This window comes from Zingiber officinale, chromosome 6B, assembly GCF_018446385.1.
Source record: "Zingiber officinale cultivar Zhangliang chromosome 6B, Zo_v1.1, whole genome shotgun sequence".
Lineage (NCBI taxonomy): Eukaryota > Viridiplantae > Streptophyta > Magnoliopsida > Zingiberales > Zingiberaceae > Zingiber > Zingiber officinale.
This window is the reverse complement of record NC_055996.1, coordinates 58,857,808-58,929,896: the sequence shown is the minus strand read 5'-3', so window position 1 is coordinate 58,929,896 and position 72,089 is coordinate 58,857,808. Positions and strand designations below refer to the sequence as shown.

Below are 72,089 nucleotides of genomic sequence, written 5' to 3'. Positions count from 1 at the left end.
AGACCGTGTCATCCTCTAATCAATCTAAATCTTGAACTTCAAGTAGACACACTAAATCAAATGAGCTCAATATCCCATATTGACTCATTTGGGCATGGCCATGCACTTCGTGGTCTCACTCTATCAAGAATACCGATGTCGCTCCCGTCATATGGGAGGGATAGATCTCATCTACATTACTCACATCCCTCTACATAATTTGTTATATACCCAGTAATCGCCTTTATAGTCCACCCAGTTACGGGTGACGTTTGACGAAACTAAAATACATAACTCCTTATGTAGGGATCCATGGTGACTTCAGGTCAAAGGACTAATAGTCATACTAATAGCCACATGAGAAAGTATATGACACTCATATAACGATCCATGATACTTTCTCATGGCGGGTCATTTAGTATACATTCTCCAATGTATACTCATGTGTCAGCTTGATATCTCTATATCCATGACTTGTGAGATCAAGTCATCGAGCTGACCTACATGCTAGTCTTATTGCATTAACAATGTCCCTGAATGTTAATACTCGACTAGGAATGATTTAGAGTAGTGTTCCCTATATCATCTCACTATCGATTCAACTAATCGATTGATATAGGTATGAGCCTTCTACTCAAGGACGCTATTATACTTAGTCTATTTGGCACTACTACAAATAAGTATAATAACCAAATAAATGCCTTTATTTATATAAGAATATGATACAATGAGTCCATACAATCATCAAATGATTGGCTCTAGGGCTCTAACTAACAATCTCCCACTAGCACTAGTGCCAATCAGTATAGGCTCTAAGGCCTAATGACCTAGTGTGACCATCATGATTTCTCTATGCCAAAGCCTTGGTCAAGGGATCTGCGATGTTAGCCTCTGTAGGTGCTCTGCAAATCTTCACATCTCCTCTATCGATAATCTCTCGAATGAGATGGAAGCGCCGTAGTATATGCTTGGTCCGCTGGTGTGAGCGAGGCTGTGCTATAGCTCCATTGTTGTCACAATAGAGCTCAACTGGTCAGCGATGCTAGGAACCACCCAAGTTCAATGATGAACTTACGGATCCAAATCGCCTCCTTTGCCGCCTCCGATGCAGAATGTACTCGGCTTCATGTAGAATCAGCCATCAGATCCTCGCTTCAAACTCTTCCACCGGTGACAGACCACCATTAATGCAAAATACGAACCCCGACTGCGATCTATAGTCATCCTGGTCGGTCTGGAAGCTAGCATCACTGTAACCCTTTACAGCTAGCTCATCATTGCCTCCATATATCAAGAAATATTCTTTAGTCCTTCTTAAGTACTTAAGAATGTTCTTGACCGCTATCCAGTGACTTTCACCTGGATCTGACTGGTATCTGCTCGTCATGCTCAAAGCATACGAGATATCAGGTCGAGTACATATCATGGCGTACATGATCGATCCTATGGCTGAGGCATAAGGGATCTGATCCATGCGGTCTCTCTCCTCTCTAGAAGAGGGACCTTGAGTCTTCGAAAGACTCACGCCATGTGACATCGGCAGAAATCCCTTCTTGGAGTTCTGCATGGCAAACCGAAGGAGTACCTTGTCAATATATGTACTCTGACTTAGGCCAAGCAATCTCTTAGATCTATCTCTATAGATCTATATCCCTAGAATGCAGGATGCCTCACCTAAGTCCTTCATTGAGAAGCAACTCCCTAGCCAGGTCTTGACAGACTGAAGCATAGGGATGTCCTTCCCAATGAGTAGTATGTCATCCACATACAATATGAGGAAGACAACTATATCCCCTACAACCTTCTTGTAGACACAAGGCTCATCTTCGTTCTTGATGAAAGCAAACTGTTTGATTGCATCATCGAATTGAAGATTCCAGCTCCGAGAAGCTTGCTTTAGTCCATAAATGGACCTATGCAGCTTGCATACTCTGGATCTACAAAACCCTCGGGTTGTGTCATGTACACATCCTCGAGCAGGTTTCCATTGAAATACGGTTTGACATCCATCCGCCATATCTCATAGTCATGGTAGGTCGCAATAGCAAGCATGATCCGAATGGACTTAAACATCGCCATCGGAGAAAAGGTTTCATCATAGTCAATACCATGAATCTGCTTGAAACCTTTAGCTACCAAGCGACCCTTATAGATAAGTCCATCCATGTCAGTCTTTCTCTTAAAGACCCACTTACACCCTATGGGTTTTACCCCTTCAGGTGGATCAACCAAAGTCCATACTTGGTTGGTGTACATGGATTCCATCTCGGATCTCATGGCCTCTAGCCATTTCTCGGAATCTGGTCTCATCACAGCTTCCTGATAGGTGGTAGGCTTATCCTCTATGAGCATAACGTCATCATGGTCAGACAAGAGAAATGAGTATCTCTCAGGCTGACGACGTACCCTATCAGTCCTGCGAAGAGGTATGTCTACTTGAACTGGTTGTTGTTCCTCAACTCTTTGTGGAACAACATCATCCACAACACTTTGTGGTTCCAGTTCAATTTCTATCGAAGCATCAGTGTTATTGTTCGTATCTTGAACTTCTTCAAGATCGAACGCGCTCCCACTAGTCTTTCTAGAAACAAAGTCCCTTTCTAGAAAGACTCCAGTCTTTGCCACAACTACCTTGTGCTGACTGGGAATGTAGAAGTAATATCCCTTAGTTTCCTTGGGATATCCGATGAAATAGCACTTGTTAGATTTGGGTCCTAATTTGTCTGAGACTTGACATCGTACGTAAGCCTCACAACCCCAAATCCTCATGAAAGACACCTGGGCATCTCTCCCAGTCCATATCCTATATGGTGTCTTTATCACGGCCTTGGATGGAACTCGGTTGAGAATGAAAGCTATCGTGTCTAGAGCATAGCCCCAAAGGTATGTTGGAAGATCTGTGTGACTCATCATAGATCGTACCATATCTAAAAGGGTACGATTCCTCCTTTCGGATACACCATTCCACTGTGGTGTTCCAGGAGGAGTGAGTTGGGATAGAATCTCACACTTAGCTAAATAGTCACGAAACTCATGGCTTAAGTATTCACCACCTCGATCTGATCGAAGTATTTTAATACTCTTGCCAAGCTAGTTCTGTACTTCATTCTTGAATTCTTTGAACTTTTCAAAGGATTCGGACTTATGTGTCATCAAGTACACATAACCATATCTACTGAAGTCATCAGTAAACGTGATGAAGTACCTATAACCGCCTCTAGCAGCGACATTGAAAGGGCCACATACATCACTATGTATGAGTCCTAACAAATCAGTCGCTCTCTCGCTGTGCCCACTAAAGGGAGTCTTGGTCATCTTGCCTCGTAGGCATGACTCGCATATCTCATATGATTCAAAATCAAATGAGTCTAGCAAACCATCCTTATGGAGCTGAGATAAGCGCTTGTCATTTATATGACCTAAGCGACAGTGCCAGAGATAGGTGTGGTTCATATCGTTCGATTTGAACCTCTTGGTACTAATGTTATAGATAGAGCTCTCAAGGTCTAGAATATAGAGTCCATTCATCAGAGGTGCACTACAATAGAACATATCATTTAAATAGACAGAACAACATTTGTTCTTTATTATAAACGAGAATCCTTTCTTGTCCAAACAAGAAACTGATATAATGTTCTTAGTCAATGCAGGCACATAACAACAATCGTCTAACTCTAGTATAAGCCCAGAGGGCAGAGATAGAAAATAAGTCCCTACAACAACAGCAGCAACCCGTGCTCCATTGCCTACTTGTGGGTCTATCTCGCCCTTTGTCAATGCTCTGCTTTTTTGCTTGTACATTAGTACAAATGGGACATCCAGTATCTAATACCCACGACGAAGAAATAGAGAGGTTGACTTCATAACATTTATACCTGAAGTAAATCTTATTTCTCTTCTTGTTAAGATCTTCCGGTATCCCGTGAGAGTCTCTCTTGCCTCGCTTGTCCTTGATATAGTTGATGAAGATGTTCAACCATATCGAAGCACACATCAACTCATGTTGCGTCTGAAGCTCTGAGTTCATGGTTGCGAGCATTAGAGGACACATCTAATGCGTCATCTTGATGCTTCTTGTAAGCATCCCATCAACTCGCATGGCAGTGGTAGGAGGAGCCTCCGAATGGGCTGCTCCAACGTACAGTTTACGTTCCTGAGTGAAAACTATTCTCGTGTTCCTGTACTAGTCCGTGAAATTTGCTCGTTGAGCTTGTCCTTCTTAAGGACAGAACGCAGGGAGAAAGAGTTCGTATTCGACGTCATGGTTATCTACAACAGAAAATTTGCAGAAATAAATATCATATTCTTTTAAAATCATTTAATTAGGTCTTTAATTAAATGATGCTCCCACTGAATTCTATAATTCTTGTGGGACAAGATCCACATCATACTAACCCTTGAGTTAGCTTTGGCTAATACGCCCAAGGCTTAGTATGATCGGTAGGTAACGATTACCAATTACATCTCTATGCAACTCTTGTTTATAAAATCAATATCCTCATTTATATTAAAACTCGAGTTAGCTTTGGCTAATACGTCCGAGAGTTAATATAGATGTGATTTGACCTATCTTTTCCAACCGTTGGAAGAATGCCTATAGTTGACTCGATCCAACCGAGTAACTAGGAATACTCAATCTAATTGAGTTTGTATTCACCCATGCGTTGATAGGCGGGACCAAGATTGTCCCTCCGTACCCTACCAAGATAATATGTATTGCTCTGCTTTGGCAGATTCAAGAATACATGTGATCGAGGTAGTGATAGGTATCACGGCACGGTTAGGCATTTAGAGTTGGTTCGATCGAGATCTAATCTAATCGAAAAGGATGCATCTTGTGCACAACTTAGATCTAATCTAATCGCAAGGGTGCATCATGTGCACGACTTAGATCTAATCTAATCGTAAGGCACTAATTAATTAACTACTTATTAAATATGCATCACATACACAAGCAATTAATTAATCTATTTGTGATTTAGTCATGGCCCTACTATGATCTTCTCAAGCCAATGAGAAGATCGATTGGTCAACCTAGGGTCAACAACTTCTCCAAGCTCCTCCCTTTGACCACCTTGTATTGCTCATGCCCGCCTCGGACCTCCGTCTCGTGTGGACCCTCCACCGCTCCAATTTGTACATTACAATTTGAAACTCAAGTTACATTCGAGTCTAAATCTAATTTACAACAAGAATATAAGAGAAGGCACGACGCGCAGGTCGCGAATATAATACAACACTCGCAAACACATAACGGCACGTAGGCCGTATTATGAATTACAACACAATCCAATCACATTGGATTTTTAGGCCATGACTATCACAAAATTAATATATAATTCAAAATTATATATTTTCATAATTTTCTATAATTTTAAAATTAATTTTTTTTACAATTTTACGAGTAAAATTTCCCGGCGGACCCGTTTAGCGGTTTCAGGCGCAATCGCGGAACGGATCCCCTTGCGGGGCCAGGGGCAGCGCCCCTACCCGCGATCTAACCATCGCGAGGGTTCCTTTGCGATCCAACAGCGCCTAATCCCGCTGTCCCAAAACGATTTGGGCCGAGACATTGCCGTTTCGGAAAAATCTTCCCGGCGGGTTCGTTTTTAGCGATTTCGGGTGCAATCGCGGAGCAAATCCCCTTGCGGGGTTAGGGGCAGTACCCCTACCCGCGATCTAACCATCGCGAGTTGCTCCTAAGCGATCTAATGGCACCCAAGCCCGCTGTCCCAAAAAATTTTGGGGCGAAACGAAGCCATTTTAGAAAAATCTTTCCGATAGCCGAAGCCTACAAGCGACTAAACACTTGTGCTTCGATTACTCGAGAAAAATACTCATAAAAACCCAAAAATCATAATTTTATAGAAAATTACAGAAACTTTAGTTTTCATAAAACCAAAAAACAAACTCGTACTCACCTTGCACGTGACTCTGATACCACTGTTGGGTTTTTCGGGCCGCGAAAACCGCTTTTCGCGTCGCGGAAACCCCGAATCACCCAAAGCCGTAGATCCGTGCAAGGAAAACCGAATGAAATACAAATACGAGTTTCAAAATCTTTAGATCTACTCCTAGATCTATGTATTGAGAACTTTACCCTTGTTGCGTGCCCTTTTGCGTTCCCGCTCTTCCAAGGAGTTACCGGATCTCAAGACCGTCAAGCGTCGGTCCTTTAGAAGTATCCACACGGACACGTAGGTGGAGAAACCTCACACAAAAGGTGTGCTAGCACCTTGGTGAGATTCGGCCAAGCAAAGAGGAGAGGGAGAGGGAGAGCTTGAGGAAGAAGAAAGGAGTAAATGAGGAGTTGAATCAAAAATTCATTTTCTTCCCCTCACTAAAGTGGCCGGCCACATTTTGTTGTGTAACCCCCATTTCCACTTAATTACAATTAAGTGGAGGCCATTAAGAGGTGTCTCCATGAGGTGGCACACCATGAAGATGTGGACCATTACCATTGGTCCACCTCTTGCCACCTCACTAATGATGTGGCAAATGAGTAACCTACACTCATTTAATGTGGCCGGCCACATTAAATGCAATGGAGGCTTGTAACCTCCATGAGGTGGCAAATCATGATGAAGTGGAGCAACACCATTGGTCCACATCTCTCCACCTCACTCATGATGTGGTAAAGAGTCAAGTCAAACTTGATTCTACCTCTTCCTCTCTAGTCAAGTCAAACTTGACTCAATCTCTCTCATGGTTGATCTAATCTAACCATTTGATTCAAGCCAACTTAATATAATGAATCTAATTCATTAAATTAAATTGATCTAATGAGTCATAATCTAAATTAGACTCATTAAATACATGAATCTACTTGAGTCTAACTCAATTAGCCAAATTTGGATTACTCTTAATCCAATTTGATTCATCAAATGAATCTAATCCTCTTGGTTCATCATATGAACCAAATCTCCATCTAAATGTCCTAAGTGTGTGACCCTATAGGTTCTTGTAACGTTGGCAATGCCCTAAACCCATTTAGGAGCATAAGTAATGAGCGGTATCTAGCAACACATCATTACTACCCAAGTTACAAGAAATGTCGAGATCCAACATCACCTTGTGACTACTAATTGTGACTCCTCACAATATGTGACAATGTCCTTCTATCCTAGACATCTAGATTGATCAATATGAGGCATAGACCGTGTCATCCTCTAATCAATCTAAATCTTGAACTTCAAGTACACACACTAAATCAAATGAGCTCAATATCCCATATTGACTCATTTGGGCATGGCCATGCACTTCGTGGTCTCACTCTATCAAGAATACCGATGTCGCTCCCGTCATATGGGAGGGATAGATCCCATCTACATCACTCACATCCCTCTACATAATTTGTTATATACCCAGTAATCGCCTTTATAGTCCACCCAGTTACGGGTGACGTTTGACGAAACCAAAGTACATAACTCCTTATGTAGGGATCCATGGTGACTTCAGGTCAAATGACTAATAGTCATACTAATAGCCACATGAGAAAGTATATGACACTCATATAACGATCCATGATACTTTCTCATGGCGGGTCATTCAGTATACATTCTCCAATGTATACCCATGTGTCAGCTTGATATCTCTATATCCATGACTTGTGAGATCAAGTCATCGAGCTGACCTACATGCTAGTCTTATTGCATTAACAATGTCCCTGAATGTTAATACTCGACTAGGAATGATTTAGAGTAGTGTTCCCTATATCATCTCACTATCGATTCAACTAATCGATTGATATAGGTATGAACCTTCTACTCAAGGACGCTATTATACTTAGTCTATTTGACACTACTACAAATAAGTATAATAACCAAACAAATGCCTTTATTTATACAAGAATATGATACAATGAGTTCATACAATCATCAAATAATTGGCTCTAGGGCTCTAACTAACACTTGCAGCATGATATTCTTCCTCGGTTAACCATCTAGAAAGCGATGCACCCATTAACTTACCAGGAAACTTAAAAATAGAAAGCATCGATGGATCTATCGACTGACAAGCATCATCAGAATTTTTAGGACACTTGCGATGTCTTGTTTGGACACTATCAACAAAATAATAGGAGCAGAAAGAAGATGCTTCTTCAACTAGATAAGTATTGAATATTGACCCTTCAACTCTTGCTTTGTTATGAACATTATTTTTTAATTTTCTCAAAAACCGTTCAAATGGATACATCCATCTGTACTGCACAGAACCTATTATTTGTGCCTTGTATGGTAAATGTACTGGTAGATGTTCCATTGAATAAAAAAAACTTGGTGGAAATATGCGCTCCAGTTTACATAATATGAGAGGAATGTCTGTTTCTAGTCGAAGCATATCATCCATCGTAATACACTTTGCTATCAAATCTCTAAAAAATAGATTCAATTCAGTGAGTACTTGCCAAACATTTTGAGGAAGTAAGTCATGGAAAGCTACTGAAATAAGTCTTTGCATAAATACATGACAGTCATGACTTTCCATTCCAAACATCTTTAATCTATTCATATCCACGCATCGAGCCATATTTGAGGCATAACCATCTGGAAATTTGATTTCTTCAACCAATTACATAAAGCTTGCTTGTCATCTTTGTCCAATGTATAACAAGCCTTTGGAAATCTATTAGTTATTTCATCTTGATGCAACTCTGGTCTATTGACTAGTTCTTTTAATTCCTCGCGTGATTTTGCAGTGTCTTTAGTTCTTCCAGGCACATTCATCACAGTGTTAAAGATATTATCGAAGAAAGTTTTCTCAATATGGATAACATCTAAATTATGTCGAATAAGTAGATATTTCCAATACGGTAACTCCAAAAAAATGCTCCTTTTCTTCCAACCACACTTGCACATCCTAACAATATATTTATTTATCTCATCAGAACCAGATTGAGATACTGGTAGAAATACATAACTATCAATTTGCTCAATGATTTGTTCACCTGAAGCATGGAGTGGAGGGGGTTTTCTGACTACAACATTTTTTAGGAAATTTTTCTTATTTCGCCTAAGAGAGTGATCAAGTGGTAACAATTTACGGTGATTATTAAACCAAGACACTTTCCCACTGTAAGGTAATGAAAATGCATCAGAATCAGTCATGCAGTGTGGACATGCTAATTGACCAGCTGTGCTCTAACCCGACAACATTGAGTATGATGGAAAATCACTGATCGTCCATAATAATGCAGCATACAATCTAAAATTAGTTTTACTTGCAACATCATAAATCACCGACCCTACATTCCATAATTCATTTAACTCGGTAATCAGAGGTTGTAAGAAAACATCTATATTCTCTTTGGGATTGGTTGAACCAGGAATAAGTACTGTAAGGAACATAAATTCATCTTTCATACACATCTATGGCGGTAAATTGTACGGTGTCAATATAACCGGCCAAGATGAATATTGTTGCCCAGAATGTCCAAATAGCTGAAACTCATCTGTAGAAAGTCCCAATCTTACATTACGTAGTTCCATTACAAAAGTAGGAAATACAGCATCTAGATGTTTCCATGCAGGTGAATCAGAAGGATGACACATTATACCTCCATCGTGCTCATGCTCATGATGCCACATCATATGGCAAGCTGTAACAGCAGATGCATACAAACGTTGAAGTCTAGCAGTTAACGGAAAATAATACATCACTTTCCAAGTAATTTTTTTCTTCTTCTACCCTGGTATGCGAGTACCATGCTTATAACGAGGGTGTGTACAGATTTTGCATTCACGCAGATCATTGTCTTCATTCCAAAATATCATGCAGTTATTTATACAACAATCAATCTTCTCCACAGGCAAACCTAAGCCTCTGATCAATTTTTTTGTATTGTAAAATCTATCCGTCATTATGTTATCAGCAGGAAGCAATTCTGACATCAACTGACAAATGTCATCATAACATCTTTCTGAAAAATGATGTTCTGCTTTCATATTTAATAACCTTCCAATAGCCGATAATTGAGAATAACCAGAGGGAATGTCTTTCCACGCTTCTCTTTCACTAGCCTTTAACATTTCATATAGTTGCTGATATTCAAGTGTTGGTGTTTCATCTATATTGGAATAATCAACTGCAGCATTCATTGCATCATGAACCATTGATTGCATTGCAATATCAATATTAGTTGATGCTTCAGGAGCGGTAACAGTTGTCCTAGATGACGAACCACCAGAAGATTCAATTGGTTTATATAAATAAGGATCTCCGTGAGAATACCAATTGTAATAATTTGGCACAAAACCATTTCTACATATATGCATTTTCTAGTATCCTCATCATGGAAAACTCTATTTTGACATTTCTTATGATTGCATGGACACCGTAACTCAGCACCAATCATACATTCAGGGTGACTTTTAGCAAAGTTCACAAACTATTCAACTTCAGCAATAAAATCATCTCTGATAAATCTTTTTTCTAATCGATTGTACATCCAAGCTTTGTTCATAAATATTTTCACCTAAAACTAATATATTGAGAACTAAAAATTAATATACATTAACATACTAACACAAAACAAACAAACGGACTATATTATGTTATAAATTAACATACTAACATAACATATTTCTAAATTTAACCATGTTAAATGGCATACAGTATAATTTAGTAAATTTTACCTGAAGATGTGTAAATCAACCGAAGAATAGCAGCAAATACTACCTGTTCACAAAATAAAAATAATTTAGCTCAAAAATTATGACAAAAATAAATGACAAGTTGCTTGCGGCAACAAGCACAGCCTGCCAGCTAGCTGGCGGCTGACACAACAACCAGCAGCTAGCTGCCGGCCAACACAGCCGCAGCAGCCAGCTGCCAGCCAGCACAGACGCTAGCAGCTAGCTGGCGGCCGATGACGGCCCGAACAGCCGATGGCAGCCGCAGGCAGGCCCAGGCGGCCGCAGGCAGGCGCAAGCGACCGCTGGCAAGCGCAAGTGGCCACTGGCGGCTGCAAAGGTCGTAGGTGGCTGCCGCCGACCGCTAGCGGGTGCAGAAGGCCGTAGGTGGCTGCCACCGGCCGCTAGTGGCCGCAGAAGGCCGCAGGCGGCAGCCGCCGGCCGCTGGCGAGCGCAGAAGCCCGTTGGCGGTCGCAGGCGAACGCCGCCGTCCGCTGGCGGGCGCAACCAGACGCCGCCAGCCGCCACTTGTGGGGGTAGGCTGGCGGCAACTGCCGATCGCAGGAAAAGAAACAAAAAAATCCTAACCTGCGATCGGGATCGGGGAGAACGAAGGAGTCGACCGCGCGTATGAGGGAACGAGGGAGGGGTTAGGGTTTTTTTTTTAGGTAGCGTTACCGACGGAATTTTAATTCCGTCGATAACCTATAATTTTACCGACAAAATGAAATATTTCATCGGTAAAATCCTTGATTTTTAGACAGAATTTTTCCTTCTGTCGGTAACAATAGGGTTTACCGACGGAATGAATTATTCCATCGGAAACATTATAGGTTACCGATGGAATTAAAATTCCGTCGGTAACCCCGTTGGTAATCCTGCTTTCTTTTGTAGTGATAGTTAATTACTTAGGTTATTTTAATATCATATCAACAGAGAAAGATGGAAAGTAATATTCTATCATTCTTTTAATCAATAATTGATAATCTTTCATCATTCAAGAGGACTAAGACTAATACTGTAGGGCTGTAAATATGCTAGAGGAGGGAAGGAGGGAGAGGGGGGGGGGGGGAGTGAATAGCATTTTCTTGAAAATCGCAAGTTAAAAGGAGTTGCGCAGCTGAAAAGGGTAGAGATGAAAAGAAAATGCTAACACAAGTGGTTTTACTTAGTTCAATGTTTTTGACGACTCCTACTTCAAGACTCGCACTCGCTGAGTGATTTCAATAGGCAATCACTATAATTACGAAGCAATTATATAATTTAAATACAATTGTAGAAATTAAATTATACCAACATACGACCTTGAAAACTTGAGCGCAGGTTGTCGGTGTAGCTTTTAGGTATCCCAGAGACCTTTTCGGAGCAACGCATGAGTATAAAAGTTGTAGCAATTGTTGTTCTTAAGTTGCTGGTCGAAATGCACCTAGGCCCCTCCTAATCTGGTTTCACCATTGGGTCTTATGTTAATTGGACATTTAACAAATTTTCACCATGCCCAACCTGAAAGAACCAAGGAAAGAAGAACATCCACCAAATCAGCTCTCTACCCATTTGATCACAGCAATACAAATCTGATAAGTTAAACTAATAAGCTTTCCCTCAACATTATAAATCATGTATAAGCCGAAAGAATCATTGAAGGCAATAGTCTTAAATGACACAAGTCGCCCTCTACCAAATATGTCACAAAAATACCCAACTAACATGATTAAGTAAGCACAAGTTGAAATCACAGCAGGAACTCACTGAATAAAATCTGAAATACCAAGCTATAATGATTAAGCTAGCACACATTGAAATCATCAGTAAGAAATCACAGTATCAAATCCAAAATGCCAAGCAAACATGATTAAGCAAGCACGCATTGAAATCATCATAGGAATCATAAAAATCCTTCGGAAAACAAGGTATGACTTAAAAGATATTCTTCCTCCCCAAGTTTTTTCTCCTTCATTTAATCACGAGATCTTAGTCAAGCCATCAACTCAGCACCAAACCAAAATGAAGCATCCCAAATCCATCCGGACTCAACAGAGGATCACCCACTCCACTCAAAGGTACCTCCCCTCTTACCCCATGACTTTGTGCTTAACAAAAGAAATATGAATAATGCTTGCCTTTCCTTCCTGATGGAGGAGCAATTAGGCTTCGAAACGTGATCGAACCTTCCTTCCCACTAGCGAAGCACCTTTCTTGTCCCTGTTGGTACCGCCGTCGTGAACCCTAGGCTAAAGGAGATTGCACAGCTGTTGGGAGCTCTTGCTTAGGGAAAATTGCACAAGCGATGATGAAGAGAGGAGAAGATGAGTGTGGCGGCGACAACGGGGTCAAGAGGTGAGGAAATGAGAGGAAAAGAGAGAAATTAGGGTTTTTTTTTACAAGGTCCCTTAAATAAAATTTTAGCTTAATCAAATCAATCAACTCTTATCTTAATTGATATTCCAAATGGCTTTCTCAATGCTTAATAGGTTTATCCCTATAAACATTTCCTATGAGTTCGGTTTAAATCCTAAAAAAAATTTAAAAATTCCTAGAAATTTTTTTTATAAGTTAATTCCTTAATTAATGTCTATTATTTTATTTTAACATGGCTCGTGACACCTTACAACTCTCCTCCCCTTAAAAGAATTTCATCCTCAAAATTTGACTTACCAAATAGTTCGGGTAGCAGCTGTGCATGTCTAACTCAGTCTCCCAAGTACCTTCCTCCATAAGTTGATTTCTCCATAAGACCTTCACCATTTTGATCTCCCTATTACTTAACTTTCGGACTTGTCAATCAAGGATTTGATTCAGCATTTCCTCGTAAGACAAATTCAGCATCCACTGCACGAACTCGTGACAAATCACATGAGAAAGATAAGGAATATACTTCCTAATCATGGAAATGTGGAACATGTTATGAACTCCTGATAAGTTTGGTGGTAAAACAACTCGACATGCTCGAGTTCCAATATGGTCTAGAATCTCAAAAGGTCCAATATACCTTGGATTGAGTTTTCCATTTTTTTCTAAATCTCAGTACCCCCTTCATCGGTGACACCTTGAGGAAAACATGGTCTTCCACTTCAAACTCCAAACTTCTTCACCATTGATCAACATAACTCTTCTGACAACTTTGTCCTCACTGCATTCTTTCTTGAATCTTAGCCACTAAGCTCACCGTGTGAGTCACAATATCTGGACCCAAAATTGACATCTTGCCTACCTCATCCCATACAATGCTTCATACGAAGCCATACTTATAGTAGCTTGATAGCTGTTGTTGTAGGTAAACTCCACCAGGGGAAATATGGACTCCCAACTTCTCAAGAAATCGATCACACATGCATGGAGCATATCCTCAAGGATTTGATTGACTCATTCCAATTGACCATCCGTCTGGGGGTGGAATGCAATACTAAAGGCAAACTTCGTACCTAATCCACGGTGTAGGCTTTCCTAGAATCCAAAAGTAAATTTTGGATCTCTGTTTGACATGATCTGAGCTAGAATTCCATGTAGTCGGACAATCTCTCATATATATATTTTTGCATATTGTGTCATAGTGAAGGTGATCTTTATTGGTAGTGTAACGACCACCCTTCTTACTACTACTACACTCTAAGGATGACCGTTACAATTCTCCCTCCCTTATAAAAAGTTCATCCTCGAACTTAGAATAATTCTGGATATTTCTATCTCATACTATCCTCTCGCTCCTAAGTAACTTCCTCATGCTTCTAGTTCTAAATGACTTCCACTAATGACACTTCTTTGTTTCTTAGTCTCTTGTCTGCTCTGTCCACTATCTGTGTCTGCTCTTATAGCTAAGATCCTCTTGGATCTGCACTGTCTGAGGCTGAATCACTTGGCTAAGGTCGTGAATACACTTCTTTAGCATGGAGACATGAAACACATTGTGGATTGCTGACATATCTTGAGGTAAGTCTAGCTTGTAAGCTACCTTCCCAATTCTCTCTGTGATCGGGGTAGGGTCCTACGTATCGAGGACTTAACTTGCTCTTTTTCTCTTGGGTTCTCCGATGTACTCAAACTGTGCTTCTGCTTCAGGTTGGAATACGACTTTCTGTTTACGGCACTCTATGGAGGCACCGTATCTGATCAGGAAGTTCATTCCAAATATGACATCGTAGTCAGTCATGTCTAGCACTATCAGATCACAAAAGTGTTCTCTCTGCTATCATGACGCATCGCTCAACCGCGTGGATGCCATAACTTCTCCCGAAGGTAATGTTGTCGAACCGACCATCGAGTACCTCCGGGATATTGCTAACTTTTCGGCGAATACCTGCTATATAAGAATGGGTTGCCCCAGTATCGAATAAGACAGTTGTACTTTCTTTAAAATACTAATCTGAACTGTAACAACTGTCGAGGCATTCGCTACATCTTCTCTGGTCAGTGAGTAGATCCTCGCGTTGGTCGTAACTGAGGGGGCTTCTAGTCTGCCCTGGCTGATATGTGGACCATCTAAAGCTGCCTGCATCTGATGGAGCTGTGCTGGCTGACCTCCGTACTGAATCGGCTGTGGTGCAGGAAAATTGGTCTTGTTCGGGCATTGCTTGGTCATATGCCCTTCCTGTCCGCATTCAAAGCATCCTCGTGTACCCTTGCGACAAACTCCTGGATGGAATTTCCCACAAGTGGCACACTTGGGATAGCTGGGTTGTTTGCTAGCTGGCCCTTTTGGGTAACTCCCTGATTTGCGCTTGTTGCTGGAGTTCCCTTTCCCGTTAGAGCCATGTGAGCGGTGGCCCTGCTGTTTCTGGGCACCTGAGCCTCCTTGTCCCTTGGACTCTGAGAAGGCTTGCTTCTGTTGCTTGATGCTGTTCTGGTAGTGCTCGGTGATCAGAGCACTACTCACTAGTTCCTCCGTGGTTTGTGGCCTATGAATGCCACCAGCCACGTTCATAGCTATTTCCGGCCTCCGCATTTTGAGCATCAACCGGACTCGTTCTTTCTCTGTGCTGACTAGTTCTGGGCATAGACGAGCCAACCTGTTGAATTTCTTCACGGCTTCCCCAACTGATAGGTTGCCCTGACGAAATTCCGTGAACTCGTCGTAGTGGCGATTCGTGACTCGCATATGGAAGAACTCCTCGAAGAATTCTCCCTCGAAGTCTGCCCATGTCATCTAGCTCACTGGGCGCTTCGCTCTGATTCTCTCCCACCATATGCATGCGTCTCCTGTCAGACAGAAGGAGGCATACTTCATCTTTTCCTGTTCTGGCCAGTCTAGAAGCTCCATCGTCCTCTCCAGTGTTTTGAACCACGCCTGAGCATCCCATGGTTCACTGGTGCCTGGGAAGTTCTCGGGCTTGATTCTCTGCCACTGGATCAGATAGGCTTCTCTTCTGGTTTCTGCTGCTGGGGCTACTAGTACTACTGGTGCTGTAGGCTGGACTGGTGGAACCTCTATAACTACTGGGGTTGCTATGTTTGGTTCCGAGGTGACGGTGGGAGTATTCTGCTGATTAGCCTTTAAGGTGGCTACCTCATGTTCCTGTTCTACTAGTTGCTGCTATAACTGAGCCACTAATGCTGTAAGGTCTGGGGAGCTACCTGCCTCATGCTGGGGCTCAGTAGCTGGTGCCCTTCTAGCTGGGCGTCCTCATACCATTTTCTAAATGGGTAGAGAACATGCATAACTAATACTATCATGTTATAGGTAACTACTACTATCATGTCAAATGCTATCAAATATTAACATGTTTTAGTTATCTATAAACATGAAAGCAGAAAACATAGATAAGAGAAGAGGTATTCTTACTTGGAAGACGGCAAGACTGATGCTGATGTGTGTGATGCTGGAGAATGGGAACTGCTCTGATACCAACTGTAACGACCACCCTTCTTACTACTACTACACTCTAAGGATGACCGTTACAATTTCTCACTTGGTTACTAGGATTCATAAACTCTAGTACTTAAGCCTGGAGGTTTAGAGTTCGAATCCTGGGGGAGGCAAAAATCCACTGCCAGGGGTGGAAAGTCCTAGTGAGTAACGGCACGGCCAAAGGGTCGTCGGTCGACGACATGAGAGGTCGCCAAATGGGCCGACGACATAAGGGCCGACGGTCGACGACCCGAGGGTCGCCAAATGGGCCGCCAAATGGGCCAAGAGGGTCTGGTCGTTACAGGTAGAAAGTGTAAGTACCCCGTTGTGATTTTGGTGTGATCAACCAATTCAAATTAGGTCCTATATATGTTTGATATTTTGTGTCTAAGTGTGCAAGAACTTAGGAACACAGGAAGCCGAGCGAAAGACATGTTAGTGAGAAGGATGACATGGGAGAGAGTCAATGGGCTCAGTGTGTCTGATGAATGAGGTGATGCGGAAGAGTACGCTAGCAGACGAGAAGTGCTCAACATTTCTGAGAGATGAGAAGCTAGCGCAGATGCTTGCTTGAGGAGAATATTGAAAAATAGATTCGGGTGAGCCCTATTCCGGATGGCCGAAATCACCCAAGCGAACGGAGCCAAAACGGAGGAGAATTGGATAGACAACAAGGTGTTGACTATTCGGGCTCTTGGACCTAGTCCAAGCACCCGGGCGGTTCGGGTGCCTGGATTGGTCCAAGTGCTCATACTGGTTCAGGCGTCTTGACTCCCTAGGTGTCCCCCAGGTGTTCCCAACAACCAAACCAAAAAAATTATCCCCAGCCGAACCATTGTAATGTGGATAAAGTTTTATCCACTCCTAGGTGCTTGGAGCCCTTCTAGACGCCCAGAGATGTCACATCAATAAATAGTCAGATTCGACCAGCATTCTATAAATAGAGCTCTGGTCTCAATAGTTCAGTACAACACTTGAAAATGATTTTCTTTCTATTCTACTTTGTGATCTAGTGCTTAAACTGCTGTAAGAGGCTTCTTTGCTAGAAGGAGATCTGATTGTGATCTTTCAACGTCTTAAACTAGCAATCCTCTAATTGCAAACTAAGTAAAAGACCTGCCTCTTCTCTCTTTCTTGTCAATTAGTTTATTGTTAAATAAGTGTTTCTTAATTTAATTAGTTTGAAAAATCGAGAAAGGTTTCATTTTTATTGTCAGGTCAATTCACCCCCCTTAGCGGTGACGCTTTAGAAGGATTAACCATCGACCAAAGCAAAGAAATCAATTGGCTAAGCCAAGCCTTAACCCGCCAAAGTTCGAGGGAGAGTTGACACACTAGAAACACCGAATGGAGGTATTCCTAAAAATTGATTTTAAAATACTCTTAATAATCAAGTATGGTTTTGTAGTTTCTAAAGATCAACAAGGAGATGAGAAAGAAGATTACCTTTGAACGAAGAAGGAGCAAAGTGACTTTGTAGCCAACAGTAGAACGAAATATCACTTACTAAGTGTATTACCGCCTCAAGAAGTCAATTGCATTGAAAGTTACACCTCGGCCAAAGATCCCTGGGAGAAATTCCTAGATCTCCATGAAGACACATCCGAAGCGAATCTTGCACGACGGGACATTCTTCGAAACAAGTTAATGAACATCTATCTAAAAAAAGGTGAGAAGGTAGCCCAACTACACGCGAAGATAAAGGAGCTAATCATCGGACTGGTCAACCTTGATGAAATGGTAACCAACTGGGACTTGGTATGCTATGCACTCAACACATTTCCTAGAACTCCAGATTGGACTTCAATAATAGACTCTTATTACATCTCTAAGGACTTGGAGGTAAGTACCTTAGAAGAACTCTTCTCTACATTAGAGCTATTAAAACTAGATGTGTAGGTACAGCAAAAGAGTCAAGCCAGAACTTGACACTAAGAGCCACCAAGAAGGACAAACCCGAGTCAGACTTAGATTTGGAAGCAGACCAAGAAGCTTATATAGTAATAAAATTTAAAAAGTTTTTTAAATCTAAAAAATTTAAAGAAATATAGACCAAAAAAATCTAAGAAACAAGAGAAAGAACTGATACTACCATTGCTAAAAAGGAGGAAATATAAAGGAAGACTGACCAGATCTCAAGAAGGAGAAAGACAAAGGGCTACAGTGAAACAAACACAAAAATCTCAAGGCCATTTGGGATGACAGTTCATCATCCGAGTTAGAAATTAAAGCATATGCTGAACTAGCACTGATGGCGAGTCACAAAGAACAAAGCAACTCAGAAGCTAGCATCGATGAAGGAAGAGCGACATCAGATGAATGTAGTGATACAAGGGCAGAATCTAGCTTCAGATCCTACATGGCAAGTGAGGTATGTGTAAGACCCCATGGTAGTTTTGATGTGGTCAATCAAGTTAAGTTATGTTCTGTGTGTATTTAATCCTTACGTCTAAGTGTGCAGGAGCTTAGAAACACAAGAAGCCGAGCGGAAGACGCGGCTAGGAGAAAGATGGAACTGGAAAGGAGTCGACGGACTCGATGCATCTAAAGGATGAGATGCTACCGAAGAGTACACCAGTGGATGAAAAGGGCGTGTGTGGCATTCGAGGGATGAGAAGCCGGGGAGGAAGCCTTCTTGAGGAGAAGGTCAGAGTTGGGTTCGAGTGAGCTCAACTCTGGTTAGCCGGAGAATCACCCATGTGAATAGACCAGCTACTAAGGAGTTGATATTCCTTTTGGAAGACACCTTCTATGGCTTGGAAGGTGCCTTCAATGAACAGTGTGAAAGAGTCTTCCAATAGTCGCTAGCTACAAATACAATTTTATCCTCAATGGATAAAACTTATCAAATGGAAGGCACTTTAGACCATCTTGAAGGTGCCTTCAAGATACGAATATCTTCTAGGGGCTATAAAAAGACCCATGGAGCTAGAAAATATTCAACAACTCTTGTATTCATTTCTTAGCATTTTTCTGAGTGTTCAATGAGTGTAAGAGGCTTATTCGCATTCAAAGAAGGAACTTCTTTTGTACTTTCCTTTTGCCTTGGATTAACAACCATGTAGGTTGTAACTAAGTAACTTTTTAGCCTCTTTTATTTTTAGTTGTTCAATTGCTTTATTATAATCTGAGTTAAAAGATCAAGAAAGGTTTAGTTTTTATTTTACAGGCAATTCATCCCCTCTTGTCAGTCCCATTGCACCAACAATTAGTATCAGAGCCTAATCATTTCAGAAGAACTAACCGCTGATTAAAGTACAAAGAATATGGTCGGACCGAACATCTACCCGCTAAAGTTCGAAGGAGACTTCGTGCAATGAAAGCGCCGGATGGAGATATTTTTTAAAATAGATTTTGAGATTTTTTTAATTATAAAATATGATTTTGTAGCCCCCAAGGGCCAACAAGGAGCTAAAAAAGAATTGTATTCATGGACAAAGAAAGAGCAAGTGGACTTCGCGGTAAATGGATGAGCCGAATTCCATCTGCTGAGTGTGCTACCTCCGCATGAAGTCAGCAGAATTGGCGTCTATGAATCAGCAAAGAAGCTTTGGGAGAAGTTCTTGGAACTACACGAAGGTACGTCCTAAGCCAAGATCACAAAAAGGAATCTGCTCAGGAACCAACTAACCAACCTCCGGCTGAAAGAAGGAGAGTCAATAGCATAACTGCACGCCAAGTTGAAGGAGTTAATATCCAGACTTGAAAATCTTGGAGAATAGGTAACAAACCAATATTCCCTAAGGTATACTTTAAATGCTTTCCCTAGGACACAAGAATGAATGTCTATAGTAGACTCCTATTATATTTCAAAGGATCTAAAGGTAAGTTCTTTAGAGAGTTTATTTTCTACTTTAGAATTTCATGAATCTAGATGTACAGAAGTAAAGAAGCTAAGTCAAACAATTGCCCTAAAGGCAAGAACAGAATATCAAGACTACAAAGCATCCATTGATGAAGATTAAGTAGCATTATTGGTAAGAAAATTTAATAAATTTATTAAATCTAATAAATTTAAGTCGCAGATGAAAAAATACTTATGGAGCAAAAGGAAGATCTGATACTACAATTGCAACGAAGAAAGGTACATCAAGGATGATTGCCTTAAGCTGAGAACGAAGGAGAAGAAGAAAGAGCCAGCCAAATCAAGACACAGAAACTTAGAAGCAACATGGAATGAGTCATCATCAGAGTCAGAAATTAAAGAATAAGTTAGACTAGCCCTATTGGTGAACCACCAAGGAGAAGATGAATTTAGCTTTGTTACGCTCCGCAAGTGTACGGAAATGTCGCAAGTAATATAAAAGATTATCGTATCCACAGGGACTGGAATAAGCACTAGAAATGTCTCAATGCGAATTAGCTAAACAACTATCCAATTGTTTCAAATGCAAAGTGAAGGTAAACAAATCTAATATTAAAGATCAACAAACAAGAGTTTAGTGTTTTGGGTTATGATAAAGGGAGATTCTAGGAATTTCGGTTTCTTTGTAAGATTTCTTAAATGTAAATGGTTCACCAATTCTTATCCCTCAATTGCCAAACACTTGTAGAAAGTTGTCGGTTCTCTCTTGCAATAGATAACCGGCTAAGGACTGAGAAATGTATCTAAATATGATCAATTAGACGTGAACCTACGTTGTCCTTACACAGAAGCGCACCTATTACTATGCCTTCCTCGGATATCAACATAGAAGCCCACAACTTATTAATCTATCAAGATACAAGAAACTAATCACAAGATCCATCCTACTCTCTTAGATATTCCTATTTTCTCTCAAGCGTCCTTACACGGGCTTGCACCTGTCACGTGGATCCCTCGGATGATCGAGTGAGAGTTTATCTTTACAAAGTTCACAAGAAATCCAAACAATCAATCAAGAATGAGAATTAAGCACAAATCACCATTAATCATTCAAGATCTAATTGATACAAGCAAGACAATGTCATTGAAGCAAGAAATTGGCAAATCCATAAGAGATTACATTAATCCATCATAAAAATACTCCCTTAATCCTAGAATACAAGATCTACTCCATGAATCGAGGAAGAATACCCGAAGAAATAAAGATTACAAGCATTTCTTAAATCCCCAATCCAAGAAACCAAGAAAAGGGGGAAAGAGAAAACTTATCTACGAAGAAGCCTCGTCTTCGGATCCAATCCTCGCTCCGGAGTCGAAATCGTCAAGAACTCCCCTCGAATCGCCCAGAAATCCTCCCAAGAATGGGAGGAAACCAGCAAATCTTGCCTTCTCCCCAAGGGGGAGAGATCCCCTTTCAATTCATGAAGGAGGGTTTATATAGAGGAGGAAATCGGGCGCCACACGGCCCCATGACACGACCGTGTGAGATTCACACGGCCATGTCCAGTTCCTTCTCTGCCAAAGTTGCACGACCGTGTGACTCACACGTCCAGGACCCTTCTGTTCTCTGGAAATGCTACACGGCTGTGTGGTTGATGTGCGTAGATTATATACTCTTTTATGCATGTTTTTTACGCACATTTACATACTTTGAGCAAGCTTGATCTATGCATTTTTATACTTCCAGCTTTCCTTTTAGCATATTTACTCTTTTGGTTCGGAGATCTGCTTCTTGTGTATTTTCTGTACACAGGAGTCGATTTGGTGAAGAATCTACATCTTTGGGCATGCATTGGAGGAAACGAAGGGAGAAAGCATCGGGCCGTGTACCTCACACGGCCCTGCACTGGTATGGAGCTCGGGCCGTGTGGAGTTTGGCACCAACAGAAGAGGAAGATGACATGGCCGTGTGAACCTCGCACGGCCGTGTCAAGATTTGAAGCCAACCAGAGCAGAAGCCTTACATGGCCGTGTGGATCTACATGGCCGTGTGAGACTTCCAGAGACCAGCGGTGTGGCGTGTGCACCACACGCCGTAGCATTTCCAGAGAGAGGGTTCGTGGAGTCACACTGCAGTGTGCGTTGGGAGAGAGAATGGACATGGCTGTGAATCTCACACGGCCGTGTCACGGGCCGTGTGGCCCGATTCCTCCTCTATTTAAACCCTTCTTCATGAATTGAAAGGGGATCTCTCCCTTTGGGAGAAAGCAAGATTTGGTAGTTTCCTCCCATTCTTGGGAGGATTTCTGGATTCTAAGGAGATCTCGGCGATTTCGACTCGGGAGCGAGGATTGGATCCGAAGACAAGGCTTCTTGTGATAAGTTTTTCTTTCCCTCTTCTTGTTTTCTTGGATTGGGGATTCAAGGAATGCTTGTAATCTCTATTTCTTCGGATTTTCTTCCTCGATTCATGGAGTAGATCTTGTATTCTAGGATTAAGGGAGTATTTGTATGATGGATTGATGTAATCTCTTATGGATTTACCATTTTCTTGTTTCAATGACATTATCTTGCTTGTATCAATTAGATCTTGAATGATTGATGGTGATTTGTGCTTAATTCTCATTCTTGATTGATTGTTTGGATTTCTTATGGACTTTGTAAAGATAAACTCTCACTCGATCATCCGAGGGATCCACGTGACAGGTGCAAGCCCGTGTAAGGACGTTTGAGAGATAATCTTGAAGAGGAAATAGGGATATTCAAGAGAGTAGGATGGATTTTATGATTAGCTCCTTGTATCTTGATAGATTAATGAGTCGTGGGCTTCTACGTTGATATCCGAGGAAGGCATAGTAATAGGTGCACTTCTGTGTAAGGACAACATAGGTACATGTCTAATTAATCCTATTTAGATACATTTCTCAGTCCTTAGCCGGTTGTCTATTGCAAGAGGGAACCGACAACTTTCTACATATTTGGCAATTGAGGGATAAGAATTGGTGAACCATTTACATTCAAGAAATCTTACAAAGAAACCGAAACTCCTAGAATCTTCCTTTATCATAACCCAAAACACTAAACTCTTGTTTGTTGATCTTTAATATTAGAGTTGTTTACCTTTACTTTGCTTTTGAAACGATTGGATAGTTGTTTAGCTAATTCGCATTGAGACATTTCTAGTGCTTATTCCAGTCCCTGTGGATACGATAATCTTTTATATTACTTGCGACATTTCCGTAAACTTGGGCGCCGTTGCCGGGGACTGCGCTATAACATTAGGAATTATCAATTGAGTTAGACTAAACATAACATTTGTTTTCCTTTCATATTGCATAGTTGTAACTAATCATTAGATTTCTGTTTTTTTTTTTTTTACTTTCTTGTATAACTTTCACTTCTTGTTAATTCCTTTTGTACAAATTCAATTCTGCTTTTTTGATTCTTCTAATTTTCTTTTTGTGTCGAATTGCTATCTGCTATCTTGTTCTTGTGTATGCGAAGATCTAACTTTGCAGGGGAATTCTTTCCTTTTGACCCTGAGATTGATAGAACTTTCCATAAAAGAAGAATTCTGCAAAGGCAAATTGAAGAACAGGAACAATTGAATATGGCAAATAGACCACTTAAGGATTATGCAGCACCCTATGCGAGAGGTTTTCGATCTAGTATTTCAAGACCTTCAGTGGAAGCTAATAACTTTGAGATCAAACCCGCAATTATATCTATGGTGCAGCATAACCAATTTGGTGGAGGACCTCATGAGGACCCTAATCAACACTTAGAGGTCTTTTATGAAATATGTGGTACCATGAAAATGAATGGAGTTCCTTCAGAAGCAGTTAGATTATTATTATTTGGGTTTTCTTTAAGAGATAGGGCAAAGTAATGGCTGAATTCTTTGGCCCCTAACAGCATCACCACTTGGGAGCAGTGTGAGCAACAGTTTCTTGATAAGTTCTATCCACCAAGCAAAACAGCTCATATGAGGAATTTAATTGCAAGCTTCAAGCAAACTGACTCAGAATCTCTTTTTGAAGCATGGGATAGATATAATAGTATGCTCAGACAATGCCCACATCATGGGTTGGAAAGATGGTTAGTGTTGCACACTTTTTACAATGGTATCAATTATCATACCAAAGTGTCCCTTGATTCAGCTGCTGGAGGGGCACTTATGAACAAAAGCTTAGATGAAGCCGAAGAAATCATTGAAAGTGTAGCACAAAATCATCATCAATGGGCAAATGAAAGAAGTGGTGGCTATTCCTCTGTAAACCCAACAATTAAAGCATCAGGGAAGTTTGATGTAGATGCAGTCACTCTTTTGTCTGCAAAATTGGACGCTCTTAGAAAGAAATTTGAGAATATGGGGACTAGTGCTAATATGGTCAATGCTATTAGTACATCTTGTGAAGTATGTGGGAGTTCAGAGCATTCAAATGACTCATGTCCATTGGGAGCTATCACTGCACAAATCAATCAACTTGAACAATGTGATGCAATCATGAGTTACAATCAAAGGCAGAACAACCCATACTCAAATACTTATAACCCTGGATGGAAGAGTCATCCAAATTTTTCTTACAGAAATAATCAAGACCAAGGACCATCTATGGGGGCAAGACCAAATTTTCAAGCTGGGCAACAAAATTTTCAACATCTATCTTCTCAAGACTTACCAAAGTCAAATGTTGAAAAGATGCTTGAAGAAATTATCTCAACTCAGAATGAAATGAAGCAAGATATAGCAAAGCTCATTCAGAGAATGGATAATTCTGAAAAGCATCAAAAGATTCAGGATAGTCAAATTGCCCAACTAGCTGCCTCATCATCTAGAGCACCAGGACAACTTCCAGGAAAACCTGATGTGAATCCTATGGAGCATTGCAATAGGATTGAGCTTAGGAGCGGACGGACCTTGGGAGACTCCCAAGTGACTGCTTTAAAAGGGATACAAAAAGAAGAAGAGCTCCCTCCTCCTATACCGAATCAGATTCAAGCTAATGAGGAGAGTGCCATTGAGGTTGAAGAGACTCTTCCACTGAACCATCAGAGCAAAGTTGTCCCTTTTCCTCAGAGACTTACAATGCTCAAGAAGGATGAAGAATTTGGCAAGTTTCTAGAAAAGGTTAAGGAAATTTGTGTAGAGGTACCTCTTATTGATGCTATTCTACAAATGCCTAGATTTGCCAAATTTCTGAAGGATCTCATGTCAAATAAGAGAAGAAGAGGAGAGGTCGAGACCATTGCGCTTAGTGAGGAATGTAGTGCTATTTTTGAGAAGAACACTTCTCCAAAACTGAAGGACCCAGGGAGCTTTTATATTCCTTGCAACATAGGAAAAGAATTTTTTGAAAAAGCTTTTTGTGATTTGGGGGCGAGTGTTAGCCTCATTCCCTATTCAATTTGTAATAAATTAGGTCTCAAAAACATTAAACTTACTACTATGGCACTTCAACTTGCCGATCATTCCTGCAGGTACCCTTTGGGTATTATAGAGGATGTGCCGGTAGAGGTGGATGGGAACATTATTCCCACAGATTTTGTTGTGTTGGACATGGAAGAGGACACTAGGATTCCTATCATATTAGGAAGACCTTTCTTTGCTACAGCTGGAGCTATAATTGATGTCAAAAATCATAAGCTTTCTTTGGTAATTGGTAAGGAAAAGTTGGAATATGATTTATCAAATATCTCTAACCATGTCTCGTCTCTTTTAAATGCTTGTAGCAGGACAAGCATTTATAAACTTGAGGAATGGAATTTCCATCCTCATGGAAGGCCACCAAATGAAGGAGACAATGTGGTGGAAGATGTTGGGAGAAGATCTCCCAACAGAAACGAAAAGTATATCTGTCCTCCAAGGGCGAGGAAAAGGAGCGAATGATTAAGTTTGGTCGAGCTAAAGACCTTAAACAAGCGCTTCTTGGGAGGCAACCCAAGGGTTTTTTTTAGTTAGTTTTGATTTGTATTGTAATTTCTTTTAGTTTGATGCATTCTTTTGATTTTGTTTTCAGGTTAGGTGCAAAACAGAGTCAGGCCGTGTGCTATACACGGCCAGGCAAAGGTTGCAGAGAATGGAAGTGTTTGGGCCGTGTCATCCAGACACGGCCGTGTGGGATCTCCCGAGGAGAAAAAGGTATAGGCCGTGCCATAGACACGGCCGTGCAAAGAATCCCGAGAGGAAAGATGGAGAGGCCGTGTCCCAGACACGGCCGTGCGAGGAATCCAGAGAAGGAAGAGGGGGAGGCCGTGTGGATCTACACGGCCCGTGAAAAGAATCCCGAGAGGAAAGATGGGGAGGCCGTGTAGATCTACACGGCCCGTGTAGATCTACACGGCCCGTGTAGGAGAACTATTAAAGTCTACCTCCTACCTCACACAGCCAGATCTTGGCCGTGTTCCGCACACCCCCAACTCTCCAAAACATATCTTTCTCTCCCAATTTCTTAAAAACTACTCTCTAATCTCTCAAGATCTTTTAGATCCGATTCTCCTCCTCTCTAAGACTTGGACTTTTGTTCTCTTAACCTAAGATCTTTTGTTCTTTGAAGTTCCACAACTCTAAATAATTCTTCCCCTATCTAAACTCATCAAGATGTCCAATATTTTGAAGAGATTACGCAAAGGAGGTGGTGGATCTAGTGGAGACAAAGAGAAGGAGCCATCAAGAGACAAAGGAAAACAACCAGTGAAGGGCAAAGGCAAAAGGACTTCACGCAACGAAGGTAATGACAATGAATTCAATATTGTGTTCAGAAATGATGATCAAGTAACTAGATTTGCAATTCTTGTGAATAGAAAGATAGTGTGTACTAGATATATGGACCCAACTGTTCTTGATATGCTTGGAATTAGGGAAGATGTAGATTTGATGATTGGGTTTTTGGATTGGAGTGATATTATGTACACACATTTGCCTACATATCCTCGTCTTGTTTTGGAATTTTTAAGTTCATTGGATGTCCATTTTACTAATGAAGATGATTATTTTGGAAAAATCTCTTTTAGATTAATGAATCAAGAATTTCTATGGGCATTTAGTGACTTTAATTCTTGTTTTGGAATAACCACCGGTAGCCCTCGTAGGTTTGATCCAAGGTTTAATTGGAATCATTTTTGGAATGCAATAACTGGGTTAGATCAACCTTATGAGCCTTCAAGAGCTAAGGCCTCCCATATGCAAAACCCCATCTTTAGGTATCTACATAGAGTCATGAGTAAAACTATTTTTGGTAGGGGAGAGAGTGATGGGGTGGTTAAGAAGATAGAGCTTTATGCTTTATGGGCTATGCTTTATAAGGTTGAATTTGACTCTGGTTTTCATTTTGTTCAAACCTTATTGAGATCAGCTAGGGCATCATCGGGATCAATTATTTTTGGTGGTTTGATTACCCGAATAGCTTGTAATTTAAATCTTGATGTTGATGGGTTGGAAATAATTCATGGTAATGACATGATTGACATTGATACATGTCTTGCTATGAAAATGATCGTTCGGGATGAGAATGGTTTCGCGTTTCCTAGGAGGAGTGGTTCTCCTTTACCCCTTCCTTTTCCTGAACGAACTACTATTCGTAACCGGGCTAATTGGGTAATTTCTGAGTTAGATTTTGAGGATAACCCTTCTATACCTGGAGACACCGAGCCACATAATGAACCCTCATCATCTGGACATACGCAGCCTTCTAGTTTTATGGAGCCTGCTAGGCATTCTTTTGCATATGGCACGGGATCTTCTAGGTTTGATTTTTCAGATTTTCGTACGTCTCTAGAATCACTTCATGAGAAGCAAGATTCCCAACGAAAAATGTTGAAGGGGTGCTTCTCTTTATCTGATGATCAGTTTAGGGAGGTACAAAATCATTTTCAGTTTACGAGGAATTTTCAAGGTCAAGTGGCTGAGTTTGTGCAGGATTATGATACTGATCAGGCTAGGATGAGAGATTTTATGCAGAGTATGACGCTTACTAGCCAACAAGTTGATGCTTTATATGAGTATCATAGATCCTTGGGTGAGATTCCAGGTTTTCCTAGTTTTCCTATTGGCCAACCACGTCGTAGACCTCCTTTCCCTCGTCCACCTCCACCTCCTCCACCATATTGATTTCATCGGGACGATGAAAAGTTTAAGTCTGGGGGGGTGTCATGTATTGTTTAGTTTGGTTTTCAGTTTTTAGTTTTTGATTAGTTTTTCATGTTGGTTCTTATTTTCATTACTTGTTGCTTTATTTTGCTTGTTTTTGAAATAATCATGGCAAAAAAAAAAAATTTTGAGAACATCAAATCTTCACTTATATGCTTTCTTGGATTCAAGTGAAATGTTAGCACGATTATTGTCTCGATTCATGATGTTCGCATGATGCTACTAGAAAACTTTGTGTAGTTCTTTTTTCTATCTTGGGAAGCATTAATAAGCCAAGAATCTTATGGTGATGAGTTTTAGTTTTGGTTCAACCTTAAGGATTTTATCTTCACTACACTTGTGCTTGATGCTTGAATAGTTGATGTCATTGAAATAGTCATGATTCATCTTGTTTGCTTAGTACTTGGTTTCCATGGTGATCTCTCAACTTTCATTTTGGTTACTGGATGAGGCTCAAATCATTAAAGCTCATTTGGAAAAATCAAAATATCCCAACATGTGTGCTAAAAGTACATTTGTGAATAAGTTTTGCACAATGCAAACACTTATAAAAAAAAATGAACAATAAGGGATATAAAAAAACAGTTGTCATGAGTGGAATCTAGCAAGTCACCCCTTTGAGACCGAGTTAGGTTACTGGGGAAATGACTGTTTAGTTTCTCTTGAAATTGAGCACACCTTTGAGACCTTGGGTTAGTTGAGAAATATGAACCAAGTGAATGGTAAGTAAGTGCCTATCACTGGTTACTTGTCTTTCACTGGAAACATTAGGAATTTAAATTTGATGACGACTTGACTAGGACATGGATTGAAACTTGAAGGGTGTTGAGTTACTTTTACACTGCGCACAAGATTCTTATGCTTCAACCATACTTTACTTGTTTCCATGATCAAGCTTGTTAATGAAACTTTTTGATAGAGTTAGGAAAGTGCACTGGGTTTTATGAATGTGTTGTAGAACATATGAATTTAGACTGCAGCATTTTGCTTGAGGACAAGCAAAGGTTTAAGTCTGGGGGTGTGATGTGCGTAGATTATATACTCTTTTATGCATATTTTTACGCACATTTACATACTTTGAGCATGCTTGATCTATGCATTTTTATACTTCCAGCTTTCCTTTTAGCATATTTACTCTTTTGGTTCGGAGATCTGCTTTTTGTGCATTTTCTGTACACAGGAGTCGATTTGGTGAAGAATCTACATCTTTGGGCATGCATTGGAGGAAACGAAGGGAGAAAGCACCGGGCCGTGTACCTCACACGGCCCTGCACTGGTATGGAGCTCGGGCCGTGTGGAGTTTGGCACCAACAGAAGAGGAAGATGACATGGCCGTGTGAACCTCGCACGACCGTGTCAAGATTTGAAGCCAACCAGAGCAGAAGCCTTACATGGCCGTGTGGATCTACACGGCCGTGTGAGACTTCCAGAGACCAAGCAGGCTGTGGCCGTGTGCACCACACGGCCGTGTAGCATTTCTAGAGAGCAGAAGGGTTATGGCCGTGTGGAGTCACACGGCCGTGCAGCTTTGGCAGAGAGGGAACTGGACATGGCCGTGTCACGGGGCCGTGTGGCGCCCGATTCCCTCCTCTATTTAAACCCTTCTTCATGAATTGAAAGGGGATCTCTCCCCCTTTGGGAGAAAGCAAGATTTGGTGGTTTCCTCCCATTCTTGGGAGGATTTCTGGGCGATTCTAAGGGAGATCTCGACGATTTCGACTCCGGAGCGAGGATTGGATCCGAAGACAAGGCTTCTTCGTAGATAAGTTTTCTCTTTCCCCCTCTTCTTGTTTTCTTGGATTGGGGATTCAAGGAATGCTTGTAATCTCTATTTCTTCGGGTTTTCTTCCTCGATTCATGGAGTAGATCTTGTATTCTAGGATTAAGGGAGTATTTGTATGATGGATTGATGTAATCTCTTATGGATTTGCCATTTTCTTGTTTCAATGACATTATCTTGCTTGTATCAATTAGATCTTGAATGATTGATGGTGATTTGTGCTTAATTCTCATTCTTGATTGATTGTTTGGATTTCTTATGGACTTTGTAAAGATAAACTCTCACTCGATCATCCGAGGGATCCATGTGACAGGTGCAAGCCCGTGTAAGGACGTTTGAGAGATAATCTTGAAGAGGAAATAGGGATATTCAAGAGAGTAGGATGGATTTTATGATTAGCTCCTTGTATCTTGATAGATTAATGAGTCGTGGGCTTCTACGTTGATATCCGAGGAAGGCATAGTAATAGGTGCACTTCTGTGTAAGGACAACATAGGTACATGTCTAATTAATCCTATTTAGATACATTTCTCAGTCCTTAGCCGGTTGTCTATTGCAAGAGGGAACCGGCAACTTTCTACATGTTTGGCAATTGAGGGATAAGAATTGGTGAACCATTTACATTCAAGAAATCTTACAAAGAAACCGAAACTCCTAGAATCTCCCTTTATCATAACCCAAAACACTAAACTCTTGTTTGTTGATCTTTAATATTAGAGTTGTTTACCTTTACTTTGCTTTTGAAACGATTGGATAGTTGTTTAGCTAATTCGCATTGAGACATTTCTAGTGCTTATTCCAGTCCCTGTGGATACGATAATCTTTTATATTACTTGCGACATTTCCGTACACTTGCAGAGAGTAACAGTGGTGCACACGGCCATCACCTGCTTGGCCTCTAGAAACCTCACATGGCCGTGTAGATCTACACGGCCATGTAAGGCATCTGCTCTAATTTCTTCAAATCAAGACACGGTCGTGTGAGATTCACACGGCCATGTCCTCTTCCCTTCCTGTTAAAACTACACGGCCGTGTGTGGTACACGGCCTGATGCTCTCTCCCTTCAATTCCTTCCAAGCTTGCCCGAGGACGCATAATCTTCACCAATTTCGACTCCTGTGTACAGAAAATGCACAAAAAGCATATCTCCGAACCAAAAGAGTAAATATGCTAAAAGGAAAGCTGGAAGTATAAAAGTGCATAGATCAAGCATGCTCAAAATATGTAAATGTGCGTAAAAACATGCATAAAAGAGTATATAATCTACGCACATCACACCCCCAGACTTAAACCTTTGCTTGTCCTCAAGCAAAATGCTGCAGTCTAAATTCATATGTTCTACAACACATTCATAAAACCTAGTGCACTTTCCTAACTCTATCAAAAAGTTTCATTAACAAGCGTGATCATGGAAACAAGTAAAGTATGGTTCAAGCATAAGAATCTTGTGCACAGTATAAAAGTAACTCAACACCCTTCAAGTTTCAATCCATGTCCTAGTCAAGTCGTCATCAAATTTGAATTCCTAGTGTTTCCAGTGAAAGACAAGTAACCAGTGATAGGCACTTACTCACCATTCACTTGGTTCATATTTCTCAACTAACCCAAGGTCTCAAAGGTGTGCTCAATCTCAAGGGAAGCTAAGCAGTCATTTCCCCAGTAACCTAACTCGGTCTCAAAGGGGTGACTTGCTAGATTCCACTCATGACAACTGTTTTTTATATCCCTTATTATTTTTTTTATAAGTGTTTGCATTGTGCAAAACTTATTCACAAATGTACTTTTAGCACACATGTTGGGATATTTTGATTTTTCCAAATGAGCTTTAATGATTTGAGCCTCATCCAGTAACCAAAATGAAAGTTGAGAAATCACCATGGAAACCAAGTACTAAGCAAACAAGATGAATCATGACTATTTCAATGACATCAACTATTCAAGCATCAAGCACAAATGTAGTGAAGATAAAATCCTTAAGGTTGAACCAAAACTAAAACTCATCACCATAAGATTTTTAGCTTATTAATGCTTCCCAAGATAGAAAAAAGAACTATACAAAGTTTACTACTAGCATCATTCGAACATCATGAATCAAGACAATAATCGTGTTAACATTTCACTTGAATCCAAGAAAGCATATAAGTGAAGATTTGATGTTCTCAAAATTGTCATGATTATTTCAAAAACAAGCAAAATAAAGCAACAAGCAATGAAAATAAGAACCAACATGAAAAACTAACAAAAACTAAAAACTACATGACACCCCCCCAGACTTAAACTTTTCATCATCCCGATGAAATCAATATGGTGGAGGAGGTGGAGGTGGACGAGGGAAAGGAGGTCTACGACGTGGTTGGCCAATAGGAAAACTAGGAAAACCTGGAATCTCACCCAAGGATCTATGATACTCATATAAAGCATCTACTTGTTGTCTAGAAAGCATCATGCTCTGCATAAAATCTCTCATCCTAGCCTGATCAGTATCATAATCCTGCACAAACTCAGCCACTTGACCTTGAAAATTCCTCGTAAACTGAAAATGGTTTTGTACCTCCCTAAACTGATCATCAAATAAAGAGAAGCACCCCTCCAACATTTTTCGTTGGGCATCTTGCTTCTCATGAAGTGATTCTAGAGACGTACGAAAATCTGCAAAATCAAACCTAGAAGATCCCGTGCCATATGCAAAAGAATGCCTAGCAGGCTCCATAAAACTAGAAGGCTGCGGGTGTCCAGATGACGAGGGCTCATGATGTGGCTCAGTGTCTCCAGGTATAGAAGGGTTATCCTCAAAATCTAACTCAGAAATTACCCAATTAGCCGGGTTACGAATAGTAGTTCGTTCAGGAAAAGGAAGGGGTAAAGGAGAACCACTCCTCCTCGGAAACGCGAAACCATTCTCATCCCGAATGATTATTTTCATAGCAAGACATGCATCAATGTCAATCATGTCATTACCATGAAATATTTCCAACCCATCAACATCAAGATTTAAATTATAAGCTATTCAGGTAATCAAACCACCAAAAACAATTGATCCCGATGTGCCCTAGCAGATCTTAATAAGGTTTGAACAAAATGAAAACCAGAATCAAATTCAACCTTATAAAGCATAGCCCATAAAGCATAAAGCTCTATCTTCTTAACCACCCCATCACTCTCTCCCCTACCAAAAATAGTTTTACTCATGACTCTATGTAGATACCTAAAGATGGGGTTTTGCATATGGGAGGCCTTAGCTCTTGAAGGCTCATAAGGTTGATCTAACCCAGTTATTGCATTCCAAAAATGATTCCAATTAAACCTTGGATCAAACCTACGAGGGCTACCGGTGGTTATTCCAAAACAAGAATTAAAGTCACTAAATGCCCATAGAAATTCTTGATTCATTAATCTAAAAGAGATTTTTCCAAAATAATCATCTTCATTAGTAAAATGGACATCCAATGAACTTAAAAATTCCAAAACAAGACGAGGATATGTAGGCAAATGTGTGTACATAATATCACTCCAATCCAAAAACCCAATCATCAAATCTACATCTTCCCTAATTCCAAGCATATCAAGAACAGTTGGGTCCATATATCTAGTACACACTATCTTTCTATTGACAAGAATTGCAAATCTAGTTACTTGATCATCATTTCTAAACACAATATTGAATTCATTGTCATTACCTTCGTTGCGTGAAGTCCTTTTGCCTTTGCCCTTCACTGGTTGTTTTCCTTTGTCCCTTGATGGCTCCTTCTCTTTGTCTCCACTGGATCCACCACCTCCTTTGCGAAGTTTCTTCAAAATGTTGGACATCTTGATGAGTTTAGAAAGGGGAAGAATTATCTAGGGTTGGAAAAATGGAACTCAAAGAATAAAACTTCAAAGAGCAAAGATCTTAGGTTAGGAGAACAAAAAGTCCAAGTCTTAGAGAGGAGGAGAATCCGGATCTAAGAGATCTTGAGAGACTAGAGAGGAGTTTTTAAGAGATTGGGAGAGAAAGAGATGTTTTGGAGAGTTGGGGGTGTGCGGAACACGGCCAAGATCTGGCCGTGTAAGGTAGAAAGAAGACTTTAATAACTCTCCTACACGGGCCGTGTAGATCCACACGGCCTCCCCCACTTCCTTCTCTGGATTCTTCGCACGGCCGTGTCTGGAACACGGCCTCTCCATCTTTCTTCTCTGGATTCCAGACACGGGTCGTGTCTGGGACACGGCCTAAACCTCTTCTTACACGGGTTTCTTCGCACGGCCGTGTTTGGGACACGGCCTAGTCCTTTTTCTCCTCGGGAGATCCTACACGGCCGTGTCTGGATGACACGACCCAAGCACTTCCCTTCTCTGCAACCTTTGCCTGGCCGTGTATAGCACACGGCCGGGCTCTGTTTTGCACCTAACCTGAAAACAAAATCAAAAGAATGCATCAAACTAAAAGAAATTAAAACACAAATCAAAACTAACTAAAAGAACCCTTGGGTTGCCTCCCAATAAGCGCTTGTTTAAGGTCTTTAGCTCGACCAAACTTGATCATTCACTTCTTTTCCTCGCCCTTGGAGGACAAATATACTTTTCATTTTTGTTGGGAGATCTTCTCCCAACATCTTCCACCACATTGTCTCCTTCGTTTGGTGGCCTTCCATGAGGATGGAAATTCCATTCCTCAAGTTTATAAATGCTTGTCCTGCTACAAGCATTTAAAAGAGACGAGACATGGTTAGAGATATTAGATAAATCATATTCCAACCTTTCCTTACCAATTACCAAAGAAAGCTTATGATTTTTGACATCAATTATAGCTCCAGCTGTAGCAAGGAAAGGTCTTCCTAATATGATAGGAATCCTGGGATCCTCTTCCATGTCCAACACGACAAAATCTGTGGGAATAACATTCCCATCCACCTCTACTGGCACATCTTCTATAATACCCAAAGGGTACCTGCAGGAATGATCGGCAAGTTGAAGTGCCATAGTAGTAAGTTTAATGTTTTTGAGACCTAATTTATTACAAATTGAATAGGGAATGAGGCTAACACTTGCCCCCAAATCACAAAAAGCTTTTTCAAAAAATTCTTTTCCTATGTTGCAAGGAATATAAAAGCTCCCTGGGTCCTTTAGTTTTGGGGAAGTGTTCTTCTCCAAAATAGCACTACATTCCTCACTAAGCGCATTGGTCTCAACCTCTCCTCTTCTTCTCTTGTTTGACATGAGATCCTTCAGGAATTTGGCAAATCTAGGCATTTGAAGAATAGCATCAATAAGAGGTACCTCTACACAAATTTCCTTAACTTTTTCTAAAAACTTGCCAAATTCTTCATCTTTCTTGAGCATTGTAAGTCTCTGAGGAAAAGGGACAGCTTTACTCTGATGGTTCAGTGGAAGAGTCTCTTCAACCTCAATGGTACTCTCCTCATTAGCTTGAATCTGATTTGGTATAAGAGGAGAGAGCTCTTCTTCTTTTTGTATCCCTTTTGGAGCAGTCACTTGGGAGTCTCCCAAGGTCCGTCCGCTCCTAAGCTCAATTCTATTGCAATGCTCCATAGGATTCACATCAGGTTTTCCTAGAAGTTGTCCTGGTGCTCTGGATGATGAGGAAGCTAGTTGGTCAATTTGACTATCCTGGATCTTTTGATGCTTTTCAGAATTATCCATTCTCTGAATGAGCTTTGCTAAATCTTGCTTCATTTCATTCTGACTTGAGATAATTTCTTCAAGCATCTTTTCAATATTTGACTTTGGTAAGCCTTGAGAAGATAGATGTTGAAAATTTTGTTGCCCAGCTTGAAAATTTGGTCTTGCCCCCATAGATGGTCCTTGATCTTAATTATTTCTGTAAGAAAAATTGGGATGGCTCTTCCATCCAGGGTTATAAGTATTTGAGTATGGGTTGTTCTGCCTTTGATTGTAACTCATGATTGCATCACATTGTTCCAGTTGATTGATTTGTGCAGTGATAGCTCCCAATGGACATGAGTCATTTGAGTGCTCTGAACTCCCACATACTTCACAAGATGTACTAATAGCATTGATCATATTAGCACTAGTCCCCATATTCTCTAATTTCTTTGTAAGAGCGTCCAATTTTGCAGACAAAAGAGTGACTGCATCTACATCAAACTTCCCTGATGCTTTAATTGTTGGGTTTACAGAAGAATAGCCACCACTTCTTTCATTTGTCCATTGATGATGATTTTGTGCTACACTGTCAATAATTTCTTCAGCTTCATCTAAACTTTTATTCATAAGTGCCCCTCCAGCAGCTGAATCAAGGGACACTTTAGTATGATAGTTGATACCATTATAAAAAGTGTGCAACACTAACCATCTTTCCAACCCATGATGTGGGCATTGTCTGAGCATACTATTATATCTATCACATGCTTCAAAAAGAGATTCTGAGTCAGTTTGCTTGAAGCTTGCAATTAAATTCCTCATATGAGCTGTTTTGCTTGGTGGATAGAATTTATCAAGAAACTGTTGCTCACACTGCTCCCAAGTGGTGATGCTATTAGGGGCCAAAGAATTCAGCCATTGCTTTGCCCTATCTCTTAAAGAAAACCCAAATAATAATAATCTAACTGCTTCTGAAGGAACTCCATTCATTTTCATGGTACCACATATTTCATAAAAGACCTCTAAGTGTTGATTGGGGTCTTCATGAGGTCCTCCACCAAATTGGTTCTGCTGCACCATAGATATAATTGCGGGTTTGATTTCAAAGTTATTAGCTTCCACTGAAGGTCTTGAAATACTAGATCGAAAACCTCTTGCATAAGGTGCAGCATAATCCTTGAGTGGTCTATTCGCCATGTTCAAATGTTCCTGTTCTTCAATTTGCCTTTGCAGAATTCTTCTTTTATGGAAAGTTCTGTCAATCTCACGGTCAAAAGGAAAGAATTCCCCTGCAAAGTTAGATCTTCGCATACACAAGAACAAGATCGCAAATGACAATTCAACAGAAAAAAAAAATAAAAGAATCAAAAATGCATAATTGAATTTGTACAAAAAGAATTAACAAGAAGTAAAAGTTATACAAGAAAGTAAAAACAGAAATCTAATGATTAGTTACAACTATGCAATATGAAAGGAAAACAAATGTTATGTTTAGTCTAACTCAATTGATAATTCCTAATGTTATAGCGCAGTCCCCGGCAACGGCGCCAAAAACTTTTTCGCTCTCCGCAAGTGTACGGAAATGTCGCAAGTATTATCGTATCCACAGGGACTGGAATAAGCACTAGAAATGTCTCAATGCGAATTAGCTAAACAACTATCCAATTGTTTCAAATGCAAAGTGAAGGTAAACAAATCTAATATTAAAGATCAACAAACAAGAGTTTAGTGTTTTGGGTTATGATAAAGGGAGATTCTAGGAATTTCGGTTTCTTTGTAAGATTTCTTGAATGTAAATGGTTCACCAATTCTTATCCCTCAATTGCCAAACACTTGTAGAAAGTTGTCGGTTCTCTCTTGCAATAGATAACCGGCTAAGAACTGAGAAATATATCTAAATATGATCAATTAGACGTGAACCTACGTTGTCCTTACACAGAAGCGCACCTATTACTATGCCTTCCTCGGATATCAACATAGAAGCCCACAACTTATTAATCTATCAAGATACAAGAAACTAATCACAAGATCCATCCTACTCTCTTAGATATTCCTATTTCCTCCTCAAGATTATCTCTCAAACGTCCTTACACGGGCTTGCACCTGTCACATGGATCCCTCGGACGATCGAGTGAGAGTTTATCTTTACAAAGTCCACAAGAAATCCAAACAATCAATCAAGAATGAGAATTAAGCATAAATCACCATTAATCATTCAAGATCTAATTGATACAAGCAAGACAATGTCATTGAAGCAAGAAATTGGCAAATCCATAAGAGATTACATCAATCCATCATAAAAATATTCCCTTAATCCCAGAATACAAGATCTACTCCATGAATCGAGGAAGAATACCCAAAGAAATAAATATTACAAGCATTTCTTAAATCCCCAATCCAAGAAACCAAGAAAAGGGGGAAAGAGAAAACTTATCTACAAAGAAGTCTCGTCTTCGGATCCAATCCTCGCTCTGGAGTCGAAATCGTCAATAACTCCCCTCGAATCGCCTAGAAATCCTCCCAAGAATGGGAGGAAACCACCAAATCTTGCCTTCTCCCCAAGGGGGAGAGATCCCCTTTCAATTTATGAAGGAGGGTTTAAATAGAGGAGGAAATCGGGTGCCACACGGCCATGTGAGATTCACACGGCCATGTCCAGTTCCTTCTCTGCCAAAGCTGCACGGCCGTGTGACTCACACGGCCAGGACCCTTCTGTTCTCTGGAAATGCTACACGGCCGTTTGGTGCACACGGCCACCACCTGCTTGGCCTCTGGAAACCTCACACGGCCGTGTAGATCTACACGGCCATGTAAGGCATCTGCTCTAATTTCTTCAAATCAAGACACGGCAGTGTGAGATTCACACGGCCATGTCCTCTTCCCTTCCTGTTAAAACTACACGGCCGTGTGTGGTACACGGCCTGATGCTCTCTCCCTTCAATTCCTTCCAAGCTTGCCCGAGGACGCATAATCTTCACCAATTTCGACTCCTGTGTACAGAAAATACACAAAAAGCAGATCTCTGAACCAAAAGAGTAAATATGCTAAAAGGAAAGCTGGAAGTATAAAAGTGCATAGATCAAGCATGCTCAAAATATGTAAATGTGCGTAAAAACATGCATAAAAGAGTATATAATCTACGCACATCAAGCTCAAAGATGAGCATTGATGAAAGGGGAGGTTCCTCAAAAGAAAGCTGCAATGAAGGTGGAGTGTCAGAACATGAGGTAAGTGAGGTACGTGCACTATCTCCTAAGAAATCTTTTGAATTTATCAAGATGCTATCAAAAAATATAGTACAACTAGAAAAAGATAATGCTAGGTTAAAATTGAACTTAGAAATTCATACCCATTATATATGTTTGATAACTTAAATTTAGAAAATGAAAAATTGAAAGTGCAAATAGAAAATTTGAAAAATGACCATGCATGTTCAAAAAATTTGTAAAAAATCAATATTTAGAAATTGTGATAGAGTTAATTGTACATAAGAAGTCACTAAGGATAAATTAGAAAAATACTTAAAAATTATGTTCTACCAAAATTCCTAATTAATCCAGTAGAAAATAGCTTATATTGGATTCCAAAATTATGCCTAGTATAATTGAAGTTAATCTTATGCTTTCTTTAGATTTTCCTGTATTTTTTCTTCCACCTTGTTTAAACAAATTATTTAAATGCCTATTGTTCATATTTTGAGTTGGATTTTTTTTATGCTATTTGATGATTTAATATACAAATAGAAATTTTTTTAAAAAAAATTGAGGGATTTATTTTTGAAAATTAGTTGCGTTAGTAAGATAAATCATATCTATTAGACTAAATCATACATTTTTATGAAAAAAATTTCTACTGGTCTAACTTATATTGCTTAGTTTCAATAAAATTTTTCAAAATTTTTCAAAATCTAAAAGCAATTTTTAAATAATTCCTTATCAAAATAGAATATATTTGAAATTTATTTCTAAAAAATATTATCTTGTACTTGCATCTATTAAAAATATTTCAATTTTTTTCTAATAGTTAGTTTTATTTTTTCCTTTTTTTTTGATGTGGTCAAAGGGGGAGAAATAAGTTCAAGTTAAGAGGGAGTTAGGAAAAATTTATAGGGATAAATTTTTGAAACTTAGAATTTTTATCCTTGTACTTAAGTTCATTGTATTGCAATATTTTATTCTAATTGCAACTTCTTTACATAATTGTGCTATTATTTTTTTAACCTTAACTTTAACTTGGGTTGATACACATCAAAAAGGAGGAGATTGTATGTATCCCATGGTAGTTTTGATGTAGTCAACCAAGTTAAGTTAGGTTTTGTGTGTATTTGATCCTTGTGTCTAAGTGTGCAGGAGTTTAGGAACACAAGAAATCGAGTGGAAGACGCAACTAGTAAGAAGGATGGCACAGAAAATGAGTTGACGGGCTTGGTGTATCCAAAGGATGAAATGCTGTAAAAGACTACACCGGTGGATGAGAAGGATGTGTGCGGCATTTGAGGGACGAGAAGCCAGGGAGGAAGCTTACTCAAAGAGAAAGTTAGAGTTGAGTTTCGGTGAGCTCAACTCCGGTCAGCCGGAGAATCACCCACGTGAAGAGACCAGCTACTAAGAACTAATCTATCTCTTGGAAGGTGCCTTCGATGAATAGTCTGAAGGTGCCTTCCAACTATAGAAGGTGCCTTCCAAGAGTTGTTAGCCACAGATAGAGTTTTATCCTCAATAGATAAAGCTTATCTAATGGAAGATGCCTTGGACTATCTTGAAAGCACTTTCAAGCTGTGGATAGAGTTTTTAAAGGGTTATAAAAAGACCCCTGAAGTTAAGAAATATTCAACAACTCTTATATTCATTTTCTAGTATTTTTCTGAGAGTTCAACGAGTGTAAGAGGCTTCTCTGCTTTCATAGAAGGAGTTTTTGTTGTACTTTCTTTTACCTTGGATTAACAACCACCTAGGTTGTAACCAAATAACTTTTTAGAGTCTTTTATTTTTAGTTGTTCAATTTTTTTATTATAATTGTACTACTAATCTGAGTTAAAAGATCATGAAATGTTTAGTTTTTATTTTACAGGCAATTCACCCCCTCTTGTCGGCCTAGCTGCACCAACAGTATGTCTCTTACTTCTTGATCAACTGTATTTTGGTATAAAATCTATGTCTAAGTCGATGTGTAAATTAAAAAATAAAAATAAAAAATAAAAAAAAGGAGAATTAGAAATAAAAATAATCTTAGTAAAATTAGATAAATTAAAAATTGAAAATACAAAATTGAAAGAACAAATACATAATTTAAAAAATTTTGCATGTTCAAATTTTACTACTTCAAATGTTAGAAACTTTCAAAGACTAAATTGATATTATAGATTTCACAAGGGACAAATCAGAAAAGTAACAAAAAGTATATACCTAGAAAATACTTGATTAATCCAGTAGGAAGGAACTAATATTATGTTCCAAAATCATGTTTAGACTAAACTCTTTACACATATCTCTAATTTTAATTTAATGTTTTTTAATTGTCTAACATTTTCAAATAAATTGTTTCATATAATTTTTGGTCAAAATAAATTAGATCTAAATTTTTTAGAGAAAGAGAATCTCATTACTTAATTGTAGAAAAAGCTTCAAATTTTTTTTGACAGTTATATTATTTTTTATAAATTATTTTTTCAAAAGATATATTTTTATTTTAAAAAACATTTTTCAGATTTTTTTTAAAAAATATTTTTTTGTGATAAATTATCATGTTCTCTACCAAATAAAATATTTTTGAAATTTTTTGATAGTTAGTAAATTTTTTATCTAAATGCTAAATTTAAATATTAAAAATTCTTAAAAATTAAATTTCTAAAAATTTATTTTTTTTTGTAAAAATACACGCTCTATTACATTCTCAAAATATATTTCAAGATTTTTCATCCTTAGAAACTATTTTTTAGCATTTTTTACAAAATACATCTTTCTGTGGAAAATAATTTATTTATGCTTTAATTAATTTCATTTTTTTTTTACAATTTTATCACTACTTTAGATATGTCTGCTTAATAGTTATAAAAATTTTCAAAATTTTTCAACAAATAAAATACATTTTATAATTATCTTGTTTCAATTGCTTTATAAATCATAAAATTTAGTTTTCTAATTTTTTAGTGTTAGTCACTAATTATGGAATCCTTAGTTTTTTCAACCCCTATTTTTAATGTGATCAAGGGGTAGGTAGAATTAAAGATTAAGTCTAGTGGTAGGTGCATTTTAATTTACATATTTTATTGCTTATTCATTTATTTTGATATTTGGTTTAACCCTAACTTAACTTGGATTGATCCACATAAAAAAGGGAGAGATTGTAAGTATCCTGTTATGGTTTTGGTGTAATCAACCAAGTCTAGTTAGGTCATATGTATGTTTGATGCCTTGTGTCTAAGTGTGCAGGAACTTAGGAGTACAAGAAATCGAGCGAAAGACACAACTAGGAGAAGGACAACACGGGAGAGAGTCGACAGGCTCAGTACATCCGAGGGATGAGGTGCTACTGAAGAGTATACTGGTGGACGAGAAGCTGAAACGGAAGCTTGCTCAAAAAGAAAACTAAAAAATGGGTTCGGGTGAGCCCTATTCCAGATGGCCAAAATCACCCAAGCAAATAAAGCCGGAACAGAGGAGAACCGGATAGTCAACAAGGTGTTGATTGTTTGAGCGCTTGGACCAAGTCCAGGTGCCCAGATAGTCCGTGAGCTCGGATTGATCCAGGCACCGGACTCCCTAGGCGCCCAGGGCGCTTCCTCGACGTGGTGACATGTCAGCCGGTTCCAAGTACTCGGACCAGAAAATTTATCCCCAGCTGGACCCTTGTAATGCAGATAAAGTTTTATCCACGCCTAGGCGCCAAGAGATGCCACCTCAGCAAATGGTCAGATTTGACCAGCAGGCTATAAATAGAGTGATAGTCTCAATAGTTCAGTATAACACTTGAAAATGATTTTCTTTCTGTTCTACTTTGTGATCTAGTACTTAAACTGTTGTAAGAGGTTTCTCCGCCAGTAAGAGATTTGATAGTGAGCTTTCAATGTCTTAAACTAGCAATCCTCTGATTGCAAACCAAGTAAAAAGATCTATCTCTTCTCTCTTTCTTGTCAATTAGTTTATTGTTAAATAAGTGTTTCTTAATTTAGTTTGAAAAGTCGAGAAAGGTTTGATTTTTATTCTCAAGGCAATTCACTCCCCCTCTTGCTGGCCTCAAGGAGCCGACAGAAAGTGTGCCAATTTCGTCAGTCGATCCACAATAACCCATATGACATTTGATCCCCTGGGTAGGTTGGTAATCCCACCAAAAAATCTATAGCAATATCTTCTCACTTCTAGGTGGGAATCAGAAGTGGTTCTAGTAGTTCCGCTGGCCTCTGATGTTCGGTCTTCACTTGCTGACAAGTAAGGTACCCGTGAATGAGTTTGACTATATCTTTCCTCATGCCCAACCACTAATACAATAGCTGCATATCTTTGTACATTTTCATACTTCAGGGGTGAACAGAGTATGAAGTGGTATGTGCCTCAATCATAAGATATACTCTAAGTAAACCAACCTCAGGCACCTAGGTGCAACTCTTGTATCACACAATCCCATCAATAGTTGAGTAGGTAGCACGATCCTTTGTTTCATCTCTGCGTTTCCATTACATTAACTGCTGATCAAATGCTTGTCCCATCCAGATCTAGTCAAGTAGATTCGATGTAACTATTAGTGTTGACAAGATAATTTACCCATTTGGTCTTATCACTTCTATACTCATTCACTAAAATTTTGATATCAACTGTTGTTGGGTTGTCAACTATTACAACATCGCCAACTTGCGACTCAGAGAGTCTGCCACCACATTAGCCTTACCTGGATGGTAGTTAATGTCACAGTCATAGTCCTTTATCAACTCCATCCATCGCCTCTATCTCATAGTCAATTCCTTCTGTGTGAAGAAATATTTTAAATTTTTGTAGTCAGTGAAGATCTCACAACGTTCACCATAAAGGTAATGCCTTCAAATCTTTAAAGCAAAGACGACTATCACTAGTTCCAAGTCATGTGTGGGATAGTTTTTCTTGTGCACCTTTAACTAATGAGAAGTATAGGGATTGCCTTCTCATTCTACATCAACACGGCCCCTAAACCATTTTTGGAAGCATCTGTGTACACCATAAACCGCCCAGTACCATTTAGGATTGCAAGCATCAGCATTGTCATCAATCTTTATTTTAGCTCTTCAAAACTCCTCTTACACTGGTCAGTCCATTCGTACTTTACCCCCTTTTTGATCACCGAAGTTAGCGGTAAGGTACTCCGTGAAAAATTCTAGATGACCCTTCAATAGTAGCCTGCCAGCCCTAGGAAACTTCGGATTTCAATAGCATTCCTTGGGGTTGCCTAATTATGGAATTCTTCTACTTTAGCTGGATCCACTTCTATTCCTTTTTCTGAGACTGTGTCCCAAGAATGTAATCTACCCCAACCAGAAGTCACATTTACTTAACTTCGCATATAGGTGCTTATCCTTCAGAATCTGCAACACCGCAGTCAAGTGTTGTTGATGCTCTTCGCGACTACGAGAGTAGATTAATATGCCATCAATGAAGACAATAATGAATTGGTCTAGAAATGGCTGGAAGATTCAGTTCATCAAATCCATAAAGGCTACTGGGGTGTTAATAAGCTCAAACGGCATAACTAGAAACTCATAGTGGTCATAAGGAGTTCTGAATGTAGTTTTATGGACATCCTCCTCTTTTACCTTTACTTGATGATAATCAGACCACAAAACAATTTTCGAGAATACTAATGCACTCAAATCATCAATCTTGGACAACGTGTATTTGTTCTTAACTGTAACTCGATTCAGCTCCCAGTAATCGATGCATAAATGCATCATCCCATCCTTCTTGCAAATAAACAACATCGACACTCCCCATTGTGACACGCTCGGCCAAATGAAACCCTTATCTAATAGTTCTTGCAGTTGTTCCTTCAACTTTTTCATTTCTATAGGTGCCAATCAATACAGTGCTTTAGACAGTGGGGTAATTCCAGGTATCAATTCAATCTCAAACTCCACCTCTTTGACGACAGGTAATCCCAAAACATCGTCTGGAAATATGTCTAGAAAATCTCGAGCCACCTCCACATCATCGAAACTCAATTTATGAGTCCCAGAGTCAACCATGATATTGGCCAAAAATCAGTTACACCCTTTACTCAGCATATGTTGGGCTTTACACGCTGAAATGATATGAGGGAGATTCGATTTTGTGGTCGCATTGAAGACGAAGGATTCATCACTTAGCAATTTCAACTTGACCATTTGTCGTTTGCAACCAATGATATCCTTGTGTCAAGTCAACTAATCAATTCCTAGAATCAAATCAAAGTCATCCATCTCAAGAACAATTAATTCGACATACATAATACAGTTTTGCATTAGCATTTTATAATTCTTTACCATACTATTTGTAAAATACCGAACTAAATAATAATTAAATAATAAGTTTTAATAGGCTAATAGTCTTAACGGAATTTTTAGAAATTTTCTGAGAATTTTTCGGAGCTCGTATGACATATTTTAAGGAGATCAATTATTAGATTATAGGAGAGTTCGTTTGGATATCCCAATTAAGTAAAAGTTGATTGAGAAACTAATCCAGACTTAGTCAAAGATATCTAAATTTATAATATTAAGTAAATGGGTTGAAATTAAATTTTTATTAGTATCGGATAGGATTATTTGAATTTGTCCATTTAGAATAAATTGAAATAATTTAGTAATATTAATTATTATCATAATAATTGATTGTAAGATAAAGTGAGATAAATCCGTGTAGGGACTTTATTGGAATTAATTGGATTTATTAACTTTATATTTAATCAAACCCTAAGAGTTGATAAGAATGCACGTTATCTCTTTTCTCCCTTTCCTCGTGTACATCGACGCCGTCGCCACCCTGGTGCACAATCCCTCTTGCCGTGGTCTCCACCGACCCTAGCACCTTCGCGCCATCGCTGACTTCCCTTGGAATGCAGGTAATTATGCTGTCGGAGAAGAAGCGAAACGGAAGGTAACAACGATGAGTAATTAAGGTAAGGATGTGATTAATGTAATTATACAGTTAATTAAAATTGGTGGATCATCTAACGGATTAAGGAATTATCAAAACAGTGGTTTTAACTAAAATCCAAATTTATGCTTTTGATTTAATTAGATTAATTAGATATTTATGCAAGGTTAATTGAAGGTTTGGTTAATTGAATTATTTATAATTTAGTTATGAGTTACGTACTTATAAGATTAAACAGTTGATTAGGTGAGATTAATAGATGGATTAGTTGATTAATTGAGGTTAATTGGTGAAATACACAAAAGTAATGCTTAATCAATTAAGGAATAGATTGATGGATTAATTAATTAATGGATTGCTTAATTAATTAGTAAATAGGTTGATTAATGGATTAATCCGTGGTATGCCTTAGATAATATTCCTAATCGGATTAGGATTATGATTAGCTATGTGGTTTATAATAAATCTTAGCTATATGGTGCATGTTATGTGATTTGCAGGACGTTGATTCGGGACGAGCGTCTCGATGTAAGATTTCTGGTCACGATCTTCTTATAAGGCGGGTATTTCTTGCTTTGTCTCTTTAGTCCTTTGAACTTGGTGTATGAGCTATTTTTGGATAAGAACTGCCTTACCTTGACTCCACTCATAATTTTTCCTATGCTTGATACTTCCACTCAAAATCTTTGAGTTACTCGTTTTTATATCCATACAGTCTCTTTTGTTGTCCATGATCAGTAGCAGATACTAGATACCATGTTTGTATGCTTTGGCTGTTATTTATTTATATATTATGTTGAGCATGCTGGCTTCATGTAGCATACCTGTTTCTGCTTATATATATATATATATATGATGACGGTTACATTGTTCGCATCATGTCATTACATGCATGCCGCATCCTCGGCCACTCGAGAGAGTGGTAGCTGGAGTTGATGCCGCTTGTCCTGTCCTGCCGCACTCGGCCACTCGTGTGAGTGGTAGCTGGAGTACGAGCAGCAGGGACCCCGTCGCAGATGTAGCTAGTTAGCTACTATGCAACTGTCCCCTCGGCCATTTGTGTGAGTGGTAGCTGGAGTGGTGTACAGTCTGTCACTGACCCGGCCTCTCGACCATACAGGGGTCATGGTGCAGAGAGGTGGGCGGGAGTGACCATCCGTGCATACGCTGTTGTTATTATATTTGTTTTGGCTGCTGCTGTTTATATATGCTGTTATTGCTTATTTACTGCTGTTGTATACATACGCTGTTATTGCTTGTATATACCTTGCTTGTTGTCTCTGTAGTTATGAGTAGTACTGTAGCAGATTAGTACCAGTTCTGTCCTACTATACCTAGCCTAGTATATGGTTTCAGGTATGAGTGCTTATTTTGGTCCTTTGTAGTATCTGCTATTTCTTTTATGAGACTGTATACTCTTGGCTCGCTTTCTACTTATATGTTATGTTCCTGCACTATCTCTCTCCTTACCCGCTGAGTTCCAATACTCACCACCCCACAAAATGGTTTTCTTTCGCCAGGTAACAGGTAGATGAGTCATGGATGCTTGGAGAGTCCCAGCTGCCAGTCCCACGACACACTCGAGGATAGTTCCTTTTTCTGGTTTTGGTTGCTAACGTTATTTATGTTTTGGTTTTGTGAACTTGGTATTGTATACTTCGATATGGATTTTGGAGTCCCGTCTGGTGGTTGCAGACATTTTTGTTAGTGCCGTTGTTAGTTTTACGTTCGTATTATTTTGTGTCTTCCGCTGTGCATGTTTCCAGTCGTGTGGGTTGTTGTTAACTGCGTGGTTGTTTTTATTCATTCATGTCCAGCCAGGTAGGCTGTGTATATTAATTGCGCGTTTGTATTATTTCTATATTGTTATCTATTCCAGCCGCATGTGGCTGAGATATATGGTGATGTAGTAATGTTTCAGATTGTCCGCCGTACAGGGGAGATGTTGCCGAAATTTCTTCTGGCAAGGACTCCTCTGGGGGCGTGACACTATTATTGTGCGGTTCTTCTCCTAAGGGTAAGGAAACAATATATCCCATAGTCATTCTATTAGGTGTAATGCCCGACTTTGTGGCATATGCCACAAATATAAAAGAATGGGCAGCTCTGGAATCTAATAATGTGTGGGCAGGTAGATCAGCAACAAAGATCATACTTGTAATGAGGGTAGAATCTAGGTCTACTTGCTCCTGAGTCATAGCAAACACCTTTCCTTTGGTTGGTTTCTTGAGTTGGGGGCAATTTTTAGCAAAATGTCACAGCTTCTTACACATATAATTAACAAACATTTAAACTCATCTGACACTGACCAGAATGAACTTTCCCACACTTGGGACACAGAACCCTGTCATCGATCTTGGGAATAATGTCATCAGCTAATCATGATCCCTGGAGACACTGTCATGGTTGAGTCTGGTTTTGCTACTGCTTGCCTTGAATTTGAGCAAGAACAGACTTCTTTCTACTTGGCCCTTGCTATTCTCTTCCTTGGTAACTTGCCCTCTTGTTCTGCGCTTCTTTTATTATCTCGTTCTTGTCCCTCTCCATCATCAAGGCCTGATCCACTGCCTCTCTGAGAGTGGTAACTTGGCTCAGCCTGACATCAGGTCAGATCACAGCCCTCAATCCTTCAATGAAATGTTTCAGCTTCTCTGATGGATATCCTACAATCATGGGCACGAAGTAACATCATCTCTCAAATTTCTTGACATATTCAGCAACTGCCATGTCTCCTTGACAAAGCTCTAAAAATTCCCTTGCCCATTCGAGTTATGTAGTCAGTTGTGAAATACTTCCCATAGAATACTTTCTTAAAACCAACCCAAGTCAAAGTTATCAAATCCACTGCAGAATGTGCACCCTTTCAACCATATTCGAGCTTCATCACGTAGCATGAATATAGCACACCTAACCTTGTCCACATCCGTTAGCTGCATGAAGTCATAAATCATTTCCAATGATTAGATCCATACTTCCACAATGATCGAGTCAGTGGTACCCTTGAACTCTATCAAGCCCAGCTCTCTGAATTGTCAATAGACCGAGTTCTCACTAGCTGTGGGATGGCTGAGTGCATTTTCATTTTCCCTAGCTCTTAGCAGTTGCTGAATGTGTTCCCCCACCTGTAAGAGCTCAATAAGTCTTGCTAAAAACTGATTATTTTGTCCACCCATCTCACCATTATTTCTTCTGTCAGCCATTAACATGTATATTCCAACCTACCTCCATCATTACCTCACATATGCATATTTATATGTTCATATCATTGCTAAATTACAAAATTAAATTCATGAATATAACTTTTAAAAATAAATCTTACAAACTTGAATGCGGAAGTATCTGAGTCCTCGACGAGATTGCGGCACACACTGTCTTTTAGGAACAACTACTGTGATACCAACTGAAACAACCATAACATCCTACTCATGACAAGATATACAATACATGTTGATCTCATGTGGATGACTTATCAGATAGTATACCATAAAACACTTGAAATGAAAAAAATAACAAGAAAGTTGCATAACATATAAACCTCAAAACTTAACACAACTCCTTCAAATGAAATTTAGAAACTTCTACCAAGTTTAACAAGGAATAAACCATAACTCATGAACTACATGACATAACATAGGACAGGTTTCGTGACATGCTAATAAGGTCCTCGGACAGTGTGTCATGCATCTATCTCGTCTCTTCAACTACTCCGCCTCTAAGCCTTTTATCATATCCTATGTTGTGTCTCCATCACCTACAAAATCCACATAGTGAGTCCCGAGACCCAACAAGCATATTCATATAGTAAGGTGCACAAGAAAAAGCTGTAAAACCTAGGGCATGGACTTGATTTCACAAAGTATTATACATAACCTACTTAGAAGATGAATATGTTGTAGATATGGTAACCATCATTAGAGCACAGTTGTGAGGTCCTAGATCATGTAACTAGGTTGCCCATGCATTTTATCATCATTTATGTTTGGAAAGGCCCTCCCCAGATCTCATCCCGGGGCACCAATCCCCACTACAAGAAAAAAGTCTTACAACAACACTCAAACGACAACGGTTTTATACCAAACCGTTGTCTTTTTGCCTTTTAACAACGGTTTTAACAAAAACCGTTGTCTTTTAGAAATTTTTTTGGCCTACGACAACGGTTTTTAAAAACCGTTGTCTATTTATGTTTTTTTAAGACTACGACAACGGTTTTTAAATGCTACAACAACAGTTTTTGAAAACTGTTGTCTATGTGCGCTTTTTTTTGGGATTACGACAACAGTTTTTAAAAGCCGTTGTCGATTAAGTGATGTTGAATACTAGTGTTTTTTTTCCTTCGCCGTTTTTTCCCCTTCGCCAATTTTTGCCCCGCTTTTTTCTTTCCCTCTCCCCGAAAGTTTTTTACCGCCGCATTCCACCCATTTATCTTCTCAATCCGTCCCTCTTTTCTCTTTTCTCACAATCTCTCGCTCACCGGAGCCGCGCAGGAGCAGCAGTAGTCCACGAGTCCATTAAGGACGCCCTCACCGGCAAGACCTCCGACATGAAATCCACTAACAGTAAGTGCCCTCTACTTCTTCCTCCTACATCTTCTCATCGAAAACCCTAGATGCACCACTGCCTTCCATCCTAGATGGGCCTCAGGTTCGCTTCTGCCATATGTGTCGTTGCCGCCTCAACTAAAAGGCCTCTCTATCATGCACTCTTCAACATGCGACTCAGTGATCAAACACAAACCCTAATGAAAACGAACCTGCGATGGAGGAAGAGATCTCTGCTGCTCTTGGACAAACTTCTTCTCCGCGTACTCGCCACTGTCACTGACACCCTTCGCCTCCCTGCCTCCCTCATTTTCAAATCATTTGAGGGGTTTTGTTCCTTACATATTTTTTATGTTTGTTTCTTCCCAAATAGAGTCCTTTTTGTGACCTATTTCTGCGTAAATTTTTAGTCACAAAATCTTCAATTTTTTGACTGATTTCAGGTCGATTCTTAGGGCTTCCAGTCGTGAGATGTTGGTGTTCAAGCTTAGTAGAGTTTTGAATCTACTCATCCCTTTTTCAATTATTTCCAACATCAATTTGGATTTTTCTGGTGAGTATAGCCTCCTGCTCTATTCCAGCTTTCGGTATATCAAGTTTAATGATTTTTAAGAGCTCGATTTCAACCTCTAGTGTGAAATTGCAGATGGGTTTCGTGAGGTATACAGGCTGCCAAAATGGGAATTTTACCTACTTCGATTTAAATCTATTCACTGCAATGATTTAGCTCATGATCAAAGTAAACTTAAAGGATTAATCCAGAGCCTATGGGAACTTTCTGAATTCATTTTATTTAAGGTATTCTTTCCTTTAATGGTCATCCCTTTAGTTTTCTTTGTATCAGTATATTATTATGTTACATATCTTTTTTTTGTGGGAATACTGAAGCTAGTTACATGATTATCTGTCATAATTGTAAATAAAACTAAATTTTTATGTTTGGGGTGTTTTCTGTTGTCAGTCTTATTATTGGGGTACTTTCTGAATTATTTTTAGAGTTCAACCATGTGGAAGGAAAATGCATTTGGTAAATATATATACAACACGACAGAATATGTTGCTTGTTCTTGTGTTGGATTTATTATTAATTATGTTTTTTTTCATGGTGTTAAAATATATTCTAGTTTGCATTTTACTGCTTCACATCAACATATATATCTATATATATATTGACTTAAATTTTCTTGCAGCATCATTCTATCAGAAGACTGAAGCAAGGCAATCCCACTTATAACACTAACCCACTTATGCAGTCTAAATTACCAGAAGACAGGGAATCATGGTGTTGGAAAGGAGATAGAAAAGATTAAAAAATAGCATTTATATAAATAGTGTGGTTGAGATGACTCCTTTTCTATCTTTGACTACAACTTTTTTTTTTTTCTATTTTTTTTTCCTTTCCCATAGATTCATCATTTGGAAATTCATGAGGTTGAGAGGATATTAACTATTGTCTGAATGAGAAGTCTGAGAAAACAAAAAGTGGACACAAACAAATGAAGCTCTTGCTAATATGAGTTCTTAGGTGGCAGCAAGCTGATATGACTATCATTGTTTTTCCAGAAAAAATTGATATTCATTCTATCCATTTTAGTCATAACATAAGTTACTTTAGCAATCATATATTTCCTATAAGTCCTCCCACCTCCAAACGTGACAGGTGCTCTTCACATAGGTCATGGTCTTACTACTGTTATACAGGTGACTTTTATATTACGTTTTCCTTGTTACTTTCTATCTCGTGTTATTGTGTCTGTGTCTGCCCTTTTATTTCTTTGTTTTATTTGCCATTTATATGGCTTGTTGTGCAATCTTAGGATACAATTATTCGTTGGCGGAGAATGTCTAGCTATAATGTCCTATGGGTGATAGGAATGGACCTTGCTGGTATAGCAATCCAGGTAGTAGTTCTTTTCATAATGCTCATGAACTATGTCTATGCTTGATTTTGTCCCATCTTGTTTACTCTGTAGGGCATGACTTTTTAGTTATGCAACATAAAAAATGATGAGTGAGGTGTCAATGCATCAATGCAATTGATAGCAGAGTGCACATGTTTTTAGTTAAAACAGTAGGGCTTTGCAAGTTGTGTCTGTCAACTTTTAAGTTTGAGCAAAACCACCATTGGGTTCATTCTCAAGCTGTATGTAGTATGCTGAAACTGATTTTGATGACCACAATATCTTTTAGTAGTGTTGCTATTTGCCTGATCAGATCTTAAATTCTTTCTTATTTGTCATCATTTTCTATTATATTGGCTTCTGTGACAGTGATTTATAACCAAAGTTAGCTCCAAGGAGCAGCCTGGTATGCTTCTTTTTTTTGTGTTTTTGTTTTCATTCCTTCTGAAGAGGATTGTGGCCAACCTTAAAAATTTCAGTGACTAGAAGTTTTAATTTGGACACTTCAGGTTGCATGGTGTCTGCAACGAGAATCCATTGGCATCTTGGATTGGAAGACTTGGTCTACCAATTTATCGAACTTCTGGTGACAATTCTGTCTTGTATGATCATGACTTGGAGAGGTAATGGTTAACTGAATAACTAACAGATATCACTGATCATGGAGACTATAATCTTATGGAGACAAATTTACTTCTATTTTTCAGCTACGCACTCTTTGATGGTGATGGACATCAAGTGCCTCAAGATCTAGTGGAAAAAGTTGGTAAGGTGTTTGAAACCATTCTGGAAGAGGCAAGTTCTTTATTAACCTTATATCTGCAGTGCTGATAACTTGGAAATATTTCTCTTGTGAAATGACTGTTCAACGTTTACAGGCTAACAAACTCAGGTATGAAACAAATGAAGACATGTCTATAGCACAGGCTATTAAGCTAGTCATGGAGAGGCATTCAATATGATGCATTATTAATGAATTAAGTCTACTTTATGAGATTTCAGATTTTTTTATTATTCATAGGCATTTAGTTTAGATCAAGTGACATTTCTTTATCTTCTTCTTACAGGTGGAGTTTGAAGGATTAGGAGAATTAAGAAGCAAGGATGAAGAAGATGAAGGATTAGGAGAATTAAGAAGCAAGGATGAAGAAGATGAAGGCATTTAGTTTATCTTCTTTCTTTATCTACTTGGTCCACTTCGATCCAAGTACGATGCAAACATGGCAAGAATGAAGAAGATGAAGGATTAGGAGAATTAAGAAGCAGTGTTTTGTTACTCTTCTAGTGTTGTACATGGTAAAAGTAGTTCAAATGATCCAACTCTTCAAAACTGGATATCAAGATTAGGATGTTGTGTTACTCTTCTAGGATTAGGATGTTGTGTTGTTCTACCTTTGTTTTAATAGTGTCGTTGTCATTTTGTTGGCTGCTTTTGAAATTTCTTCGGAATGTTGTAAATATTATTTTTGAATGTTAGAAAATTATATGTTAAATTTTATTTACAAATTTAGTATTTTGAATGATTTATAATACTAGAAAATTGTATAATAAATTTTAATATTTTTTTTATTTTTTATCAAAAAAAGATAACGGTTTTTCACTGTTGTCGTAAATAGTTTAAAACTGTTGTTGAAGACCCTGTTATTAAAGGTAGACGCTCAAAGACAACGGTGAAAAACTGTTGTCTTTGAAGGAAAAGACAACAGTTTTTCACCGTTGTAAAAACTGATGTCTTTGTCTTCAAAGACAACGGTTAAAAACTGTTGTCTTTGAGTACCCCCTTTAACAACATAGCCTTTAACAACAGTCCGAAAGGGCCTACGACAACGGTGAAAAATCGTTGTTGTAAGGCTTTTTTCTTGTAGTGCCCGTACTGTCACCACACATACACATATTCATCCCCATATCCTTACATGCTACTCCTTTTTTTATTATTTCTATCATTCCTTAGCAAGCTTCATGAACATTTCGGCATTCATATCATATTTCATAGGCATTCATGCATAATACTTTAATTAGCTTTCATGAAAAGAAACAATGAAAACCTCATGCATTTCATACAGCACTACAACAAAATCGCTCATAGGCATCGGTTTTCCACCGGAGTCTATTTGATTTTCGACCGATGTCTATGAAGCCGATGTTAAAAGTCTGCCATTTTAGACATCGGGTTAAAACCGGTGTAGTATCACTTAACGACACCGGTCTTCGAATCGGTTATTAACCGGTGTAGTATCACTTAACGACACAGTTTCATCAACGGTGTAAAACCGATGTAATATTACTTTATAACACCGGTTTTACATCGGTGGAAAACCGATGTAATATGTATATATTTTAACAGCACAGATTTGATTTTAAAACCGACAATAACAAAAAAAAATACACAAATATTCACAAATTGTACAAATATTCTTCATTCAATAATATCCATAAAATACACAAATATTCACAAATTATATAAATAATCTTCTTACAACAATATCCATAAAATACCCAAACATTCTTTTTACATCAAAAGCGATACATGTGACAACACAAGGGACACCATTGACGTAATACCTGAAGAACAAGTGATACACTGCATGCAAAATAGCCAAATAGCATAAGAGCAGAGCCTTTAAGCCAGGCATCGCCTTTCTCAGGACTTTCGAAATGAAGTTGGATCATAGGTGAAGTAACAAAGGCCCCCAAAAAAATGACCTTTCCAAAATGTGAAGATCAGGGAACCGGTGATGCAGAAGATGGCCCCTGCAAGCTTGGCCCTCCCTCTTACAGTCTTCAAGTTGAGCTTTTCCATCCTGAGCAAAAAAAGACTAAATATAGAATGATATTTGAATGAACTAAATTCACTGTAAAATTACTTGGAATTAATATCTGAATCAACCTCAGTACAATTGCCAATAAGAAAGTAAAAGCAGGAATGACATTGCCCAAGGCACTGGCAACAGTTGGAGAAATGAGATGGAGTCCAACGTAGTATACATTTTGCTGAATTGTTATACCCAACATAGCAAGAATGAATATTTTTAGCGTGACACCAAATGAGAAGCTGGGTCTTCGATTCCTACAACCATGAGATGAGTTTAAAAACATTCAATTTGTAGTCATATATCTTATTCTCAACAATTCTAATGAGACATGCTCCTTGAACCTTTCGAGCACATAAGCAAGAGGAGCCAAGATAAGCATGGCAATAAGGTGCCTGTACACTACGAAGACAAGTGCACTTAGTCCTTGTCCTAATGCAAGCTTGCCGAGGATGCTGGATCCAGCATACGCGAACTGGGACATCATATGCTATATTTATCAACAGCTCAAAGAACAGATGTAAAGATAAAATTGACCTGTTTGATGCAATATGTGACGGCAAGAATAGCCCAGGACATCATACCAAATCGGCAGTTTGTAAAAACCTTGATGTCAAAGTTTTTGCCGATACGAGGATACAGTTCCATGCCCTGAACAAGAAAAAAAAAATTGTCCACAAACTGTATAAATTGCAGCTACATTGATAGGAAAAATTAGGCTGAAAAGCATTGCCAAGTAATTCATTTGTTCATTATAGAAGGATATTAATACATGAGATACAACTTGCATAATAACAACACATAGCTAGAAAAAACTAGCATGAAGAAAGGCACAAACCAAATGGTTGAGCAAAAGGAAGTCCAACAATATCAACAAGAGGTAAGATCCTCATGTGGTTTTAATGGCAATTATTTAAAAGCAAAGAATAACCTATTCCACCTAAGGTTTCCTCTGCCAGAACCTCATATTAGTGAATATACTTCTCCGTACAAGAAAATTGAACAAGCAGTGTGAGGCAAGTGTTTATTGTATAGCCAGAAATCAAACTTTACTGATAAAAAGAGGAGAATTTCAATTCTGTCACAAATAAGGTTATTCATTTGTACCAAACATAAATATTTAACTAATTTTTTTTAAGGAAATTGCATTTTCCAATGCAATTTGATCTCATGGTACTCCTTTTACGACTAAAACCCTCAATACCAAAACATGTTATAGCACAATTCCCCATGGAAATATCTAGAGCATTAACTACTAGTCTTGGGTAGTTCTGCTCCCTGGTGTTGGCTAATGATTGAGACTTAACTATTCAGCAAAACAAATCACAGAGTGATTTTCCTGTTTAAGTCTGTGATCAAGAGCATATATTACTTTCTATACTAAAAAAGAAAATGAATGAGGCTACATTGAATTTATGACATTTGACTTTAGCAAATAGACGTGCTTTTTTAATGTTTGTTGAGGATAAACATGCACAGTTAAGAAGCAAAAGAGAATCAATTGGTTAAAGAGACAACCAGAAGAAAGTAAGACTGCTACATATTCTACAAAGTACACTTACATACACAAATATAGTTTAATCTATATGCAGATTGGAGAAATCTCATGTAACCATTAGTACAGAGAATGGAAATGCAAGAATAGAGTGCACCCATGCAAACATAATTGTAATATGTAAAAATAGTGATACATCTGGGAACAAGTAACAGATAAAATCCTTCACTATCAAATATAGCTAATAAAAGTTTAAGCATTGGCACATAACCTGCCATGATTAGGTAACAGTGATTAAAAGTAAGTGCAGACCGTCTTTGTTTGACTGAAGCTGCATCATCCTAAAGATGATGATGCATGAGCAAATGAAGGTCTTACTGAATGGTTTCAACACTCATCTAATTATCAGAAGAATAAAGTTGACCATATTATCATGTACCTGCTGCAATGGTTTCTCTCCCTGGCCAACTTTAGCACCAGAGGAGTGCACGTCAGGAGCACTAGCTAAACCCAATCTCGACTTATGGAGTAGAACTCTATTTTTCAAATTGTGTATCTATTTATGACCATATCAAAATGAAATATTAATAATTATACTGTCCCAAGTAAAAAAAGGTTATTAGAAAAAATATGAGAGGACGACCAGGATCACCGAAATGCAAAATCATCACATCATATATATACCACTTTCTGTATATAGGGACACTTGAAGAAATACTAAAAGAGTAAGCCATGTCATATAGAAGAAAATCTTAAGGGGATAACAAACAAGAATTTTGTAAAGCAATTCTTCAGGTACAAGAGGTTGTCATCTAACAATTCACAGAGGGATCAATCCAAAATTGGAAGTCCTGCATAATCCGCAAAATACTACTGATTCAATCCAACTACTATTAATTTTGGATCACAGATTAACATACCAAGAGTTGTTTGACATATGTTTGGCAAGCATCTTTTAGGAAAATGAAATAGAAGGACCAGATCTTAAACATAGGACAGAAGCTTGAAGTAGATGGCAATATAGAATGTCAGAGACACCACAGCACACGTATGCTGCCAGAACAAGAATATGCCAAAGCTTCTTTCACACCATAATTCCTCAAGCTAGAAATGGCTCCCAACAATATAGCACTTGGTGCAGTATACTGCAACAAAAGCACAAAGCGGTACATCTGGTCTCCTTCAATCAAAAGATGCACTTTAGCAGCTAAAGTCATTTCTTTATCAGTGATCGCTTTTCGATTTCATATGCTTGCTTTCCTATTTCATATCCCTTCTCCACACTACTCAAAACTGCCATCTCAAATCTTCGACCCAATAGTCAATAGATATGTTCCACGATTCCGTACCATCTAGGAGAGCCAATTAAGTAGAACTGCGTGCACGACCAGTTTACCTATTTCGGCCTCACATCATCAGCCATGAAACAAAGAAGCCCACTACAAGCAAGAAACAAGGATCACCGAAATGAAACCAAGATAAATATGAGAGGGAAGAGAGTTCGACCTGATTCAAGGATGGATCTGATATCATCGACGGAGGGGTTGGGGTTGCCGCCGAGGACGACCAGGAGATAAGCCGCCACAATTTTCATCTTCGCTTCGAGATTTGCAGACGACGATGTCGCTGTTGCAAGGTCTCGGACCTCTCGGTGATGAGTGCGTAGAATGAGGTGGGTCGGCTTAATTCCAATTTGTATCTTATCAAAACCCTAGGGTTGGGTCAGCGGAGGGAGGGCAGCGGAATGCAGGAGTAGGGGTGGGAGACGCAGCGGCGGCGGCGGCTAGGGGAAAGTTGGTCTTGGCCTTGGAACCACGGAACGCGCGAGCGACGGAGTCGTAGGCCAGAGCGGCAGCCTCGGCCGAGTCGAAGGTTCCGAGCCACACCCTGACCTTCTTCCAGGGGTCCCTGATCTCGGCCACGAACCGCCCCCACGGCCGCTTCCGCACGTCGCGGAACCGCGTCTCCGCTACTGTCGTCGCCGGCTCCACCAGAACTCGGCCTTTCTTCATCTGGCCAACAGATCGACGGAATGAAAAGGAACAAAAGAAGGGGGAAGAGGGAGCGAGAAATGGGATCAAAGGAAGAGGAGAAACCCAAGGCGAGGAGATAAATTGGCTGGTTGCTTCATCCAAGGCGAGGAGAAACCCAAAAAAAAAGGGCGCTAAGAAAGTCCGCCAGAATTTTGGTTCATAGACACCGATTTTAAAAACCGCGATTAAAATCGGTGTCTATTAATGAAAAAAAGGCGCTCATAGACATCGGCTAAAAAAACCGATGTCTATTAGCGAAAATCTGCGCTCATAGACACCGGTTTTTGGAAAAACCGGTGTAAAATACTCAAAGACATCGGTTTTTACTTAAAACTGTTGTTGTTCCACTGATGTCTATGAGCGATTTTGTTGTAGTGCAGGTACAAAATCTTCTAAACATACTTAAATTAACTTTCATAAAAATGGAAAGGTTTAGAACCCCATGCTAAGCGAAGAAATACACTTAGGCCCCTCCTAATCCAGTTTCACCATTGGGTCTTATGTTAATGGGACATTTAACAAATTTTCACCATGTCCAACCTAAGAGAACCAAGGAAAGAAGAACAACCACCAAATCAGCCCTCTCCCCATTTGATCACAACAATACAAATCTGATAAGTTAAACTAATAAGCTTTCCCTCAACATTATAAACCATCCATAAGCCGAAAGAATCATGGAAGGCAACAATCTTAAATGACACAAGTCACCCTCTACCAAATATGTCACAAAAGTGTTAGGGTCGTCTGGTGCTAGAGGGAGGATGAATAGCTCATCACGCATCTCGTGGCTTGCTTCTTGGTGATGATATGCAGCAAAATGAACAAGAAACAAAACTTACAATGCTAACAGAAGGATTTACATGGTATCCACCTCAAGATGAGGTGACTAATCTAAGGATCCACACACATGAGCACTCTCCACTAAGAAAATACTCCTTCTCAGTAACTACCGGAGGTGGAGAAACCTCGTACAACACTCACACATACAACACTCAACACAAGAAGAAAAATACAATGAATACAAGTGTAAAACCCTCTCTTCTTGCTTGTTGTTTGTTGTTGCCTCTTGAATCTTGGAAGTGCACCAGCACTTGTCCCCAAGAGCCTCCAGGAACTGGCTATGAGCGTCGAGGAACAACGTGTGAAGATCAGGAGAAGTGTTGTGGAGAAGAAGCTCACCAACGACTAGATACCTTGTGCTCCTAAGGCTCCCAATCGATTGGGCATGCTCCCAATTGAATGTCACGTTATATCTGCGCCATCCCAGTCGTCCATCGCTCACTTCCTATGCAACGGTCGAATCCCAATCGATCGACTGATCGATTAGGGAGGTCTGAATTGATCGATCGATCAATTCAGAGAGCCGCTGTGCTCATTGCAAAAAATCCGGAATCGATTGACCAATCGATTCTGTCTGCCTCGCATTCTTGAAAAAAATTGAGCTCAATCGATCGGCTAATCAATTGGTAGCTTTCAATCGATCAACTGATCGATTTAGAAGCTTACTATTCACTCAAAAACTCTCCCAATTGATTGGGAAAGTTTTGATCGATTACCCAATCGATCAAGATAGTTTCTGCATCAAATTACATCAACCAATTGCTTGGCTGATCGATTGACCCCTCCAATCAATTTTCCAATCGATTGACAAGTAGAAAATTGTGTAGATCTTGAAACAAGTTTCGTTTCGCATCTGAGATCACCTCATTCCGATATACGAGTCAAAAGTTATGACCTTCGAAAGTTTACTACTCCAAACTTCCTAGTACCATGCCAACTCCCTATTGGACTTACGACCACTAAGTATTCGGTCAACTTTTAACCCATCTGGACTTTCTCTTTGCCAACTTCTCATCGGACTTCTAATCACCAAGTGCGATCCTCCTTGACCCACTTAGATTTATCGTCTCATGCCAAGTGTCCAGTCCCCCATGACCCACTTGGATTTCCTTCCACTAGATACCCGATCACGCTTGACCCATCAAGATTTCCTTGTGCCAAGTATCCGGTCAATCCTTTGACCTACTTGGACTTCTCAATACCAGGTGTCCGATCAACGTTGACCCTCCTAGATTTCCATGTGTCTGGCTTTACTCATCAGATCTTTCCATCTGCCTAGCTTCGTCACTCACTAAGACTTCCCATCTGCTTGGCTTGACTCACCAGGACTTTCACCCAGCTTCACTCATTAGGGTTTTCACCTGGCTTCACTCACTAGGATTTTTTTCTGCCTAGTTTCACTCACCAGGACTTTCACCTAGCTTCACTCATTAGGATTTTCACCTGCCTTCACTCACCAGGACTTTCACACTGTCCAACCTTCAGTTAGGACTTTCCCAGTCAAGTATCTGGTTAACGTTGACCTACTTGACTCTTCTTCACACCAATCTAGTGAAACCTGTTGGAGGATCGGTGGCTGGCTAGAAGGGGGGTTGAATGGACGGCACCCCCAAATAATCGCTTCCTACGTATTCGTTAGTGCGCAAGCGGAAATACAAATACTAATAACGAATACAAAAGCTAATGACAAAGAAAAGAACAAGCAAACCAATGCACGTCGATGTAACGTGGTTCGGAGATGATGCTCCTACTCCACGGCTGTCCATAAGGTGGACGATCCCGATCCTTCGGTGGATTAGCCCCTGGCAAACTCCGGCTACTCAAGCAACTCCTTGTGGGTGGAGAAACCTCACCACAACATCAACCAAGAACACTTGGACACAAGAGACCTTGAGCACTTTGGTGACTACTAATTAGGCTTTAACCAAGTCTAATTTCATCGCCTTGGCCGGCCATACCAAGCTCCTTCTTATAGAGCTTGGAACAAATCAGAACCTGATTTGCCCGTTACCAGTCGACTGGTCCTTGCACCAGTCTCTACCAGTCGACTGCTCCAGTGCACTAGTCGACTGCTACAGTGACCAATCGATTGCTACAGTGCCGTTAACTGCTACAGTCCCCATTGACTGCTACAGTGCCCTCGTTGACTGCTACATTTCCCCCCTTTGACCCTCACGACTCACTTGACTCTTCTTTGCAGCCTTGACCTCTTGCCTTCAAGCCTACTTCCTTTGGCTCTCGTCCCTCGGATGCATCCAAGCCAATGGCTTGTCTCCAATGCCATCCTTCGCGTATGCCTCGAAGTTGCTTCCCTCGGCCCTTGTCTTTGCTGCCTTGTCCACGGTCCCTCGGATGCTCCATCCTTCACCGGACCCGAAGTCATCAACCTGAGTCACATGTGTCACCTGCAGTCCTGCACAACTCAAGTACACATATCAAATAACAAGGGTAAACCTAACTTAAACCCTTTGCCCAAACACCAAAACACATGGTCCCATGGACCATTGGGATTGCTCCAACAATCTCCCCCTTTTTGGTGTTTGCCAATACGTTTAAGTTAGGGAAAACAAATAGCAAATAAACATGCTAATACAATGGACTTACGATGCCAAGGCTACACACTTGGACTTACTCCGCCGAATGGACTTACGTTGCCAAGGCTACACACTTGGCAACCGCCGAATCAAAATGCAAACATGCATTGAAACCTATCATAAGGCTCCCCCTACACCTACGCACCCCATTGAGCTAGGATTTTATCACAGGGTTTTTTAAGAACCTATCCCAAGGCTCCCCCTACACCTATGCTCCCCATTGAGCTAGGATTTTATCACAGGGCTTTTTAAGAACCTATCCCAAGTCTCCCCCTACGCAAAGGAACTTAAGGTTTTCCCAATTAAACCTTACTTCTCCCCCTTTGCCTAACATCCAAAAAGTTCTCCAACAATATCCCAATTGATGAAAATTTATCATCCAAACTGACCCTAAACTCATGTATTTATCCCCCATGGATCCCATACATCTAAACGAGTTGACATGGTCAAGATCAGCGCTGAAAAACACTTTCAGGCTGGTATCAGTCGACTGCCCCAAGTGCCAGTCGACTGCCCCCTTCGACACAACCTTACAGAAGCATTCTGTGGTCGAAATCTACTGTTACCAGTCGATTGGTATCATCACCAGTCGACTGGTATCGACAATGAGCTTACAGAGACATTCTGTGCTCAAAAATACTGTTACCAGTCGACTGGTATCTGCACCAGTCGACTGGTACCCTATTTCTGAAAAAATCAGCCTTTTCAGACCAACTTCAGAAATGCACCAGTAATTCCCTAGACCTCAAAAAATTCTCAAATTTTGTGGAGAGGTCTATTGTACCCTTGTCTACTTGGGAAAAATACATTACAAAATGTATCTATCACCAATCCCAAGATTGACACAAAATCCAAAACTAGCTAAATAGTTCAATTGAACCTTGACCTAAAGTCCTAGTTTTGGCTTCCTTTTGATGTATTTGCCCATACCAACCCACAATGCATCCCTAGCATTGGTTTATATGGCATCTATACATCCAAAACCAGATATCATGCAATATAACCCCAAATGTCATATTTCTTGCATGAAACATAACCCAATTGTGCCAAAACCCTAGGTTTAAGACTCAAGTCCGTCTCCAAACCATTTGGCACACTCCATGGCTCCTCTAGACTCCCAAGTAGTACCCACCTGAGATCCATTGGCCATGGGTCTCAATTTGACTCTTTGAGCTCCCCCTAGAGCTCTTAACCTTAGCCACCTCCCTAGGTGACTCATCTATTGTGGCTACACCACAATGATGTCCCTTAGAAGATCTCTTTATCTTCTTGACCTTGGATACATCATCCTTGCCATAATCATATGCAACCCTAGCATATTTCTTTTTATTGGCCTTGGATGGCTCTCCCTTGCCCTTATCATGTGCCACCCTAGCACATGGTCTCCTTTTGACCTTGGAGGGACTAGATCGGTATCCCAAACCCGATCTATCATTGTTGGATTTTTGGCTACCCAACACCATACTTAATCCCTTAGATCCAACATTGAATCTCTTAAGGAATTGTTCTAACTTATCAAGCTTTCCCCTTAAAGCTTGATTCTCCTTCTCTAGGTTCCTAACCCTAGAGTTAATTTGTCCACCTTGGACATTCCTAGACCTACCCTTCCTAGGCATGTGTCTCCCCTTCTTGGGATTAATGCCTTGGTTCTCCATTACCTTCTTCTCCTTAGGTAATGAGAATTTAACGTGTCTAGGTCTATCATGTATAGGTCTTTCATGCATAGATTTCCTAGGGTTATGATCTACATTTACCCTATTCCGATCATGATATCTGAAACCAAAATTTTACATGGGCATATAATGATTAACATTATTTTTCCTAGCATTCATGGAGGAGTTTAAATTTGAATTAACCTTCAAGTTAGGGTATACCTCCCTTACCCTTGAAGCTCCCCCTTGACTTGAGCTTTTCTTCTTCTTCTCTTTCTCCCATTTCTTTAATTGCGTAAGCTTCTTGATCTCCCTCTTCTTAGGGCATTTTGTGTGGTAATGTCCCTTCTCCCCACACGTGAAGCATATGATACGCATCCTTTTTCCTTGGGTTTCTTTATTCCTACAACCCTTGTTAGTGTTTAAATTAACTTGAACGGGTTTAGGATTTACCTTCTTCTTACCCATAGGACATCTATTCTTGTAGTGTCCCTTCTCATTGCACCCGAAGCATATTATATGGTCTTTTGACTTCACTTCGGTGAAGGTGCTTGCTAGGTTGATTTCCAAGACTTCTTCTTCTTCTTCGCTTGTCTTGGATTGTTCTTCAACCTTTGAGGATGTCTCCTCATCCACACTAGTGGATGGCATTTCTTCATCCTTCTCCTCTTTCTCCTCGGAAGTTGAGTGCTCTTCACCTTCCGATTGCTCCTCCTCTACTTGAGCTTCTTCATCCGTTTCTTCGGATTTTTCTTCTTTTTGTGTAGGCATAGGTTCTTCCCATTGAGCCTTCTTTATCTTGCTCCACAAATCGTGAGCATTCTCATATTTACCTACAAGGCTCATTACGTCATTAGGCAAAATATCAATTAATATAGATATTACCTTATCGTTTGCCTTTAACCGAGAGGTTTGCTCCTCCGTCCAATGTCGTGGTCGGAGCTTCTTCCCTTTCTTGTCCTTCGGGACTTCAAACGGCTCTTTGACCACCATCATGGTATTCCAATCCGTGTTAAAGAAGACCTCCATCTTCATCATCCAATATGTGATGTCCCATAAGCCTCTACCTTCGAACTTTGGCGGATCTATCAAGCCGGTCATCTTCTTGTATTTGCTCTTCTCGGCGATTAGTCCGGTGAAGTGCGACCTTTGCTCTGATACCACTTGTTGGAGGATCGGTGGTCGGCTAGAAGGGGGGTTGAATGGACGGCACCCCCAAATAATCGCTACCTACGTATTCGTTAGTGCGCAAGCGGAAATACAAATACTAATAACGAATACAAAAGCTAATGACAAAGAAAAGAACAAGCAAACCAATGCACGTCGATGTAACGTGGTTCGGAGATGATGCTCCTACTCCACGGCTGTCCGTAAGGTGGACGATCCCGATCCTTCGGTGGATTAGCCCTCGGCAAACTCCGGCGACTCAAGCAACTCCTTGTGGGTGGAGAAACCTCACCACAACACCAACCAAGAACACTTGGACACAAGAGACCTTGAGCACTTTGGTGACTACTAATTAGGCTTTAACCAAGTCTAATTTCGTCGCCTTGGCCGGCCATACCAAGCTCCATCTTATAGAGCTTGGAACAAATCAGAACCTAATTTGCCCATTACCAGTCGACTGGTCCTTGCACCAGTCGACTGATGCCAGCCCAACGGCTCTCCAACGGCTATCTACCAGTCGACTAGTCCTAGTACCAGTCGACTGATCCCAGCCATTTCGGGCACAAAACCTCTCTATGCTCACCCCCAGTCGACTGGTTCCAGTACCAGTCGACTGGTACAACCCTAAACTTAAGGTTTCCCATCCCGAGTACATTTCTCTCGCACTCGGACCCTCACGACTCACTTGACTCTTCTTTGCAGCCTTGACCTCTTGCCTTCAAGCCTACTTCCTTTGGCTCTCGTCCCTCGGATGCATCCAAGCCCGCGGCTTGTCTCCAATGCCATCCTTCGCGTATGCCTCGAAGTTGCTTCCCTCGGCCCTTGTCTTTGCTACCTTGTCCATGGTCCCTCGGATGCTCCATCCTTCACCTGACCCGAAGCCGTCAACCTGAGTCACATGTGTCACCTGCAGTCCTGCACAACTCAAGTACACATATCAAATAACAAGGGTAAACCTAACTTAAACCCTTTGCCCAAACACCAAAACACATGGTCCCATGGACCATTGGGATTGCTCCAACAAAACCCTGACCAGAGGGGAATTACATCAATAATCTCTCCAATTGGACAATTGCACCTGCAATCTCCACGTATTGTCAAACATCGAAACTCAAACATCAAGACTGAGGTTTGAGCTAACTCAAGCCTAGTTAACCTAGTCAACCTTGACCCATGGGATATTATACCAACAATCTCCCCTTTTTTGATGTTTGACAATACTTTTAAGTTAGGCTAATCCATAGCCTCAACTTATTCCTCATGCCAAAGCATGAATGAGGGTTTCCTTCATTTTCTCCCTTTCGTAGATGGCAAACTCCCTCTTAAGGTAATGAAGGCATAGTACAGACCCTGCATTCTCCCCCTAACTTTCCTAGAGGGGCAAAGACCTAACTTAAACCCTACATTCTCCCTCTATTGGTAAAACTCTCCCCCTAAAGAGTTACCCAACGTTGTTCACAACCTCACATGTTGTTCACAACACCACGATAAAGGTCTCATACCCTTCATTGTATCAAATGCTCCCCCTTGAGCATTAATCCTCTTCACAATGCTTATCCTAACGCATTCATCATTCCAACAATGAAGGTCTCATACCCTTCACTGTATCAAATGCTCACCCTTGAGCATTAATATACGTTATAATGCTCATCCTAGAGCATCCATAACTCAACAATGAAGATATACATTCTCCATTATTTTTCAATGCTCAACCTTGAGCATTTTTCCAAATGAAGGATTTACCACCTTCAATGATTTCGGAAAAATATTTTCATATTTAAAAGAGTAGCTCCCCCTAAAAACATGCTTCAAACTTCTGTCATTGCACCAATAATGATTTGGAATCCCTAAACCTTTAGGAAATCCAAAATTAGAAGTTTTGAGGTTCAAAAATTCAATATTGAAACTAAACCTCAACCTAAACTTCTACTTAATCTTATTTAACCAATCCATCTTTATTTTCATCACTCGTTAGTAGATGTCATTGTCCTTAGTTGCAAGGAAATTAAAATAATACATGATGATTTATGACATACATCAAAATAGAAATAGTTTTCAAAAGAAAATATACTATAGCTACATGATGCATGTATGTCATGCCATGGTATTTTTGTTATTTTTCATAATAATCATGAATGTAAAATATGATGTCATGGCATATAATGAGCAAACAATTATGGCAATGTACATAAATAAAATATACCTAGATAAACTATCTAAATATCCTTAATCCTTAGCTAAATCTAAAATTAAGCCTAGATTGCCTCTATTTCCTTCAAGAAAATGTCAAAACCAAACTTGGCATTTCTTTTACTCTTGATTGATTGTGTCAATTTAAATTAAGTTAAATTTCTCAAATTTTGCATATTTTACTTTTCCAAAGAGTAAACAATAAGTCCTTTTTCATTTTTAAAGGTTAGCAATAACTTTGAAATGCTTTCCAAGTGCCAACTTCATCAAGGTTGGGTTAACTACTCTTCCAATTAGAGTTAACACTCTTTAGCCCATCTAAGGGGTAGAGAAAATGCTCCTAAGAATTCAACACCTATTGGTGCTCCTTGGATGCTCTAGGTACTCACTAGGAATAACTTCCCTAGATACCTTCCTAATGACCTTTTTAGGCTTCTTAAAAGTCTTGGTCACATCGACTAAGTCAACTTTAGGGATTGCCTCCCTTGCAACATTCTTAGTGACTTTCTTAGACTTCTTAGAGGTATTAGTCACATTTGTTGTAGCAAAGATACTCGTAGGGATAACTTCCCTTGTATCCTTAACTTGACTCCTAGACCTAGGGTTGGTCCCATAACTATATGGAACTCTATGATAAGAAGGGGCATCCTTCTTAGTTTTGGGTTTGTATCCCAAACCTCTATGGCCATAAGATGGTTTTTGTGTTCCTATCCCTAGGTTATGCTCATTTTCCCCCTTAAGAATATTTTTCATTCTTTTTAGGGTCTTTTCAATTTTATCAAGCCTTGACCTCAAGGCTTGGTTTTCCAACCTTAAGTCCTTAGATTTAGATTTTTCTTGAAATCCTTGAGCATTTCTATTTCTTGGGTTTGTATCTACTATCCTTAGTGTTCTTGCCCAAGTAGTTATCTACCTTCCTAACCTTAGGTGAGGTAGTTTTAGCATGATAGGCAACATAATTTTCCTTAATTCTATCATGCCTCCTATTTTTATGAAAAATAGCATTGAAATGATATAAATTTGAACTAGCATACTTAATAATACCTTGGATTTTACCTTGGAAGCTCCCCCTTTACTTGTGCTTCATCCTTTGACTTTGACCGACTTCTTTCCCTTTGGACATTGGCTTCAATAATGTCCTTTTTGATGACACAAGAAATACACAATGTGTTCCTTGCTCTTCTTTGTTGTGGGGGTGGTCTCCTTGAGCTTCTCCTTGCCCTTTTATGTCAACTGACTCTTTTTCTTGGTCAACTTAGGGCATTTTCTCTTGTACTGCCCATGTTCCCTACACTCAAAGCATATAATATGATTTTTATTTTTAATTGAACTAGTTATACCTTCACGCGTAGGGATGACCCTTGATCCTCCATTTGATTTTGCTTGTGTTGTGGAGGTTGCCCCATCTTCTTCTTCACTTGACCCGGAAGTAGAAGCTTCTCCTTCTTCTTGGTCCAGTGTCAACGAATGCCTCTCCCCCTCAATCCTAGAGGTGGAGGCTTTTTCATCTTCATCTTGTACATGAAACAAAGAGTATGCTCCCTCTTTGCCCTTTTTGTTGCATTCCTTTGAAGATGAAGCTTCTTGGACTTCTTCTTCGAATGTTGAGCATCTCTCAACCTCCACGTCCTCTTCTTCTTCCTCTTATTCCAATGAGTCTCCCTATTTGGATTCCTCTTGTGTTTGTACAGTGGAGGGGATCTTATGAACCTTCGCCAATTTACTCCAAAGTTCTTTGGCATCTTCAAACTCTCCAATTTAGCTCAAGATGTTGCTAGGCAACAAATTGACCAATAACTTGGCCACCTTGTCATTTTCCTCGCTCCTTTAAATTTGCTCTTGACTTCATTTGCTCTTCTTGAGGATTTTGTCTTTTGAATTTTTTGGAGCTTCAAAGCCTTCCATTAGACCAAACCATTGCTCTATCTCCATCATGAGGAAATTTTTAATTTTTTATTTCTAAGAATCGAAGCTTGTTGATGTGTATGATGAAGGCACCCTTATGTCGAATCCGAGTCCATCTTAGAATTGCATCTTGAAGTTGAGCTCATAATGAATTCTTTAACTTGATGAATTTTGCTCCAACTTCTTCACCCTCTAGCCTTTTTGCCCCTCCGGGGATGATTCCGGTGAAGAGCAACCTCGCTCTGATACCACTTGTTAGAGTCGTTTGGTGCTAGAGGGGGGGTGAATAGCTTGTCACGCGTCTTATTGCTTGATTCTTGGTGATGATATGCAGCGGAATGAATAAGAAACAAAATTTACAATGCTAACACAAGGATTTACTCGATATCCACCTCAAGATGACGTGACTAATCCAAGGATCCACACACATGAGCACTCTTCACTAAGAAAATACTCCTTCTCGGTAACTATCGGAGGTGGAGAAACCTCATACAACACTCACACATACAACACTCAACACAAGAAGAAAAATACAATGAATACAAGTGTAAAACTCTCTCTTCTTGCTTACTTGTTGCTTGTTGTTGCCTCTTGAACCTTGGAAGTACACCAACACTTGTCCCTAAGAGCCTCCAAGAACTAGCTGTGAGCGTCGAGGAACAACGTGTGAAGATCGGGAGAAGTGTTGCAGAGAAGAAGCTCGCCAACGACTATATACCTCGCGCTCCTAGGGCTCTCAATCGATTGGGCATGCTCCCAATTGATTGTCACGTCAGATCTATACCATCCCAGCCATCCATCACTCGCTTCTTATGCAATGGTCAAATCCCAATTGATCAGTTGATCGATTGGGGAGGCCTGAATCGATCGACCGATCGATTCAAAGCGCCTCTTTACTCTTTGCAGGAAATTCGAAATCGATTGACCAATCGATTCCGTCTGCCTCGCGTTCTCACGACAAAAACTGAGCCCAATCGATTGACAACTTTCAATCAATCAACTGATTGATTTAGAAGCTCACTGTTCACTCAAAAACTCTTCCAATCGATTGACCAATCGATTGAGGAAGTTTTGATCGATTAACCAATCGATCAAGACAGTTTTTGCACCAAATCGCGTCAACCAATCGATTGGCTGATCGATTGACCCCCCTGCAATTGATTGACCAATTGATTGGCAAGTAAAAAAATATGTACAGCTTGAAACAAGATTCATTTTGCATCTGAGATCACCTCATTCTGATATTTGAGTCAAAAGTTATAGCCTTCGGAAGTTTACTACGTCCGAACTTCCTAGTTCCATGCCAACTCCCTATTGGACTTATTATCCCTAAGTGTTCAGTCAACTTTTGACCCATCTGGACTTTCTCTTTGCCAACTTCTCGTTGGACTTCTGATCACCAAGTGCGGTCCTCCTTGACCCACTTAGATTTACCGTCTCGTGTCAAGTGTCCGGTCCTCCATGACCCACTTAGACTTCCTTTCACCAGATATCCGATCACCCTTGACCCATCTGGATTTCCTTGTGCCAAGTTTTCTGGTCAATCCTTTGACCTACTTGGACTTCTCAATACCAGGTGTCTGGTCAACCTTGGCCCTCCTGGATTTCCACGTGCCTGACTTCACTTACCAGGTCTTTCCATCTGTCTAGCTTCACTCACTATAACTTCGCATCTGCCTGGCTTCACTTACCAGGACTTTCACCTAGCTTCACTCACTAGGGTTTTTACCTGGCTTCACTCACCGAGATTTATCTCTACCTAGTTTCACTCACCAAAACTTTTGCCTAGCTTCACTCACTAGGATTTTTCACCTGGCTTCACTCACCAGGACTTTCACACTACCCAACCTTCAGTTAGGACTTCCCCAGTCAAGTATCTGGTCATCCTTGACCACTTGACTCTTCTTCACACCAATCTAGTCAAACCTTAACTAGAGGAGAATTGCATCAGCAATCTTCCCAATCGGACGATTGCACCGGCAATCTCCACATATTGTCAAACATCGAAACCCAAACATCAAGACTGAGGCTTGAGCCAACTCAAGCCTAGTCAACCTGGTCAACCTTGACCCATGGGATATTGCACCAACAATCTCCCCCTTTTTAATGTTTGGCGATACCTCAACATTATAAATTATCCATAAGCTGAAAGAATCATGGAAGGCAACAATCTTAAATGACACAAGTCACCCTCTACCAAATATGTCACAAAAATACCCAACTAACATGATTAAGCAAGCACAAGTTGAAATCACAGCAGGAACTCACTAAATAAAATCTGAAATACCAAGCTATCATGATTAAGCTAGCACTCATTGAAATCATCAGCGGGAAATCATAGTATCAAATCTGAAATGACAAGAAAACATGATTAAGCAAACACGCATTGAAATCATCGTAGGAATCACAAAAATCCTTCGGAAAATAGGGTATGACTTAAAAGATATTCTTCTTTCCCAAGTTTTTTTCCTTCATTTAACCCCAAGATCTCAGTCAAACCATCAACTCAGTAGCAAACGAAAACCAAGCATCCAAATCCATCAGGACTCAATAGAAAATCACCCACTCCACTCGAAGGTACCTACCCTCTTACCCCACAGCTTCATGATTAACAAAAGAAATATGAATAATGCTTGCCTTTCCTTCAGGATGGAGGAGCAATCAGGTTTTGAAACGTGATCGAACCTTCCATTCCCACTAGCGAAGCACCTTTCCTTTCCCTATTGGTGTCGCCGTCGGGAACCCTAGGCCAAAGGAGATCGCGCCGCTGTCAGGAGCTCTTGCTTAGGAGAAATCGTGTTGGCGACGATGAAGAGAGGAGAAGATGAGGGTGGAGGCGACAATGAGGTCGGGAGGTGAGGAAATGATAGGAAAAGAGAGAACTTAGGGTTTTTCCCTAGGTCCCTTAAATAAAACTTTAGCTTAATTAATTCAATCAACTCTCATCTTAATTGATATTCCAAACGGCTTTATCAATGCCTAATAGATTTATTCCCATAAACATGTCCTACGAGTTCGCTTTAAATCCTAAAAAAAAATTCAAAAATTTATAGAATTGTTTTATAAGTTAATTCCTTAA

General features: G+C 39.7%; 1 protein-coding gene and 2 non-coding genes across 3 annotated transcripts; 1 reads left to right on the top strand and 2 right to left on the bottom strand.

Moving 5' to 3' along the window:
* Nucleotides 1–24,240: 24,240 nt before the first annotated feature.
* Nucleotides 24,241–24,346, bottom strand: LOC121993407. Its single transcript, XR_006115257.1, has one exon. It is a non-coding gene; the product is annotated as a small nucleolar RNA R71 (small nucleolar RNA).
* Nucleotides 24,347–36,506: 12,160 nt separating this feature from the next.
* On the top strand, nt 36,507–36,612 carry LOC121993433. The gene has a single exon (XR_006115278.1). It is a non-coding gene; the product is annotated as a small nucleolar RNA R71 (small nucleolar RNA).
* A 21,720-nt stretch (nt 36,613–58,332) lies between these two features.
* LOC121991011 (ethylene-responsive transcription factor 3-like) lies at nt 58,333–58,641 on the bottom strand. The gene has a single exon (XM_042545042.1). The coding sequence runs from the start codon at nt 58,639–58,641 to the stop codon at nt 58,333–58,335; it is 309 nt and encodes a 102-aa protein (XP_042400976.1).
* Nucleotides 58,642–72,089: the final 13,448 nt, after the last annotated feature.

What these genes read in the sequence shown, in the direction of transcription:
- LOC121991011 (XM_042545042.1), bottom strand. Translation starts at nt 58,641, where the DNA reads ATGAAGAAAGGCCGAGTTCTGGTGGAGCCGGCGACGACAGTAGCGGAG.